General features: G+C 46.2%; 3 protein-coding genes across 3 annotated transcripts; 2 read left to right on the plus strand and 1 right to left on the minus strand.

The window, feature by feature from the left end:
- Positions 1–26275: 26275 nt before the first annotated feature.
- Positions 26276–27205, plus strand: LOC123130771 (putative RING-H2 finger protein ATL71). The gene has a single exon (XM_044550585.1). It carries the CDS (start codon positions 26421–26423, stop codon positions 26874–26876), a length of 456 nt encoding a protein of 151 aa, XP_044406520.1. The 5' UTR covers positions 26276–26420; the 3' UTR covers positions 26877–27205.
- Positions 27206–28806: 1601 nt separating this feature from the next.
- Positions 28807–30003, plus strand: LOC123130772 (uncharacterized). The gene is made up of 3 exons (XM_044550586.1): positions 28807–29116; positions 29380–29507; positions 29657–30003. Exons 1-3 carry the CDS (start codon positions 28925–28927, stop codon positions 29820–29822), a joined length of 486 nt encoding a protein of 161 aa, XP_044406521.1. The 5' UTR covers positions 28807–28924; the 3' UTR covers positions 29823–30003.
- Positions 30004–36788: 6785 nt separating this feature from the next.
- LOC123130773 (uncharacterized) lies at positions 36789–38659 on the minus strand. The gene is made up of 3 exons (XM_044550587.1): positions 38501–38659; positions 37393–37557; positions 36789–37305 (listed from the first exon to the last, which is right to left on the minus strand). Exons 2-3 carry the CDS (start codon positions 37496–37498, stop codon positions 37163–37165), a joined length of 249 nt encoding a protein of 82 aa, XP_044406522.1. The 5' UTR covers positions 37499–37557; positions 38501–38659; the 3' UTR covers positions 36789–37162.
- Positions 38660–72089: the final 33430 nt, after the last annotated feature.

Below are 72089 nucleotides of genomic sequence, written 5' to 3' on the forward strand. Positions count from 1 at the left end.
GTCTTGATCTATCTCTATAGATCTTAATGCCCAATATGTAAGCAGCTTCACCGAGGTCTTTCATTGAAAAACTCTTCAAATATCCCTTTATGCTATCCAGAAATTCTATATCATTTCCGATCAACAATATGTCATTCACATATATTTATCAGAAATGTTGTAGTGCTCCCATTCACTTTCTTGTAAATACAGGCTTCACCGCAAGTCTGTATAAAACTATATGCTTTGATCAACTCATCAAAGCGTATATTCCAACTCTGAGATGCTTGCACCAATCCATAGATGGATCGCTGGAGTTTGCACATTTTGTTAACACCTTTAGGATTGTCAAAACCTTCTGGATGCATCATATACAATAAATCCATTAAGGAATGCAGTTTTGTTTATCCATTTGCCAGATTTCATAAAATGCGGCAATTGTTAACATGATTCGGACAGACTTAAGCATATATACGAGTGAGAAACTCTCATCGTAGTCAACACCTTGAACTTGTCGAAAACCTTTTGCGACAATTCTAGCTTTGTAGATAGTAACACTACTATCAGCGTCCGTCTTCCTCTTGAAGATCCATTTAATCTCAATGGCTTGCCGAACAACGGGTAAGTCAACCAAAGTCCATACTTTGTTCTCATACATGGATCATATCTCAGATTTCATGGCCTCAAGCCATTTTGCAGAATCTGGGCTCATCATCGCCTCCTCATAGTTCGTAGGTTCATCATGATCTAGTAGCATGACTTCCAGAATAGGATTACCGTACCACTCTGGTGCGGATCTTACTCTGGTTGATCTACGAGGTTCAGTAGTATCTTGTTCTGAAGTTTCATGATCATCATCATTAGCTTCCTCACTAATTGGTGTAGGTGTCACAGAAACCGGTTTTTGTGATGTACTACTTTCCAATAAGGGAGCAGGTATAGTTACCTCATCAAGTTCTACTTTCCTCCCACTCACTTCTTTCGAGAGAAACTCCTTCTCTAGAAAGTTTCCGAATTTAGCAACAAAAGTCTTGCCTTCGGATCTGTTATAGAAGGTATATCCAATAGTTTCCTTTGGATATCCTATGAATACACATTACTCCGATTTGGGTTCGAGCTTATCAGGTTGAAGCTTTTTCACATAAGCATCGCAGCCCCAAACTTTCAGAAACGACAACTTTGGTTTCTTGCCAAACCACATTTCATAAGGCGTCGTCTCAACAGATTTCGATGGTGCCTTATTTAACGTGAATGCGGCCGTCTCTAAAGCATAACCCCAAAATGATAGCGGTAAATCAGTAAGAGACATCATAGATCACACCATATCTAGTAAAGTACGATTACGACGTTCAGACACACCATTACGCTGTGGTGTTCTGGGTGGCGTGACTTGCGAAACTATTCTGCATTGTTTCAAATGTACACCAAACTTGTAACTCAAATATTCTCCTCCACGATCATATCGTAGGAATTTTATTTTTCTTGTTACGATGATTTTCAACTTCACTCTGAAATTCTTCGAACTTTTCAAATGTTTCAGACTTATGTTTCATTAAGTAGATATACCCATATCTGCTTAAGTCATCTGTGAAGGTGAGAAAATAACGATATCCGCCACGAGCCTCAACATTCATCGGACCACATACATCTGTATGTATGATTTCTAACAAATCTATTGCTCTCTCCATAGTACCGGAGAATGGTGTTTTGGTCATCTTGCCCATAAGACACGGTTCGCAAGTACCAAGTGATTCATAATCAAGTGGTTCCAAAAGTCCATCAGTATGGAGTTTCTTCATGCGCTTTACACCGATATGACCTAAACGGCAGTGCCACAAATAAGTTGCACTATCATTACCAACTCTGCATCTTTTGGCTTCAACATTATGAATATGTGTGTCACTACTATCGAGATTTAATAAGAATAGACCACTCTTCAAGGGTGCATGACCATAAAAGATATTACTCGTATAAATAGAACAACCATTATTCTCTGATTTAAATGAATAACCGTCTCGCATCAAACAAGATCTAGATATAATGTTCATGCTCAACGCTGGCACCAAATAACAATTATTTAGGTCTAATACTAATCCCGAAGGTAGATGTAGAGGTAGCGTGCCTACTACGATCACATCGACTTTGGAACCATTTCCCACGCGCATCGTCACCTCATCCTTAGCCAATCTTTGCTTAATCCGTAGTCCCTATTTCGAGTTGCAAATATTAGCAACAAAACCAGTATCAAATACCCAGGTGCTACTGCGAGCATTAGTAAGGTACACATCAATAACATGTATATCATATATACCTTTGTTCACCTTGCCATCCTTCTTATCCGCCAAATACTTGGGGCAGTTCCGCTTCCAGTGACCAGTCTGCTTGCAGTAGAAGCACTCAGTTTCAGGCTTAGGTCCAGATTTGGGTTTCTTCTCCTGAGCAGCAACTTGCTTGCTATTTTTCTTGAAGTTCCCCTTTTTTTCTTTTTGCCCTTTTCTTGAAACTAGTGATCTTGTCAACCATCAACACTTGATGCTCTTTCTTGATTTCTACCTTCATTGATTTCATCATCATGAAAAGCTCGGGAGTCGTTTTCGTCATCCCTTGCATAATATAGTTCATCATGAAGTTCTACTAACTTGGTGATGGTGACTAGAGAATTATGTCAATCACTATCTTATTTGGAAGATTAACTCCCACTTGATTCAAGTGATTGTAGTACCCAGACAATCTGAGCACATGCTCACTAGTTGAGCGATTCTCCTCCATCTTTTAGCTATAAAACTTGTTGGAGACTTCATATCTCTCAACTCGGGTATTTGCTTGAAATATTAACTTCAACTCCTGGAACACCTCATATGGTCCATGACGTTCAAAACGTCTTTGAAGTCCCGATTCTAAGCCGTTAAGCATGGTGCACTAAACTATCAAGTAGTCATCATATTTAGCTAGCCAAACGTTCGTAACGTCTGCATCTGCTCCTGCAATAGGTTTGTCACCTAGCGGTGCATCAAGGACATAATTCTTCTGTGCAGCAATGAGGATAAACCTCAGATCACGGATCCAATCCGCATCATTGCTACTAACATCTTTCAACACAATTTTCTCTAGGAACATATCAAAATAAACACAGGGAAGCAACAACGCGAGCTATTGATCTACAACATGATTTGCAAAATACTACCAGGACTAAGTTCATGATAAATTTAAGTTCAATTAATAATATTACTTAAGAAATCCCACTTAGATGGACATCCCTCTAATCCTCTAAGTGATCACGTGATTCAAATCAACTAAACCATGTCCGATCATCACGTGAGATAGAGTAGTTTCATTGGTGAACATCACTATGTTGATCATATCTACTATATGATTCACGCTCGACCTTTCGGTCTCCGTGTTCCGAGGCCATATTTGTATATGCTTGGCTCGTCAAGTATAACCTGAGTATTCCGTGTGTGCAACTGTTTTGCACCCGTTGTATTTGAACATGGAGCCTATCACACCCGATCATCACGTGGTGTCTCAGCACGAAGAACTTTCGCAACGGTGCATACTCAGGGAGAACACTTCTTGATAATTAGTGAGAGATCATCTTAAAATGCTACCGTCAACCAAAGCAAGATAAGATGCATAAAAGATAAACATCACATGCAATCAATATAAGTGATATGATATGGTCATCATCATCTTGTGCTTGCGATCTCCATCTTCGAAGCACCGTCATGATCACCATCGTCACCGGCGCGACACCTTGATCACCATCGTAGCATCGTTGTCGTCTCACCAATCTTATGCTTCCACGACTATCGCTACTGCTTAGTGATAAAGTAAAGCATTACAGCGCGATTGCATTGCATACAATAAAGCGACAACCATATGGCTCCTGCCAGTTGCCGATAACTTGGTTACAAAACATGATCATCTCATACAATAAAATTTAGCATCATGTCTTGACCATATCACATCACAACAGGCCCTGCAAAAATAAGTTAGACGTCCTCTACTTTGTTTGTTGCAAGTTTTACGTGGCTGCTACGGGCTTAAGCAAGAACCAATCTTACCTACGCATCAAAAACCACAACAATAGTTTGTCAAGTTGGTGCTGTTTTAACCTTCGCAAGGACCGGGCGTAGCCACACTCGGTTCAACTAAAGTTGGAGAAACTGACACCCGCCAGCCACCTGTGTGCAAAGCACGTCGGTAGAACCAGTCTCGCGTAAGCGTACGCGTAATGTCGGTCCGGGCCGCTTCATCCAACAATACCGCCGAACAGAAGTATGACATGCTGGTAAACAGTATGACTTATATCGCCCACAACTCACTTGTGTTCTATTCGTGCATATAACATCAACACATAAAACCTAGGCTCTGATGCCACTGTTGGGGAACGTAGTAAATTTCAAAAAAAATCCTACGCACACGCAAGATCATGGTGATGCATAGAAACAAGAGGGGAGAGTGTTGTCTATGTACCCTCATAGACCGGAAGCGGAAGCGTTATGACAACGCGGTTGATGTAGTCGTACGTCTTCACGGCCCGACCGATCAAGCATCGAAACTACGACACCTCCAAGTTTTAGCACACGTTCAGCTCGATGACGATCCCCGGACTCCAATCCAGCAAAGTGTCGGGGAAGAGTTCCGTCAGCACGACGGCGTGGTGACGATCTTGATGTTCTACCGTTGCAGGGCTTCGCCTAAGCACCGCTACAATATTATCGAGGAGTATGGTGGAGGGGGGCACCGCACACGGCTAAGAAAACGATCATGAGGATCAACTTGTGTATCTATGGGGTGCCCCCTGCCCCCGTATATAAAGGAGTGGAGGAGGGGAGGGCCGGCCCTCTCTATGGCGCGCCCTAGGGGAGTTCTACTCCCACCGGGAGTAGGATTCCCCCTTTCCTAGTACAACTAGGAGTCCTTCCAAGTAGTAGGAGTAGGAGACAAGGAAGGGGAAGAGGGAAGAGAAGGAAGGAGGGGGCGCCGCTCCTCCCCCTAGTCCAATTCGGACTAGTCAATGGGGGGCGCGCGGCCTGCCTCTCCCTCTCCCCTAAAGCCCAATAAGGCCCATATACTTCTTCCCCCATATTCCCTAACTCTCCGATACTCTGAAAAATACCCGAACCACTCGGAACCTTTCCGATGTCCGAATATAGTCGTCCAATATATCGATCTTTACGTCTAGACCATTTCGAGACTCCTCGTCATGTCCCCGATCTCATCCGGGACTCCGAACTCCTTCGGTACATCAAAACTCATAAACTCATAATATAACTGTTATCGAAACCTTAATCGTGCGGACCCTACGGGTTCGAGAACAATGTAGACATGACCGAGACACATCTCCAGTCAATAACCAATAGCGGAACCTGGATGCTCATATTGGCTCCCACATATTCTACGAAGATCTTTATTGGTCAGACCGCATAACAACATACGTTGTTCCCTTTGTCATCGGTATGTTACTTGCCCGAGATTCGATCGTCGGTATCTCAATACCTAGTTCAATCTCGTTACCGGCAAGTCTCTTTACTCGTTCTGTAATACATCATCTCGCAACTAACTCATTAGTTGCAATGCTTACAAGGCTTAAGTGATGTGCATTACCGAGAGGGCCCAGAGATACCTCTCCGACAATCGGAGTGACAAATCCTAATCTCGAAATACGCCAACCCAACATGTACCTTTGGAGACACCTGTATAGCTCCTTTATAATCACCCAGTTACGTTGTGACGTTTGGTAGCACACAAAGTGTTCCTCCGGCAAACGGGAGTTGCATAATCTCGTAGTCATAGGAACATGTATAAGTCATGAAGAAAGCAATAGCAACATACTAAACGATCGGGTGCTAAGCTAATGGAATGGGTCATGTCAATCACATCATTCTCCTAATGATGTGATCTCGTTAATCAAATGACGACACATGTCTATGGTTAGGAAACATAACCATCTTCGATTAACGAGCTAGTCAAGTAGAGGCATACTAGTGACGTTTAGTTTGTCTATGTATTCACACAAGTATTATGTTTCCGGTTAATACAATTCTAGCATGAATAATAAACATTTATCATGATATAAAGAAATAAATAATAACTTTATTATTGCCTCTAGGGCATATTTCCTTCAAAACCAAAGCATGCTCAAGAGGTAGCAAGAAGGATTTCTGGCGCCGTTGCCAGGGAGATCTACGCCAAGTCAAGACATACCAAGTACCCATCACAAATTCTTATCCCTCGCATTACATTATTTGCCATTTGCCTCTTGTTTTCCTCTCCCCCACTTCACCTCTGTCGTTTTATTTGCCCTTTTTTCGTCTGCTTCTTTCCGCTTGCTTCTTGTGTGTCCGTGTGTTAGATCGTTTGTTTTGCCATCATGGCCAGTCCTTCTATCATTGTTAGTACTCCCGATAATGAAGTTCTTAATTTTAAACAAAGGGAGGGAGAAAATCTAAAAGATGCTTGGTATAGAATTTGCAATGCTCGGAATAGATTCACTAGGAAGCAATCTACTTCCGTTCTTCTTCGCAATTTTTATGTAGGCATCACTCCTTGGAACAAATATATTCTTGATACCATTACCGGAGGGTATTTCTTGGGTAGACATACTTTTGATTCTTATAATGCTATGATAGATTTGTTTGGCCCACCATCTCTTTTGGTTAATGGAACTATTTTAACTTTGGAACATGTGATGCAAAGGCTTGAAATTATCGAAAATAAAGTTGCCACTGTAGAGTTGATTGAGAATTTGGATAAAAAGATCCACAACCAAATTAACCAATATGGATCTAAGGTCGGAGTTACTCTGAAAATTTTGAGAGAAAAAGAACCCTTAGTTAATGAAAATATAGATCAAGATTCCACTAGAATTGCTAAACTTGAGGATATTATTACCAACTTAGGGTCTGCCTTTTCTGCCGTGAGAAACACTTCAGACCCTCCTCCTACCAAATTTTCCAATTTTATGTATGTTCCTAAAAATAAGGGTGAATCTTCTAGTAAGGAGAACGCGGATCTTAAATCAATAAGTGTTAACCCCAATTTTTTCGCTATCATTAAGGAACCTTTTGCTACAAATGAATTTCTTGATTTCTTGCCTAAGAGTTTGATCATCAATAAAACAAAGGGAACTCCTAAGGGTTATAAGTGTTCAATTGAGGAATTGCATACCAAAGATGACAATACCTAGATCTATTCTTGTTTTTATGACTAGCTAGGGGCGTTAAACGATAGCGCTTGTTGGGAGGCAACCCAATTTTATTTTTGTTCCTTGCCTTTTTGTTCCTATTTAGTAATAAATGAATCATATACCCTCTGTTATGATTGTGTTTTTATGTTTTAGTTAGTGTTTGTTCCAAGTAAAGCCTTTAGGGTCTTCTTGGGTGATTGTTATTTGATCTTGCTGTAAAAAACAAAAAGTATGCGCTCACGAGAATAATTTTAATTTTTTACCAGAGAGCAATAAAATACGAATTCCAACTTAGGTAGATCAATATGAAAATTATTTAGGACTTCCTAATTTTTTAGAATTTTTGGAGTTACAGAAGTATTCGAAACTTTCAGATTACTACACATTGTTCTATTTTTGACAGATTCTTTTTTCGTGTGTTGTTTGCTTATTTTGATGAATCTATGGCTAGTATCGGGGGGTATGAACCATAGAGAATTTGGAATACAGTAGGTTTAACACCAATATAAATAAAGAATGAGTTCATTACAGTACTTTAAAGTGGTGGTTTGTTTTCTTGTACTAACGGAGCTCATGAGATATTCTGTTGTGTTTTGTGTTGTGAAGTTTTCAAGTTTTTGGGTAAACATTTGATGGATTTTGGAATAAGGAGTTGCAAGATACTAAGCTTGGGGATTCCCAAGGGACCCCAAGGTACAATTCAAGTACAACCAAAAGCCTAAGCTTGGGGATGCCCCGGAAGGCATCCCCTCTTTCGTCTTCGTCTATCGGTAACTTTACTTGAGGCTATATTTTTATTCACCACAAGATATGTGTTTTGCTTGGAGCGTCTTGTACGATTTGAGTTTTTTATTTTTAGTTTATCACAATCAACCTTTATGTACACACCTTTTGGAGAGACACACATGAATCGTAATTTATTAGAATACTATATGTGCTTCACTTATATCTTTTGAGCTAGATAATTTTACTCTAGTGCTTCACTTATACCTTTTTAGAGCACGGTGGTGATTTTATTTTATAGAAATTATTGATCTCTCATGCTTCACTTATATTATTTTGAGAGTCTTTTAGAACAGCATGGTAATTTGCTTTGGATATAAAATTAGTCTTAATATGATAGGCATCCTGGATGGGTATAATAAAAACTTTCATATAAAATGCATTAAATACTATGAGAAGTTTGATACTTGATAGTTGTTTTGAGATACAAAGATGGTAATATTAGAGTTGTGCTAGTTGAGTAATTGTGGAATTGAGAAATACTTGTGTTGAAGTTTGCAAGTCCCGTAGCATGCACGTATGGTGAATGCTGTGTGACAAATTTGAAGCATGAGGTGTTCTTTGATTGCTTTCCTTATGAGTGGCGGTCGGGGACGAGCGATGGTCTTTTCCTACCAATCTATCCCCCTAGGAGCATGCGCGTAGTGCTTGGTTTTGATGACTTGTAGATTTTCGCAATAAGTATGTGAGTTCTTTATGACTAATGTTGAGTCCATGGATTATACGCACTCTCACCCTTCCATCATTGCTAGCCTCTTCGGTACCGTGCATTGCCCTTAATCACCTCGAGAGTTGGTGCAAACTTCGCCGGTACATCCAAACCCCGTGATATGATACGTTCTATCACACATAAGCCTCCTTATATCTTCCTCAAAACAGCCACCATACCTACCTATTATGGCATTTCCATAGCCATTCCGAGATATATTTCCATGCAACTTTCCACCGTTCGTTTATTATGACACGCTCCACCATTATCATATTGCTTTGCATGATCATGAAGTTGACATCGTATTTGTGGCAAAGCCACCTTCATAATTATTTCATACATGTCACTCTTGATTCATTGCACATCCCGGTACACCGCCGGAGGCATTCACATAGACACATATTTTGTTCTAAGTATTGAGTTGTAATTCTTGAGTTGTAAGTAAATAAAAGTGTGATGATTTTCATTATTAGAGCATTGTCCCATGTGAGGAAAGGATGATGGAGACTATGATTGATAACCCACAAGTATAGGGGATCACAATAGTTTTCGAGGGTAGAGTATTCAACCCAAATTTATTGATTCGACACAAGGGGAGCCAAAGAATATTCTCAAGTATTAGCAGCTAAGTTGCCAATTCAACCACACCTGGAAACTTAATATCTGCAGCAAAGTGTTTAGTAGCAAAGTAATATGATAGTAGTGGTAACCGTAGGAAAAGGTAACGATAGCAAAAGTAATATTTTTGGTGTTTTGTAGTGATGATAGCAATAGCAACGGAAAAGTAAATAAGCGAAGAACAATATATGGAAAGCTCGTAGGCAATGGATCGGTGATAGAGAATTATGCCAGATGTGGTTCATCATGTGACAGTCATAACCTAGGGTGACACAGAACTAGCTCCAATTCATCAATGTAATGTAGGCATGTATTCCGAATATAGTCATACGTGCTTATGGAAAAGAACTTGCATGACATCTTTTGTCCTACCCTCCCGTGGCAGCGGGGTCCTAATGGAAACTAAGGGATATTAAGGCCTCCTTTTAATAGAGAACCGGAACAAAGCATTAGCACATAGTGAATACATGATTGGGAGTGGTCCCGATTATTGTCACTTCGGGGTTGCCGGATCATAACACATAGTAGGTGACTATAGACTTGCAAGATAGGATCAAGAACTCACATATATTGATGAAAACATAATAGGTTCAGATCTGAAATCATGGCACTCAAGTCCTAGTGACAAGCATTAAGCATAGCAAAGTCATAGCAACATCAATCTCAGAACATAGTGGATACTAGGGATCAAACCCTAACAAAACTAACTCGGTTACATGATAAATCTCATCCAACCCATCACCGTCCAGCAAGCCTACGATGGAATTACTCACGCACGGCGGTGAGCATCACGAAATTGGTGATGGAGGATGGTTGATCATGACGATGGCGACGGATTCCCCTCTCTGGAGCCCCGAACGGACTCCAGATCAGCCCTCCCGAGAGAGTTTAGGGCTTGGCGGCGGCTCCGTATCGTAAAACATGATGAATCTTTCTCCCTGATTTTTTCTCTCCGAACACGAATATATAGAGTTGGAGTTGAGGTCGGAGGAGCTCCAGGAGGCCCACGAGGTAGGGGGGCGCACCCCCCACCCTCGTGGCTAGGGTGTGGGGCCCCTGGTCTTGATCTTTTGCCAGTATTTTTTTTTATTTTCAAAAATAGTCTCCATGAAGTTTCAGGTCATTCCAAGAACTTCTATTTCTGCACATAAATAACACCATGGCAATTCTGCTGAAAACAGCGTCAGTCCCGGTTAGTTCCATTCAAATCATGTAAGTTAGAGTCCAAAACAAGGGCAAAAGTGTTTGGAAAAGTAGATACGACGGAGACGTATCAACTCCCCCAAGCATAAACCTTTGCTTGTCCTCAAGCAATTCAGTTGACAAACTGAAAGTGATAAAGAAAAACTTTTACAAACTCTGTTTGCTCTTGTTGTTGTAAATATGTAAAGCCAGCATTCAAGTTTTTAGCAAAGATTATAAACTAACCATATTCACAATAACGCTTAGGTCTCACGTTTACTCATATCAATGGCATAATCAACTAGCGAGCAATAATAATAAATCTCAGATGACAACACTTTCTCAAAACAATCATAATATGATATAACAGGATGGTATCTCGCTAGCCCTTTATGAGACCGCAAAACATAAATGCAGAGCACCTTTAAAGATCAAGGACTGACTAGACATTGTAATTCATGGTAAAAGAGATCCAGTCAAGTCATACTCAATGTAAACTAACAATAATGAATGCAAATGACAGTGGTGCTCTCCAACTGGTGCTTTTTAATAAGAGGATGATGACTCAACATAAAAGTAAATAGATAGGCCCATCGCAGAGGGAAGCAGGGATTTGTAGAGGTGCCAGAGCTCGTTTTTGAAATAGAGATGAATAATATTTTGAGCGTTATACTTTCATTGTCAACATAACAACCAAGAGATGGCGATATCTTCCATGCTACACACATTATAGGTGGTTCCCAAACAGAATGGTAAAGTTTATACTCCCCCTCCACCAACAAGCATCAATCCATGGCTTGCTCGAAACAACGAGTGCCTCCAACTAACAAGAGTCCCAGGGGGAGTTTTGTTTGCAATTATTTTGATTTGATTTGCATAAAGCATGGGACTGGGCATCCCGGTGACCAGCCATTTTCTCGTGAGTGAGGAGCGGAGTCCACTCCTCTTGAGAATAACCCGCCTAACATGGAAGATACGGACAACCCTAGTTGATACATGAGCTATTCGAGCATACAAAACAGGATATTTATTTGAAGGTTTAGAGTTTGGCACATACAAATTTACTTGGAACGGCAGGTAGATACCGTATATAGGTAGGTATGGTGGACTCATATGGAACAACTTTGGGGTTTATGGGATTGGATGCACAAGCAGTATTCCCGCTTAGTACAAGTGAAGGCTAGCAAAAGACTGGGAAGCGACCAACTAGAGAGCGACAACAGCCATGAACATGCATTAAAGTTAATGAACATTGAGTGCAAGCATGAGTAGGATATAATCCACCATGAACATAAATATCGTGAAGGCTATGTTGATTTTGTTTCAACTACATGCGTGAACATGTGCCAAGTCAAGTCACTTAAATCATTCAGAGGAGGATACCACCCTATCATACCACATCACAACCATTTTAATAGCATGTTGGCACGCAAGGTAAACCATTATAAGCTCCTAGCTAATTAAGCATGGCATAAGAAACTATGATCTCTAATTGTCATAGCAAACATGTTTATTCATAATAGGCTGAATCAGGAACGATGAACTAATCATATTTACAAAAACAAGAGAGGTTGAGTTCATACCAGCTTCTCCCATCTCAATCAGTTCATCATATATCGTCATAATTGCCTTTCACTTGCACGACCGAACGATGTGGATAATAATAATAGTGCATGTGCATTGGACTAAGCTGGAATCTGCAAGCTTTCAATAAACAGGACAAGACAAGGCAATATGGGCTCTTTTGTCAGATCAAAAATAATGCATATAAGAGCCACTTCAACAATTTAATCATGATCTTCTCCTATCGACCCCCAAAGAAAAGAAAAGAAATAAAACTATATACACTGGAAAGCTCCCAACAAGCAAAAGAAGAACAATAAATCTTTTGGGCTTTTCTCTTTTAATTACTACTACAAGCATGGAAAGTAAACTAATTAAAAGCTACAACTATTTTTTTTTGTTTTTCTTAAGGTTTATTAAACACACAAGAAGAAAGCAATAAAAAGGAAATAAACTAGCATGGATAATACAATGAAAAAGTATGAGCACCGACATCTAGCAATGAGTGTGTGATCATGAATGTAATGCCGGTCAGAAATACGTACTCCCCCAAGCTTAGGCTTTTGGCCTAAGTTGGTCTATGGCCACGGTTGGCCTGGCGGATATCCAAAGTAATAGTTGGGGTCGTACTACAAAGAAGAAGACTCTGATTGCCACTGGTTGGCAATCATCTCCGGATCCCACTGGTAATTAGACTGTCGTGGAGGACCAAATTGTGGTTCCGACTCTGGCTCTGTTGCTGATGTAGGGTTCCGGTAGGCATGAATAGCCTCCGGCGAGTGAGGTACTGGCCTGTAGACAAATCAAACAAGGAAGGAGCAGGCAAGGTGATAGTCTCAGGATGACGTTTATCAAAGAACAATTTGTATTTAAGCTCCCCTTCCCTATTCTTTATAATAAAATCATGCGCTACCATACTCTTATAATCTAAATAAAGAGTAGGGAGCAATTTTTCTTCTTTTTCATAGTGCCCAATAGGTATGTTATAGTATGTAGCAAGGCGTGAAGCATAGATACCTCCAAAGATGGGGCCCTTTGTACGGTTCAGACCTAACCGTTTAGCAATAATACCGCCCATACTAACAGAGTTGTCGCGGAATAAACCATGGAACAAAATAAAAATATCAGGAACACTAAGGTTTCCACAGTTTCCGCGACCAATTAAGCAACGACTAGCAAATATTGCAAAGTAGCGTAAAACAGGAAAATGTATGCTAGTGATTCTTGCATCAAAAACTTTCCTAGTTTCCCCTACAGTGATAGTGTCAATAAACCTATCCACATCTCTACGATGTGGTTCCTCTAAGCTACCCTCGAAAGGTATTTTGCAAACCCTGCAAAATTCATATAGTGACATCTTCTTAACCACATCATATAAATGAAACTCTACTGAAGGAGGTGATTCCCTAGGATAATAGTAGAAGTTTTGCACAAAAGTATTGGTGAGTAAGAGATATTGTTCGTGTTGGTCGCGGAGGAAGTCGGTGAGGCATGCATTCTTAGCCAATTTATAAAAAGCATCATAAATCCCGACTGCTCTCAAGAAATCATCGGAAGGCCATTCACACGGCCGAACCTCCGCGGTATGAGGCAGATTATATTTGGGCCTCTCTGCTTCTTCATTTTGCTTTACCTTCGAGCTTCGGCTCGATGAGCCCCTCAAAAATCTCTTCATTATTTTCTGAAAAATTCTGAAATTTTTAGTAACTTCAAATAAAAGTAAACCAAACTCAACAAAATTGATAGTAGCTACTCCTACAAGTGCCTAGAGCCTATATCATGCATTAGAACAACTTGGAACCATATAAATTTGACATGCAAGCTCAAGAACATGGTCACCTAGGTAGCACAAAATTGCAATGAATAAAGCACTAGGACAAAAACTAATTGGACCAATGGAGGAGTCACATACCAAGGAACAATCCCCCAAAGCAGTTTTGTGAGAGGTGCTTTGAGAAAGGAGATTGAAAATCACAGCAAAAGAGGTTAGAACTTGTGCTTGAGCTGGATAATGGTGTTTGTGGGAGGAAGAAGGAGTGTGTGGGTGCAGGAATAAGTGGAGGAGGGCCACTGTGGGCCCACGAGGTAGGGGGAGCGCCTAGGGGGGTAGGGCACGTCCTCCACCCTCGTGGCCAGGTGGATGCCCCCTGCTGTGTTCTCAGTGCCAAATATTCTCAAATATTCCAGAAAAAATCATATTTAAATTTCAGGGCATTTGGAGAACTTTTATTTTCGGGGTATTTTTATATTGCACGGATAATTCAAATAATAGACAGAAAATACTATTTTACTTTATTTAATATAAATAACAAAAAGTGAAAGGAGGGCACAGAAGGTTGTGCTTTCTAACTTCATCCATCTCATGATCATCAAAAGGAATCCATTAACAAGGTTGATCAAGTCTTGTTAACAAACTCATTCCGAATAACATGGAACCGAAGATATTTCGAATAACACTATGTTACCTCAACGGGGATATGCACATCCCCAATAATAAGAATATCATATTTCTTCTTGACAGTAGGAAGAGGAAATTCAAAACCTCCAAAAATAATCGATGGAACTTTTCCAATAGAATTGATACTATGAACTTGAGGTTGTTTCCTCGGAAAGTGTACCGTATGCTCATTACCATTAACATGAAAAGTGACATTGCCTTTGGTGCAATCAATAACAGCCCCTGCAGTATTCAAAAAGGGTCTTCCAAGAATAATAGACATACTATCGTCCTCGGGAATATCAAGAATAACAAAGTCCGTTAAAATAGTAACGTTTGCAACCACAACAGGCACATCCTCACAAATACCGACAGGTATAGCAGTTGATTTATCAGCCATTTGCAAAGATATTTCAGTCAGGTGTCAACTTATTCAAATCAAGTCTACGATATAAAGAGAGAGGCATAACACTAACACCGGCTCCAAGATCACATAAAGCAGTTTTAACATAATTTCTTTTAATGGAGCATGGTATAGTGGGTACTCCTGGATCTCCTAACTTCTTAGGTATTCCACCCTTAAAAGTGTAATTAGCAAGCATGGTGGAAATTTTAGCTTCCGGTATCTTTCTTTTATTAGTAACAATTTCTTTCATGTACTTAGCATAAGGATTCATTTTGAGCATATCAGTTAATCGCATACGCAAAAAGATAGGTCTAATCATTTCAACAAAGCACTCAAAATCCTCATCTTCCTTTTTCTTGGATGGTTTGGGAGGAAAAGGCATGGGTTTTTGAACCCATGGTTCTCTTTCTTTACCATGTTTCCTAGCAACAAAGTCTCTCTTATCATAATGTTGATTCTTTGATTGTGGGTTATCAAGATCAACAACAGGTTCAATTTCTATATCATTATCATTGCTAGGTTGAGCATCATCATGAACATTATCATTAACATTATCACTAGTTTCAGGTTCATTACCAGATTGTGTTTCAGCATCAGAAATAGAAATATCATTTGGATTCTTAGGTGTTTCAGCAATAGGTTCACTAGAAGCATGCAAAGTCCTATCATTTTTATTTTTCTTCCTTTTATAAGGACTAGGTGCATCTATAATATTTCTCTGAGAATCTTGCTCAATTCTCTTAGGATGGCCCTCAGGATACAAAGGTTCCTGAGTCATTTTACCACCTCTAGTCATAAATCTAACATCATTATCATTTTTCTTACTATTCAATTCATTGAGAAAATCATTCTAAGCTTTAAGTACTTGTTCTACTTAAGTGGTAACCATAGAAGCATGTTTACTAATAAGTTTAAGTTCACCTTTAACATTAGCCATATAATCACCCAAGTGTTCAAGCATATCAGCATTGCGTTTTAATTCTCTACCAAAATAAGCATTGAAGTTTTCTTGCTTAACCATAAATTTATCAAACGCATCTAAGCACGGGCTAGCAAACTTGGTGAATGGGATTTCAGCTTTATCATATCTATAGAGAGAATTTACCTTTACTACCTGTGTCGGGTTGTCAAGACCATGTGTTTCTTCAATAGGCGGTAAATTAAGACCATGTATTTCTTCAATTGGCGGTAAATTAAGACCATGTATTTCTTCAATAGGAGGTAAATTCTTAACATCTTCAGCTTTAATACCCTTTTCTTTCATGGATTTCTTTGTCTCTTGCATATCTTCAGGACTGAGAAATAGAACACCCCTTTTCTTCGGAGTTGGTTTAGGAATAGGCTCAGGGGCTGGCTCAGGAAGTGTCCAATTATTTTCATTGGTCAACATATTATTCAATAAAATTTCAGCTTCATCTGGTGTTCTTTCCCTGAAAACAGAACCAGCACAACTATCCAGGTAATCTCTGGAAGCATCGGTTAGTCCATTATAAAAGATATCAAGTATTTCATTTTTCTTAAGAGGATGATCAGGCAAAGCATTAAGTAATTGGAGAAGCCTCCCCCAAGCTTGTGGGAGACTCTCTTCTTCAATTTGCACAAAATTATATATATCCCTTAAGGCAGCTTGTTTCTTATCAGCAGGGAAATATTTAGCAGAGAAGTAATAAATCATATCCTGGGGACTGCGCACACAACCAGGATCAACCATATCTTAGCATCACCCTTTAATGAGAACGAAAATATTTTAAGGATATAAAAGTATCCAGTTCTCTCATCATTAGTGAACATGGTGGCTATATCATTTAATTTAGTAAGATGTGCCACCACAGTTTCAGATTCATAGCCATAAAAAGGATCAGATTCAACCAAAGTAATTATCTCAGGATCAGTAGAGAATTCATAATCTTTATCAGTAACAAAGATAGGTGAAGTAGCATAAGCAGGATCATATTTCATTCTAGCATTCAGAGTTTTTTGTTTAAGCTTAGCTAATAATTTCTTAAGATCACTTCTATCATTGCAAGCAAGAAAGTCTCTTTTAGTTTCTTCATCCATAACATAGCCCTCAGGCACAACAAGTAATTCATATTTATTAGGAGAGCCTTCATAATCACTTTCATCAGTATTATCAGTTTCAATAATTTCATTCTCTCTGGCCCTAGAAAGTTGTTCATCAAGAAATTCACCGAGTGGCACGGTAGTATCAGGCATAGAAGTAGTTTCATCATAAGTATCATGCATAGCAGAAGTGGCATCATCAATAATATGCGACATATCAGAATTAATAGCAAAAGCAGGTTTACGTGTCGCAAGCTTACTCAAAACATAAGGTGAATCAAGTGCAGAGCTAGATGGCAGTTCCTTACCTCCCCTCGTAGTTGAGGAATAAATCTTGGTTCTTGGATCTTTCAAGTTCTTCATAATGATAAGCAGATATCAATCCCAAGTGACTCAAAGAATATAGATATGCTTCCCGGCAACGGCGCCAGAAAATAGTCTTGATAACCCACAAGTATAGGGGATCGCAATAGTTTTCGAGGGTAGAGTGTTCAACCCAAATTTATTGATTCGACACAAGGGGAGCCAAAGAATATTCTCAAGTATTAGCAGCTGAGTTGTCAATTCAACCACACTTGGAAACTTAATATCCGCAGCAAAGTGTTTAGTAGCAAAGTAATATGATAGTAGTGGTAACGGTAGCAAAAGGTAACAATAGCAAAAGTAATATTTTTTGGTGTTTTGTAGTGATGATAGCAATAGCAACGGAAAAGTAAATAAGCCAAGAACAATATATGGAAAGCTCGTAGGCAATGGATCGTTGATAGAGAATTATGCTGGATGTGGTTCATCATGTGACAGTCATAACCTAGGGTGACACGGAACTAGCTCCAATTCATCAATGTAATGTAGGCATGTATTCCGAATATAGTCATACGTGCTTATGGAAAAGAACTTGCATGACATCTTTTGTCCTACCCTCCCGTGGCAGTGGGGTCCTAGTGGAAACTAAGGGAAATTAAGGCCTCCTTTTAATATAGTACCAGACCAAAGCATTAACACATAGTGAATACATGAACTCCTCAAACTACGGTCATCACCAGAAGTGGTCCCGATTATTGTCACTTCGGGGTTGCCGGGTCATAACACATAGTAGGTGACTATAGACTTGCAAGATAGGATCAAGAACTCTCATACATTCATGAAAACATAATATGTTCAGAACTGAAATCATGGCACTCGGGCCCTAGTGACAAGCATTAAGCATAGCAAAGTCATAGCAACATCAATCTCAGAACATAGTGGATACTAGGGATCAAACCCTAACAAAACTAACTCGATTACATGATAAATCTCATCCAATCCATTACCGTCCAGCAAGCCTACGATGGAATTACTCACGCATGGTGGTGAGCATCATGAAATTGGTGATGGAGGATGGTTGATGATGACAATGGCGACGGATTCCCCTCTCTGGAGCCCCGAACGGACTCCAGATCAGCCCTCCCGAGAGAGTTTAGGGCTTGGTGGCGGCTCCATATCGTAAAACGCGATGAATCTTTCTCCCTGATTTTTTTCTCTCCGAACACGAATATATAAAGTTGGAGTTGAGGTCGGAGGAGCTCCAGGGGCCCCACGAGGTAGGGGGCGCGCCCAGGGGGGCAGGCACGCCCCCACCCTCGTGGCTAGGGTGTGGGCCCCCTGGTCTTGATCTTTTTCCAGTATTTTTTATTATTTCCAAAAATAGTCTTCGTGAAGTTTCGGGTCATTCCGAGAACTTTTGTTTCTGCACATAAATAACACCATGGCAATTCTGCTAAAAACAACGTCGGCCCGGGTTAGTTCCATTCATATCATGTAAGTTAGAGTCCAAAACAAGGGCAAAATTGTTTGGAAAAGTAGATACGACGGAGACGTATCAATGATTCCACCACAAGTCGGGATGAGATTCCAGACGAAAAAAAGAGGCCATAAAAAGAAGAGAAAAAGTCCCAAATAAAAAAATGAGAGAAAAAGAGAGAAGGAGCAATGTTACTATCATTTTCCCACACTTGCGCTTCAAAGTAGCACCATGATCTTCATGATAGAGAGTCTCTTTTGTCACTTTCATATACTAGTGGAAATTTTTCATTATAGGACTTGGCTTGTATATTCCAATGATGGGCTTCCTCAAAATGCCCTAGGTCTTCGTGAGCAAGCAAGTTGGATGCACCTACTTAGTTTCTTTTCTTGAGCTTTCATATATTTATATCTCTAGTGCATCCGTTGCATGGCAATCCCTACTCCTTGCATTGACATCAATTGATGGGCATCTCCATAGCCCGTTGATTAGCCGCGTCAATATGAGACTTTCTCATTTTTGTCTTCTCACACAACCTCCATCATCATATTCTATTCCACCCATAGTGCTATGTCCATGGCCCGCGCTCATATATTGCGTGAAAGTTGAAAGAGTTTGAAAAGGCTAAGTATGAAACAATTGCTTGGCTTGTCATCGAGGTTGTGCATGATGGGAGAATTTTGTGTGACGAAAATGAAGCATGGCCAAACTATATGATTTTGTAGGGATAAGCTTTCTTTGGCTATGTTATTTTGATAAGACATAATTGCTAGGTTAGCATGCTTGAAGTACTATTATTTTTATGTCAATATTAAACTTTTGTCTAGAATATTTTGGATCTAAACATTCATGCCACAATAAAGATAATTACATTGAAAATTATATTAGGTAGCATTCCACATCAAAAATTCTGTTTTTATCATTTACCTACTCGAGGACGAGCGGGAATTAAGCTTGGGGATGCTGATACGTCTCCAACGTATCTATAATTTTTTATTGTTTCATGCTATTATATTATCTGTTTTGGATGTTTAATGGGCTTTAATATGCTCTTTTATATCATTTTTGGGACTAACCTATTAACCGAAGGCCCAGTGCAAGTTGTTGTCTTTTGCCTATTTCAGTGTTTCGCAGAAAAGGAATATCAAACGAAACGAAACCTTCGCGAGGATCTTTTTTGGAACAAACACAATTCAGGAGACTTGGAGTGGAGGCCAAGGAAGCAACAAGGCGGCCACGAGGTACGGAGGCGCGCCCAGGGGGTAGGCGCACCCCACCCTCATGGGCCCCTCGTAGCTCCACCGACCTACTTCTTTCGCCTATATATACTCTTATACCCTGAAAACATCCAGGGGAGCCACGAAACCACTTTTCCACGGCCGCAACTTTCTGTACCAGTGAGATCCCATCTGGGGACCTTTTTCATGAACTTTCTGTACTCTCTCTTTGGTTCTCAATACAAAGTTCTCCTCGATGTTCTTGGAGATCTATTCGTTGTAATACTTTTTGCGGTGTGTTTGCCGAGATCCGATGAATTGTGGGTTTATGATCAAGATTATCTATGAACAATATTTGATTCTTCTCTGAATTCTTATATGCATGATTTGATATCTTTGCAAGTCTCTTCTAATTATCGGTTTAGTTTGGCCTACTAGATTGATCTTTCTTGCAATGGGAGAAGTGCTTAGCTTTGGGTTCAATCTTGCGGTGCTCGATTCCAGTGACAGAAAGGGAACCGACACATATTGTATTATTGCCATCGAGGATAAAAAGATGGGGTTTATATCATATTACTTGAGTTTATCCCTCTACATCATGTCATCTTGCCTAATGCGTTACTCTGTTCATATGAACTTAATACTCTAGATGCATGCTGGATAGCCGTCGATGTGTGGAGTAATAGTAGTAGATGCAGAATCATTTTGGTCTACTTGACACGGGCGTGATGCCTATGATCATGATCATGCCTAGATATTCTCGTAACTATGCGCTTTTCTATCAATTGCTCGGCAGTAATTTGTTCACCCATCGTAATATATGCTATCTTGAGAGAAGCCACTAGTGAAACCTATGGCCCCCGGATCTACTTTACATCATATAAGTTTCCGATCTATAATTCTAGTTTATTATTTATTTTGTAATCTTTACTTTTCAATCTATACAATAAAATACCAAAAATACTTATCTTATTATCTTTATCAGATCTCACTTTTGCAAGTGGCCATGAAGGGATTGACAACCCCTTTATCGCGTTGGTTGCAAGGTTCTTGATTTTGTGTGCAGGTACTAGGCGATTTGCGTGTAGTTTCTTACTGGATTGACACCTTGGTTCTCAAAAACTGAGGGAAATACTTACGCTACTTTGCTGCATCACCCTTTCCTCTTCAAGGGAAAACCAACACATGCTCAAGAGGTAGCAGGCCGCAACAGCGCCAGCTGCAAGCACATCGGCCTGGGCGCGCGTGCATGAGCAGGGTGCGGGCAGCGCGTGGGTTGGGCATGGGCGCGGCGGGAGCAACTGCGAGGGGCAAGCTTTAGCTTCAAGCGGGAGCAACAGCGGCGCAGCGAGTACCAGTGGTAGCGGCATGAGCGGGCGCACGCGGGAGGGCGCAGGCCACGGCAAGCAACGACGAGGCGCAAGCCATGGCAAGCAACGACGAGGTGCGGGCAAGGAGGTGGCGTAGCAAAAACGGGTTGCAGCGAGCGCAGGGGCAGCGGGCGGATGCGGCGAGCGAGCGAGGCGAGCCGCTGGGGCGGGCGCAGTGGCGCGACCGCGGGGCGAGCGATGGAGGCACGAGCACGACAAGGCAGTAGCAGCAACACTAGACGGGGTTGCAGCGGGGAAGCGTAGCGGCTGGCGGTAGGAATCGGGTGAGGGCCGGCGGGTGCAGCAGGGTGCCGCCGGGGGCGGGCGAGCTGGCCTGTGGGCGAAGGAGGTAGCAGCTCGCAGCAGCAGGCAAGCACGGGCGGGATGGGACGGCCCGAGAGCGGCAACGCGGCTGCAGTCATCGCACGGGTGCGGTGCAGGGGAAGAGGTAGGACGCGGGGCTACGCGGGCGCGAGAGGGGTTGGCCTTGACGTGCGTGGGGAGCGACGGGCGCAAGCGGGCGCCGACGTGTGCGAGGCCAGGCGCGCGGCCAGAACGACCCAGGGGCCAGGGAGCGCGGCGGGGCAGCAGAGGGGCCGTGCGATCGCGAGCTCGGGTGTGGGGATTCGCGGGCGAATGGAAGCACGAGGGGGGTTAGGGGAGAAAGGGAAGCTCATGGGGCCCTGTAGTCGTGCGAAAGCGAGCTCGGGGAGAGCCGGGAGACGTCGGAGCAGCGAGGGCGATGCGGACGGCGACAGGGACGAGCGCGGTGGCCTCGACGTCCACGGGCACGGCGACGTCAACGGGGGAGGGTGGACGGGGGCGCGAGGGAGGAGAGGGGGTTAGGGTTTGGCGGGGCGAGGGCTTAAGTAGCCGGGGCGGCTCGCCGGAGGGGGAGTCGATCACGAAGGGCTTCTATATCATCCTTGCAGCCCTTTTGATGGTGCGTGAGTAGTTCATCATAGACCTACGGGTCCGTAGCTAGTAGTTAGATGGCTTGTTCTCTCTTTAATCTTCAGTACACTGTTTTTGGAGTTCTATTTGATGTAATCTTCTTTTCTGGTGTGTTTGTTGGAATCCGATGAATTGTTGGTCTATGATAAGGTTATTCATGAATATCAATTGAGTCTTCTCTGAACTTTATTATGCATGACCATTATAGATTTGTATTTCTCTCCGATCTATCCGTTTAGTTTGGCCAACTAATTTGATTTATCTTGCAATAAGAGAGATGCTTTATGATGAGTTTAGTCTTGCGGTGCTCTATATCCCAGTGATAGAAAGAGACAAGACACATATTTGCATTGTTGTCATTAAGCATAAAATGACGGGGTTTATTCATATTGATTGGTTGTACTTTGTCTAAATCATGTCATCTTGTTTAAGGCGTTACTCTGCTTTATACTTAATACCATAGATACATGCTGGATAATGGTCGATTGATGGAGTAATAGTCGTAGATGCAGGCAGGAATTGGTCTACTTGTTTCAAACGTGATGTCTATATACATGATCATCGCCTTGTATATCGTCATAACTATGCGATTTTCTATCAATTGCCCAACAGTAGTCTGTTCACCCACCGTATGCTATGTGTTCGAGAAAGAAGCCTCCAGTGAAAACTATGACCCCCAGATCTATTTTTATCATATGTAAAAGCGCAAAAATACGTTGGTACATTTTTATTTCTTTTATATTGTTTTGCAATTTACTTTATTATCTACCACTATAAAATTTAATCCTTACAAGTAGCCACCGAGGGGATTGATAACCCCCTTGTTTGTGTTGGGTGCAAGTTTTTGTTTTTATGTATACAGGTGTTGCTAACAAGGTTCTGTGTAGTTTTTCTATTGTATTGATAACCTTGGTTCTTAACTGAAGAAAATACTTATCTTTATTGTACTACTTCATTATCTCCTTTTTGAGAAAATCTCAATGCAGCTCACAAGTAACAGTAAGGTGGAGAGGTAGCGCCATGTCTCGCTTATAGCGAGACTTAACATGCTAGTCGTGCGGGAGGCCATGACCTCATTTCTTTTTTTTCATGTTTTTTGTTTTTGTTTTTTATTATCTTATTTCTTTAATTTCATTTATACTTTCAAATATTCTAAATAAATATATTACACAAAACAATTTCCATAAAAGTATTTAAAAAATGTTAATCAAGCATTTGAATTTTTAAATGTGTATAAAGCAAATGTACAAAAACGTATACAGAACATATACAATGTGCATGAAATTTTTTTATCATCTATTTAAAAAATGTCAATCGAGCATTTGAAATAAAGCTAATCACGTATTTCAATTTTTTTAATCAAGCATTTAAAATTTGTTATAGAAGAAATATTGACCATGTATTCAAAAAATGTTTAAGTTGTATTTGAAAAATGTTAATCGAGCATTTGAAAAATGTAAAATATGTATAGAAAAATGTTGATCATGTATAAAAAAAGTTAATCAAGCATTTGAAAAATGTAAAATGTGTATAGAAAAATGTGATCATGTATACAAAAAAGTTAATCTTGTATTGTATTAAAGAATTATTAAAATTGTATTTAAAAAATGTTAATCAAGAATTTTCAAAATGTTAAATGTATATAGAAAAAATGTTGACCATTCACGCAAAAATAATTAATCTTGCATTTAAAAATATTAATCAAGAATTTGGAAAAGTATTGAATGCATATAGAACAAAAGTTGACCATGCGTTAAGAAAAATCATGTATTTGAAAAATGTTAATGAAGCATTTGAAAATGCTAAACATATGTCTAGAAAAAATATTGACCTTGTATTAAAAAAAGGTTAATATTTTATTTAAAATAATAATCAAGCATTTAAAAATGTTTAAAAACATATATAAAAAAATGTTGACCATGCATTCAAAAATCGAAAAAGTAAAAAGGAAAACCAATCAAAACCAAGAAACAAAGGAATAACCAATAAATAAAACTAAAAAATGAAGAAAAGAAAAAAACCAACGAGAACCGAGAAAGAAGCAAGGAAAGATGGATAAAAAAGAAAGGAAAAAACTAGTGAAAATCGTGAAAGAAACAAAGAAAACTGGTGAAAAAAACAAAAAAAAAATAACATTTAGAAAACCAGAAGAAATGGAGAAAATGGAAAGAAAAAGTAAAATAAAATAAAAAAAGGGGAAGAAACTAGTACATCAATCACCACTAGCGATTTGATTTTCTTGATCTGAAACAGCGAAAGAAAAAAAACAGGCCGGCCAAGAACGAAAAACGGGCCGGCCATGAACGAGAGCGTTAAGAAAAATCATGTATTTGAAAAATGTTAATGAAGCATTTGAAAATGCTAAACATATGTCTAGAAAAAATATTGACCTTGTATTAAAAAAAGGTTAATATTTTATTTAAAATAATAATCAAGCATTTAAAAATGTTTAAAAACATATATAAAAAAATGTTGACCATGCATTCAAAAATCGAAAAAGTAAAAAGGAAAACCAATCAAAACCAAGAAACAAAGGAATAACCAATAAATAAAACTAAAAAATGAAGAAAAGAAAAAAACCAACGAGAACCGAGAAAGAAGCAAGGAAAGATGGATAAAAAAGAAAGGAAAAAACTAGTGAAAATCGTGAAAGAAACAAAGAAAACTGGTGAAAAAAACAAAAAAAATAACATTTAGAAAACCAGAAGAAATGGAGAAAATGGAAAGAAAAAGTAAAATAAAATAAAAAAAAGGGGAAGAAACTAGTACATCAATCACCACTAGCGATTTGATTTTCTTGATCTGAAACAGCGAAAGAAAAAAAACAGGCCGGCCAAGAACGAAAAACGGGCCGGCCATGAACGAGATATAGCCTTTGCCAGTGTGGAGGCGGGAGGGGTCTCATTTCGCATCTACCTGGCTTTTTCAGCCCATACGATTTGATAGCCCATTGCTACAGTACTTATTAATTGCAAGTTTGCAACACACCTGCGTCCTCGAGAGTCCCTTCTCGACGCCCGTGTGCGTCAATACGACCTCCTTTCGCTAAAAGGGCGCGCAAAACGGGCCGGCCTGTTAGCAGCGTCCAATGTAAAACTTCGAAAATCAGGAAAAAATTAAGTTAACACATGGAGTCGAACTCACTACCTCGAGGAAGGAAGCACCGCCGGGACCCAGTTGAGGTAGCAACCGTGCTCTTCTTGATTGCAGCGCCAAGGTATAAGTACAAAGGAGTAATGACAGATTCGTTTTTTCCTTCAAAATTTTCAGTTTTTCTTGAGAAAATATGAACAATCTTTCTTAATAAATGCGAATAATGTTTGAAAATGTGAACACATTTCAAAATTAGAAAAAACCTTTATAACAAAGAAACGTGAACAAAAACAGAAAAACATGAACAAAATTCTATATACGCTGAAAATTTTTAAGTGTACGTTGAACTTTTTTATAATATACACTGAACAATTTTTTAATATACAATGAACATTTTGTAATATTAATTTAATAATTTTCGAATACACATTGAATATTTTTGTAAAATATGCTGAACAAATTTCAAATACACAGAGAATTTTTTTTAGTATTCATTGCACAAATTCTTAAAACATGATGAACTTTTTTATAATGTACGGTGAACGTTTTTATAATATATCATGAACATTTTATTAATGTATGATGAACATTTTTGTAATACATGATGAACTTTTTTATATTGCATGGTGAAATTTATCATAATATATGGTGAACATGTCTTAATATACGATGAACATTGTTGTTATACGCGGTGAACACACAAAAAATGAGAAGAAAAAACATAAAGGAAAATAAAAGAAAAGGAAAAAAGAATGAAAGGTAAAAGGAACAAAAAAACCATCACCAACTGGACAAAACATTGAAAAGCCGAAGCAAAAAAACTACAGAAGAAAAACGAAAAAAAAACCCCGCAGGAAACAGCAAAGGAAGCAGCAGCGAACGAATAACAGGCAAATCCCGTACGTGGGCCGGCCCAACCGGACGATCGCCTCAGCGAAGGCACGATCTTTTGACGCTAACGAGCGTCAAATAGGATCTGCCTGCGTCCTCTGCATCCGTGCTATTTCCACGACGTCTGCCACGCGCCTGAGCCCGTAACTGCCACCAACGCGCGCTCGACGAGAGGAGAGACAGAGATGGCGCAGGTCTGGGCGGTGTTCCTGGCCGTGGGGTCGCTCGCCATCGGCATGCTCGGGGTGCTCGGCGTCTGGCTCTGCTACCTGTTCCAGGCCGTGGCGTTTGGCCCGCCCCCCGCCCCGCCGCCCGAGACGCCGGAGACGGTCGACGACGACGACGACAAGAACGGGCTATCAGAGGCGGAGCTGAGGCAGCTGGGCGGGGTCGTCCAGGCGGCGACCCCGAACGGCGAGGAGGAGGAGGAGGAGGTGCTCTGCCCTATCTGCCTCGACGCCATGGAGCCCGGCCGCGCCGTGCGCGTCCTCCCCGGCTGCAACCGCGCCTTCCACCAGGACTGCGTCGACCGGTGGCTGGCCATCTCGCCGCGCTGCCCCGTGTGCAACATCTGGGCCACGCCGCAGTCGCCGCGGGCCTCGCCGATGGCGGCCAAGACTGCTCCGGCTCCAGGGTGCTGACATGGGCGCGGCGCGCGCGCGTTCTTGGTTCTTGACGATTCTTGGTCTGGCTCTGAACCTCTGATTACGAAGCCTTCTTGACCAACTCTAGTTAGTTTTCTTGGCTCTTGTGAGTCCTTGTCTGCTAGTACATGGTTGTGTATAGGATTCTTGAACCGGAGACTGCATGTAGTTACTGCGATTCTAGAAAGAAATGAGTAGGCTTTTTGCAGATTTGGTTCCTTTTCTTCTATATCAGATCGTCACATTTGGCCGCATTGGGTCTGTTTGATGAACGAGAAGCAGTAAATGCTGTGAATGAAGATAACAAATTATGATGTTTGATAGCATATCGATCCTATTGATCCGACGTTCTTCAATTCTGATTTTGTCGATTTTGATTCTTCCTTTGAGCTGTCGGTTGAAAACATACTGCAAACGTGTGTTTCAGAATCTGAAGCGGATACTAACATTTGCAGCCTGAGATTACAATTTACAGTGCTAGCGTTATGCCTTCATGGTTCTTTAATCAGAAGATCAGCGGTTACTCTTCTGCTTAAGTTAATTTGCAATTAATTTTCAGATCAAATGCTCCATAGTTGGATTCTTGTTTCCTGTTCTGTGGCATATTGTTATCTTGTGATATTTGTGTGAATTGTGAGTACTAGCAGAGCTTGAAGCTTAAATTTCCTTTACATATTGTATGGTGTTTTGCCCTTTCCTCAAATGTCATTTTTTGTTCAGAATTGGGCATCACTATCTGTGGCTCGTTAGGTATGGTCAGATGCTTCAGAATTTAATTTACTTGTGTGAATGAGTCATGGAGCTCATAAGCTCTTAGAAGGCAATGCTCAAGTTTCTTGGTTTTGGACTTGTTGCTGCTTTGCCAGACTGCCCTCCCATGCTATTCTTTCAGTCTAATAAGCTAATCCGCGGCCTGCTGTGTTAGGCTAACGACGTAGGTTTCTCTAGTTCAGATAAACGAACGCTTGTTCAGCTAAGTGTACTGGGTACTGAAAATGGGAATTTCAGATGCTTTTTAGTCAGGTATTTGATCACCAATGGTACAGTTCATACAGTCATACTCCCTCCGTTCCAAAATAGATGACTCAATTTTGTACTAACTTTAGTATAAAGTTGGGTCATCTATTTTGGAACGGAGGGCTTCTTTATGATGTATTCTGTTACACTAACCAATGTCCTCACTGATCGGCTTGAAGTAGGGCTTGTTTTTTACTCGTTCCGTCCTGTAATGTAAGACGTTCCTGAGTGGCTGTTCTTATCATTCAGAAATCAAGACGATCACTTTTAACCAATATACAAAGTGGATGTGGCGGTTTGAGTTAAAAATCTCTCGAATTATGAGCGACCTTTGTCGTCCTTGAACTTTCGTGTTAGCATGTGAACTTTGCAAAGCATTGTGTGACGATGATCCGGCGCTTGTATTATTCATGGAGGGCGAGTATGGTTCATTGTTCTTTTGGAATAGCTCACCACTCATGCCGAATGGTCATCAGAGGGTGTTACGTTTCTTGGTAATTATCCATATCCAGTACTCTTTCAGTGGAGATGTGTATTTAGCCTGTATTAAGATATTTCTGGCAATCATTACAATTAAGTCACATGATCCCAGTGGCATGGCTATAATTCAACATCAGCAGTCTTAACGCACTCACGGCAACCTTATATCCTAGGCCCATAAGGACAAGCAATTGCATACTCATGATTCAAACTCGGATGAAATCATTACGCGAAAGTGAAAGAGTTTAGAATAGAGTGCACCAAACGGTACGTACATGTACATCCCACTAGGCACTAGCAACATTCCACTAACTAGGAGACGGGAGTTGGATAGTACACGTACAATGGTTGGTGCTTGCTAGAGGGGGTCCATGTTAGCAGAGTGCGTGCACTCTTCCTGAACAGAAGCTCTCCACCGGTGACTCCCAACTCCAAAAGCAAACACCAGATGCTCAAGAGACCGATGGTTGACAAGAGTGGATAGACACCTGACATATCACTCCTCATAAGCTTGCTGAGCTGAACTCAACTCTATAGAGAGGGAGAAGATGATCAAAGGGTGCGCGGCCATGAAGATGATCAAAGGTCCTTGTGTTCGCCGGGGAAGGATGGCAGGCCCGGTCCAGAGCATCACCCGGGCGGAGATCGACCGTTTCTGGAGGAGAAAGAAGCTGGAGGAAGAGGAACGCCGGCTCGATGACGAGAAGGAGGCTGCAAGGATCAAACTCAAGACTCTCAAGGCAAGTATACTGTTACCCCTCATCGTCGGTCAAGAATACTCTGTTAATAATTTGATGATCCCATTTCATTTACTACCTAGTTTATACTTAACTGCATACCCGCTTTAAATCGAAAAAAAACAGCATAAGCTCTGTAAACCTTAGTATGACATTATTATACAGGTAGTACATGGAAAGAATATTGTATGACAGTGTCATTTCGATACCTTTGCCATTTGTGTTTGTATAATTAATTTGGATTGCTCAAACTCTGTTAAGAGCAGCAAGAAGATTACATGCTTTTTGTACAAAGGATAGACGGGATTATAGACGAGAAAGCAGAGACAAGCGAGATGATGGAGGAGGGAGAGATCGCCAGGAACATTGAGATACAAATTGGCATCAAGCATTGGTAAGCTATTCTTTTTTCTTCGTTCTAATGGTGATCTTGACATGGAGGGCACACCTTTACAAATTACAACGTCTGGCCATATTTCCGTAACCGATGAAAAACAGAAACTATGGAACTACATACTAACTTCTGAAAGTTTGGAAGTGCAGGTGGAGGAAGAGCAGCTGCGCATATCTAAATGAACCAGCAGTAGCATCCGTTGATGATAACAGCAGTTGGAAGGCGAACACCGGATATATTCCGCAGAAGATACAATTTAGGTGCTCCCAGCCAGCACTTTACCAGATGAACGTGGCTGCTTTTGGGATCTTCTAAATGCTGATGCCAAGGATAAAATGTGAGCCATTAGGATGCGTTTTCCTTATGCGTCTCAATATGAATTTGAGTCAGATAATAAGTTTAATGGAAAGGGTACTTTTGAGTAACAAAGAGCAGCCTTATCATTTCACATATTTGGGGATGCAGTGAATTTTAATGAAGCTCTTCTATGTTGCATAGACTACAAGAACTTGTTGGTCCTCAAAGCATCATACAAGCTAATTGACTAGAATGCATATTCTGCCCATGATATGGACACTCAAAATATCCATTAGCAGTAGAATGCAAGTTCTAACATATATGAGTCGTGATTTATTTGAATCACTGCCCTTCGATGACAGCCATTATATGCAGGATAAGCATGCACATATGCGTGTTTGAAGCTCAGAGCCCCAAATTATGATATATATATGTTGAACTGGTATGGGCCCTAGCCCATCAAGATCTGTCTCTTGGGCCCAAGCCCATGAGAGGTGCTGACCTAGAAGAGGAGCCCCTCTTCCCCCTGCCCCGGTGTGAGCCGCCAGACACGAGAGGAACTACTCGTGAGTCACCAGACACCACCTGCCCTCCTCTCTGTAGGTACTCCCCCTCTCATCTCAACATGGTATCAGAGGCCAGCGACGGCGGGGCTTAAGGAGACGGCGGCGACGTCCGGCGAGGTGGCGGTGGATCTGGCGCGCGCGCGGGAGGCTGTAGAGAGCTGCACGCACGAGAGACGCGGGGAGCGGCCCGGCAGAGCTGCGCGGGCGGCTGCTGCTGCTGCTTCTTGGACCGGAGGCAGAGCCCCTGCTCGGGCTCTTCCTCGTCCTCGGGCGGCTGCAGAGGAAGAGGAGCTGCTCGGGGTGGTTGCTGGCGTGCTTGTGCTGAGCGGCAGCAGGCAGAGGAGCAGAGGAGGAGCACTAGTGGAGAGAAGGAGTGCGTGCATCCTGCGTGCGCTGTGGTGCTGCTGAGCGGAGAGTAGAAAGGGGAGTGATCGAGAGGAGAGGAGCTGCTGCTGGGCGCTGTGGTCCTGGAGGCTGCGTGTTTGCTGCTGCTGACTCTGTTGCTGCTACTGCTGGTGCTGCTGAGGGGGAGAAGGAAGAGGAGGTGCTGGAGCTTATTCCTGCGAGGAGCTGCTGCTGGTTGGAAAGAGAAGAAGAGGTGTTGCTGAAGCTGAGCTGCTGCTGGTTGGAAAGAGAAGAAGAGGTGTTGCTGAGTTTGCTGTTGCTGCTTATCCCGCCAAACAATGGCTGAACCAACTGGTCTTGCCGAGGCTTTGGAGAAGCTCGCTAAGATCCTCGCGGAGTCCAACTCTGGGGCCATCGTTCCTCGACAGGGAGTGGCTCAAAAGCTTGAAATGTCGCCCCTGGACATGAAGCTAGAGGGGGCAACAAATTATTTGAGCTGGTCCAGAAGGGCTTTGTGGGCTGTGGAGCAGAAGGAGCTTGATGGATATTTGTTGGGCACCGTTGTAGAACCAAGGGACAAGAGTAGTGCAGAGGGCAAGAGGTGGAAGGTCATCCACTCTGTACTTATGGTGTGGTTGTTGAACTCCGTGGTGCCCTCCATTGGACGCTCTGTGGAGGGGCTATCCTCACCTGCTGAGATATGGAAGATTCTGTCCACTCAATACTCTGGCAAGGGCAATGTCATGCTCATTGCTCAGATTGAGGACAAGATTAGGTTGCTGCGTCAAGATGATGGCATGTCAGTGATGACATACGTGGCAGAACTGCAGGCTCTGTGGGCTGACCAGGATAACTGTGATCCCTTGGAACTCTATGATGCGGCTTCAATCGAGTCAGGGCATAAGTGGATGGCACGCAGGCGTGTGCTGAAATTTTTGGCTGGCCTCAAAGGTTGCTTTGATGGCAGGAAGGCTTCCCTGTTGCACCAACCTAGTCTGCCTACCATTCCTGAGGCTATTGCAGCGATGACTCAAGAGGAGGTGCGCCTATCCCTTGAGCATGCAGACATGAAGGTTGTGCCAGCTTCGACATTTGCAGTCACTGAGCGCATGGAGTGGGGAGATCCCACCAAATGTCATATCTGTGGGGAGGTAGGTCACTGGAAGAGAGAATGTCCAACTCGTGGCAGAGGCAGGGGATATAACAGAGGGGGAGCAGGCAGAGGTAGAAGTGCTAGAGGCAGAGGTGGATACTCAGAGACCTCATGGAGCCAGGCTTCTAGAGGTAGAGGTGGCTACTCAGGACACTCAGGGGGTCAGAGGGCTCACATGGCCGTTGCAGGAGACACTGGGACGTCCAAAGGCAAAGATGTAGATGATGTTGTCTATGGAGACTTTGCTCACTGGGCCTCCACTGATGAAGGTAATCCGGAAAGAGCATCTCTTGCTACTAATGAGAGTGCTCCAGAGTGGGTTCTTGACTCTGGAGCATCTAAGCATGTTGCTAGTAACTCATGTGTGTTCGAATCTTACACTAAGCATCCTCCCTCTCACACGGGCACTATACAAACGGCTGATGGCACAAAACAACCAGTCATAGGGGTTGGTACAGTAAAGTGTACTCCGACCATTTCCCTATCGTCAGTTTTACATGTGCCAGCCTTTCCTGTCAATTTGGTCTCTTTCAGTGCACTCATTGATCAAATGGACTGTCGTGTGATCCTTGACAAGTTCGGTTGCTTGATTCAGGTGCGACAGACGAGCCAGACGGTTGGGACTGGCACCAGGCGTAGGGGGCTCTGGTACATGGACCAGGAGGTGCAGCCGGACTTGGTGTGTGCTGCGACCATGGAGGATAAGGAGAAGCAGGCGATGATCCATCATTGTAGGATGGGGCATGTATCTTTTGATAAGATGAGTAGAATATTTCCGGATGTTATGTGTGGAATAGGCAAAGGCAAGCTGACATGTGATGCTTGTGAATATGCAAAACACACACGGGCCTCATATGTGAGTAAGGGGCTCAGGAGCATATCTCCTTTTATGCTTATTCATTCGGATGTATGGACTAGCCCAGTGGTGTCAATGAATGGGAAGAAGTATTTTGCTACCTTTATTGACTGCTATTCTCGCATGACTTGGATTTACTTGATGCGTCACAAGGATGAGGTGTTTAGCTGTTTTCAGAACTTCCATGCTCTTGTAAAGAACCAGTTTCAGGTACAGGTCAAGGTGCTCAGGACGGACAATGGAACGGAGTATGTGAACAACATTTTTGGGGCTTTCATGGCTGACCATGGGATTCTTCATCAAACTTCATGTCCGGACACCCCCCCTCAGAATGGAGTGGCCGAACGGAAGAATCGTCATGTTCTTGAGGTCGCTCGGTCGTTGATGTTTACCATGAATGTGCCTAAGTTCTTGTGGGATGATGCAGTTATGACAGCCACATACTTGATCAACCGAACACCTTCCAGGATACTTGGCATGAAATCTCCGTCTGAGTTGATCATTGGAGATAATAAGTTTGTTGTTCCCCCAAAGTTGTTTGGCAGTACCTGCTTTGTTCGTGATCACCGACCATCTGTTGGCAAGCTTGATCCTCGGGCAGTGAAGTGTGTCTTTCTGGGATACTCGTCTAGTCAGCAGGGGTATAAATGTTGGTGTCCCTCTGAAAAACGCAGGTTTGTAAGTATGGACGTTACATTCAGGGAGTCTGAGCCATTCTATGGTGAGCCGACTGATCTCAGTCTGTTGTTTGCAGAGCTTGACCACCTACACCCTGTGCATGATGGTCAAGAGGGGGAGAAGGATGTGTCTCATACTCACGGTGATCCTGTGGACATTAACACTGATAATGATGTGCAGGCTCAGGTTCAACCAATAGTGGGTACAATTCCGGTTAGTACCATCACTGATGATGATGTGCGGGCTCATGTCGAGCCAACTGTCGATACACTTAAGATTGGTGCTCTCCAGGTTCCTGTTCGGGATCGATGGCAGACGAATACCCTGGTGTACTCTCGGCGGCAACCACAAGTGCAGGGGGAGCAGCAAGGCAGGGAGGCAAGAGTGCAGGGGGAGCAGCAAGGCAGGGAGGCAAGAGTGCAGGGGGAGCAGCAAGGCAGTGAGGCAAGAGTGCAGGGGGAGCAGCAAGGCAGTGAGGCAAGCTCATCTGACACAGTGGAGCTGCCCATTGCGTTGCGAAAACCTACACGTGAAGCGGCAAGGAAGGGTGAGGTAGCAAGGAAGGCTCTGCCAAAGGATGATGCTTGTGATGACCTTGATATTGGCAATTTTGTGTCTTACAAGGCTTTGTCACCTTCATATAAGGCGTTTGTTGCCTCTCTGCAAACTGTGTCTATCCCTAGGGATTGGAAGGCTGCAAAGCAAGATCCGAAGTGGCGTGAATCGATGATAGAGGAGTTAGAAGCATTGAAAAAAAACAAGACATGGGTGCTAACCACATTGCCGGCAGGAAAGAAAGCAGTGAGTTGTAAGTGGATTTTTACTGTGAAGCAGAATCCTGAGGGCAAGGTGGAACGGTATAAGGCTAGATTGGTTGCCAGAGGATATAGTCAAACTTATGGAATTGACTATGATGAGACATTTGCTCCAGTTGCAAAGATGAACACGGTACGGGTATTGGTCTCGTGTGCTGCAAACTTTGGGTGGAAATTGCACCAGTTAGATGTCAAGAATGCCTTCTTACATGGTGACTTGAAAGAAGAGGTATACATGGAGATACCGCCAGGTTTTGGCACAGAACAGACTACGGGGAAGGTATGCAGGCTGAAGAAATCCTTGTATGGTCTGAAGCAATCGCCGAGGGCATGGTTTGATAGGTTCAGACGAGCTGTTTGGAATATGGGGTATGGCCAATGTAATGGTGACCACACGGTGTTTTATAGACACACTAATAAGAAGATCACCATTGTTGCAGTGTATGTTGATGATATCATCATCACTGGAGATGATGAGGAGGAAATAAAGAGAGTGAAGGGGTGTCTGAGCAAGGAGTTTGAGGTAAAAGACTTAGGAAATCTAAAGTACTTCCTTGGCATAGAAGTGGCCCGGACAGAGAAGGGAATATCTTTGTGCCAACGAAAATACACCTTGGATCTTTTGAGTGACATGGGCATGATGGGATGTCGTGCAGCCCCTACTCCAATTGAACAAAATCATCAAGTAACAGCACAATCAGGTGAGCTAGTGAATAAGGAAGATTATCAGAAGCTGGTTGGGAGGTTATTGTACTTGTGTCATACCAGGCCTGACATTACGTATGCCGTGGGGGTGGTGAGCAGATACATGCATGAACCAAGGAGAGGGCATCTTGATATTGTTCACAGAATCCTGAGATACTTGAAGGGGACTCCGGGTAAAGGGTTGTGGTTTGCGAAGAGTGGACATCTTGAGGTGGATGGCTATAGTGACTCTGATTGGGCTAGCTGTCAAGATGATAGACGATCAACTTCAGGTTACTGTGTGTTTGTGGGAGGAAATTTGGTGTCATGGAGAAGCAAGAAACAGAATGTTGTGTCTAGATCAACAGCAGAAGCTGAATATAGAGCATTATCTCAAGGGTTGTGTGATATGCTCTGGGTGAAGCACCTACTATGCGAGTTGAAACTCTTGAGGAAGGGACCCTTAAGGGTGTGGTGTGACAATCAGTCAGCTATAGCCATTGCTAATAACCCAGTTCAACATGATAGGACGAAGCATGTGGAAATTGATCGCTTCTTCATTAAAGAGAAACTTGATGCTGGGATCATCAGCCTTACTCATGTCAGCTCTGGGCAGCAGTTTGCAGATTGCTTGACAAAGGGACTGGGAACAAAGGACTGTAACTTGGCGTGTGACAAGATGGGGATGATAGATATCTACCACCCATCTTGAGGGGGAGTGTTGAACCGGTATGGGCCCTAGCCCATCAAGATCTGTCTCTTGGGCCCAAGCCCATGAGAGGTGCTGACCTAGAAGAGGAGCCCCTCTTCCCCCTGCCCCGGTGTGAGCCGCCAGACACGAGAGGAACTACTCGTGAGTCACCAGACACCACCTGCCCTCCTCTCTGTAGGTACTCCCCCTCTCATCTCAACAATATATATATATATATATATATATATATATATATATATATATATATATATATATATATATATATAGTACTCTCCAACAAATTACTGAACTGATGGGGTTTGTGCTAGTATGTGAAATCAAGCAAATAACCATGAACAAAAACAAAATGATAATACACCATTTGCAATCTAAACATACTGCCGCCGTAACAAAATAAGTGGTTTAAGTTCAAATTTGAACTAAAACCACGACATTTATTTTGAAACAGAGGGAGTAGTAATTTTGAGTTCTTGGCCATACAGGAACGTATGAGAGAACAGTAGAACACAGAAGCTAACCAGAAAGACTGCCAAAAGAAATTAGAAGAATGAATGGCACAAGAGCATCATGAACTTGTTACCAATCAGAGAAAAAAATTGCTTATGCAATAACCCCAAGGAAATATTTGACTCTCATCCAGGATTACCCTTCAAGCTGAACGAAGAACAATAAAAAAAAGGAAGTTTCATTCCAGGTGTAGTACTTAAAACAAAATAAAGAAGGTAAATGTGGAATTAGCAGAAGGGCAGAACACACAGATAGAGCAAAACATTAATATAACATGTACTTTTTTGCAGTTTTAAGGTATAACCCAACAAAGATCCAAAGTATGTAAACATTCAGCGCTATGCAAAGAATCTAACTAAAATAAGTAATTTCCGGATTTTGTTGTATCATCTTACGGCAACATGATGCCAAACACACTAATTTATGCATGTACGATGCAATATATGCAGTAGAAGCTAGAATTTCCCAGTCTGATAATGGTACAAAGAACAACAAAACCAACTGCCATCGTTGCAGAAGATTCCCAGCATTGCATCCCTCGATAAGCAGATTTCACAGGTAAACCGGTTACAATATTTCTGAATATGGAAATACTTTGCCTATGCAGCAGGCTTGTAAATATGATGACATAACTGAAGGGCACGAGAGGCCTAGGCCACACCAGCATACAACCATACAACCTCTCTGGCATCTGATTTCAATCGAAAGAACACAAATACACCACACACAGAAAACACTCATCATGCTATTGAACAACAAATACGAAAGGGTTGTCGCGATAAAGTGCAGGCTCAATCCCAGTGTTTTATTAAAAGTAATCTGGACGTTGTGACATAACTCTCAACAAGTCCACTCTCTATCGCTGCCCATCTAACCTGATCTGCATTCTCAAATAAAAGGTTGCACAGATTTTGCACGAAAAGTCCAGTACACCGTTTTCAGCTTCTGCTGTCTGTGAAAACTGAACCACATCAAACAATTGTTTCGATGAATTCAAGGGAGACAACTGAATATTGAAACAGTCCCCATGATACAGCTCAAATTATCCGTTTCCTGTCATGTCAAGCATCTCATCAAGACCCTTCAATCTCTGTAGTCCTTCACTAATTAAAAACTTAATCTTTTGCTTATCATCACAATTGCGATTTTTTTCAATCTCCGCCCGTACTGTCTGCCTCAACTCATCTGGACAAAGAACAACAAACATAATTAGCAAACTTCAAAGATAACAGCACACAGCAGATAAAAGAGCAAGGTTTAAAAATGACAGACCACGAGCATGTTCAGGGGCTCGGCGAGTCATACGCAGTGCCTGCCTATAAAATTTGAGGACACGCGCACGCAAAATGAAAGCCCGTAAATCCATGAATTGAGCCATCGGAGAACACCTTACTTAATAGAAAGCAGTGATCATGCCATTTGGATCCTCCTGACACACTGAATATTCAACAAGAATGGATAAATAAGCAGTAAGTTATAGTACTTATAATGGTATTTGGGCACTTGCGTGATGTACAATTAGTCATTTGTGTCAGATAAATCCTAAGAAAAGTTTAAAATATTCACCAATAAAAATTAAACAAGTATACTGTATACACAGATATGCTACTGCTTCTACAACAGAAATATTATAAATTGCATCACCAGGCATTACCCATTCTAGAATGGCAATTATGCATCGATAATATATTTTGATGTTCTCAAGAATAACTCCCGAGAGTGCCTATGCTCTTCAGGAATGAAAATCAGCTGATAATGACCAGCCACTCAAACTTGTGCACCATGTCCAACTCGACACGCGGCAAAGAGTAAAAATGCACAGGCTACACTCGGGGAAATAGCATTATGTTATTGACACTCAATAGCCTATCTGGAACAACACATTTCCATCGTACTGTCATGGTCTTATTTTTGCTTGTTCAACAACCATGATCACAGAAATAAGTATGAGTCGGCGACTCGAAAAGCAACTCGTCTGGGTTATTTCAATGGACAACTGATAACTGCTCGTGTCACTCCAAAAGGAACTCCCACCAGCCTCTAGACAATCCAAAGTCCATTCAGGTCACTCAAACGTCTGGCCATCGTAATGCCCAGTGGCAGACGCAGAATTTCCAGAGAAAGTATAAGTTTACAAATGGAAATCAATGTCCATGGAGCAATTAAAGTACGAATTGGTTATACTATTGGGAATCAACAGGAAGGGTTAAAAGGGACAAGTTAAGGGGGGAGGGGGGATTAAGGAGGGCTGCCTCGCTGCCGGCCGCCGCCGCGGCCGGAGTCGCCGTCGATTGCCGGGCTGGAGAGGGGGGCGGCTCTGTCGGTAGCAGCTTACAGAGAGGGGGCGGGAGAAGAATGGAGAGAGGATGGAGGGAAGCACCTCGATGGAGGACGCCGCCTGGTCGCTTGAGAGGGCACCGCTGCTCCCCGGGGCGAAGAACCAGAGAGGAAGCCGGATCGAGCTATGGCGGATCCGGTGACCGGCGTCGGGAGGTCGACGCTCTGCATCCAAGCCGGGCCATGTATTTTCTTTTAGGGGTACCAAGCCGGGCCATGATGAGTAGAGAGATGGGCCGAACCGAACTGCGGTATAGGCCCATAAGACCAGGTTTAGATCATCTGAATTGAAACATTTCTCCAAGTCCTCGTCCCCCCCCCCCCCCCCCCCTCCCTACCCACAAAAAAAACATTCCTCTAAGAAAGAATCTGAATTGAAAGGTTACCTGAAAACATCTTATATTTTGAGACGAATGTAGTAGCAACGAAGTTGGAAAGAGATGGTTAGGCGGCCGATGACATATCTCCCTCCGCCGGTGAAGGGGAGGAGGGGCAGCATTTAGGCCGTCGTCGACAGCGAGGGAGGAGACCCACTGCCGGCCGCACCGTTATCTCTGGCCGAGCGCCGGCGCGGGAGATCCTCTGATCCCTTCGTCGTTGCCTGTGGGCGGATCCGGCCTCCCGCCGCCCACCTATCCACATCCCGACGACCTTCAGGTATATCTTCGTTCGAAACCGGCTTAGCTCTAGTTCCCCAGCTCGCTACGTCGCTGCGTGTGCATCATTTTCTACCTCTCAGCCCCTCTCGATAGGATGGTCCAACGTCACATATTTTTTCTTCTTCTATTGTTAGAGGTAAAGCTACTTCATGGAGTCGAATCTTGTACTCCCTCCGTCCGAAAATACTTGTCATTGAAATGGATGTATCTAGATGTATTTTAGTTCTAGACACATCCATTTTGATGACAAGTAATTCCGGACGGAGGGAGTACTTGGTTCAAACAAGAAATAAAGTGGGGGTGGGGGAATTTAGTATGTATATCGGACTTGGTACAAACAGAAAGGAAAGGGGGTGAAAGTAGTACAGACTGGTCATCCAACCGGTCTCTTGGTCGAAAAGAGAAATATAGGGGTAACTCTGTACACGGTGGTATGACCAGGACTAGATTTGCTATCCACACATAGGAGTAGGTGGCTAGAGTGAATAAAAATGGGACCAACCCAGATATGTTTCTTGGATGTTTGTTTCTCAGGGCAACAAACTGTGAATCACCATTTTATGCCCCTGTTTACGTACATGGTGCTGGACTGCTGGTGCACCCACTGCCCCATGCCCTTATACCAAGTATTTAGGCTCCGTTCGGAATAAAGGGGCAGAAAAAATAGGTCTTAATGAAAAATAGAGGAATAGGAAAGGAATGCAAGTATAAAACTATGGAACAGCGAACCGAAGGAAACTCTCAAGAAAATGTGTTCGGATGGACTACGAAATGTACATATTTATTTTTTAGAGTAGCATGCTTGGCAGTATGAGATGCTATTTGTTTATTCAGCTGCACAATGACTACTCTTGTCCTCACCTCACGTACCACACATAGGTTGATTTTTTTATTTCGGCAACACAGCGCAGCAACCTGTCTAACGCATGGCAGCGAGCGCCTGCCTCGGGCTTCCGCCCAAAAAATGAGCAGCGCGTGGATGTTTCTAATCCTATGGAATCAGTACTACCAGACCAGCTTTCCTATGAAACAATATTCACCTTTCCCGTGTTCCAATGGTTGGAAGGGAAAGAATACCATAGGAATTGTGTTCCTACAAAAATCCTGCACCAAACCTGTGAAACCGAACGCAGCCTTAGCTGTTCTTAATCTAATGTCCCTGGTAAAAATGAAGCCATGCCACTGTTATAAGCCATGACAAGTTTAGCCAAATGTTTTTGCCTGTAATTGTTTGAGACTTTGACTGTTTTCTCTGTGCCTTTTTGTGCAAACAGGGATATCCAATTCACCTGGTTGCTGTTGTGACCTTTTGGTGCACTACACAAAACTCTTCTTAAAAAAGTGACTTTTGTGCCGTTTAACTGGAATGTCAGAATGAAACAGTTGGTTCATTTTGGTGGAACTGCACAAAGGGAGATCTGTGTTCCAATCCTCATCATCCATATTGGCGCCATAACCTTTCTTTAGGTAAGAATGATATTTAATGCATGTGTTCATCTCTATTTTCCGACTGCCATGAGAAAATAATGATGTTTTTTACTAGTACACTTGTACTCCCTCACTGACAAAACCAATTCTGAATTAGAAGGCCAATCATGTACTTGGTTTCACCAACTAGTGAGGAGAAAGAGAAACAGAGCATGAAGAGGAAGAAGAAGAATAAACAGTGCCAAGGCGATCTTGCTGAAGCCAGAGGCCTTAGTCGATGCCATTCAAGGGCTCCGGCAACGACTACCTTACATGTGAGATGATCCTCCAGGGAGCCCTTCCACTTCCGTTGTCTCACTTAATTAATTAGGAGTACTTAAGTACCACTAATTTATTACTGCCTAATTTTCTTGTTAGAGTTAAACAAATCTTTAGTAGGACCCTATGCTGAATCATGTACATGTGTATGTTTGTCTATGGAGGTGAATCATGTGGTGGAGCAGGGAGGGAATATTATTAGTGTCATGACATAATAGTGCTATTGTTTTGCATGTCAATTTATTAACATTGGTTCAATGAGGCAATGTTTTGCATATTGTCCATCATGAATTTGATGCTACTGTTTGAGTAATATGCTAATGTCTTCCTATCCTTTCTCACTAAGCTAATGAAGGTTTCACCTTATGTCCTACTTGTGCAAACAGGGATCATGTTGTGCCAATTATACATTTTAGTGGAACTACACAAGACAATACAATGAACTGTATCCCAACCAGTGCTTTAACTCTGCTGGAAGTTCTTGATAATCTTTCGATATAATCTCAGCACTGGTAAACAAGAGTGATTTCAACCATACATTTAAAGTGCACAAAAATATATACTATTGTGTGATTCCAGTGAGTGCTTTATCATCTCTTATGGGACTACATGAATAAGCTTTTTTTCTTAGGTTGGTACGGGCCTAAGGCCTTCATCCATATTAGTTTGATGTCATCTCTATTCGTATCGTGCTACTGTCATGAGAAACTCCTTTATCTTTGCACGTTAAAGTTTTGCAACCTATGATAAATGGCAATGCTTTGAGTGTTGAGTTGAGCTAATTGGCACTGATTAAATAAACTAATACCTATCTTTAAGCAAGACTACTATGTTGCTAACTTTATCCATTAAGATAATGAGGGTGCTTCTATTTGTTAGTGTATGTTTCATCAACTAATCCCACTATTACAGTAATCTCACTCTCTCAATATATGTGCCAACAGGGTTGCTCGATTTTGGTGGAACTGCACAAAAACTTTGGGTGCTTCATTGCCTCGACAGCTTCCGTCCTTTCCTATCAGTCGCTAATCTCCGCTTGCTTTCTTCCTTTGCTGTCAGTCGCTTGGCTTATCTCGGCTTTGAGTCAAAGGAAATAGTAATTGATATGCTACCTCACATAGGTTGGTACTGGTCTTTATCCTGATTATTGTGCCTGTCATATGTATTGGTAATTTGGTATTCTGCTACTATTTGCCGATTTCATAAAGGAGTAATTTGGAGCCTGAACTCGCAGGCAAATCATTACATCGGGTGATTTCAGTAGAACTGCACAAAATGATCAGATGGACAGGTACTTATGTTGCTGCTATGTACTCCAAAGTTCACTCAGACAAGCATCGATGTTGACAAGAAGTGCCTATATTCATTCGAGTATCAACCGGCGTCAACCAATTGTCAAACTCCAAGTATTAGGAGAGTGAACGCCAAAAATATTGCTTGGTGCATAGCCCAGAAAAATGCAGTCCAGTCTTTGGTCCCAACTTGTGCCTTTTGGTTATCGGTACATATGGTAGCAAACTATATGGCATGGAGTCTAAAGATTCCAGACAAGTTGGTTGACGCGTATATTCATCTGGCACTTAATCAGTCTGCATGCCAAGGATGCTCCATTTCAGTTGAACTGCATAAAAAATTTGGGTGGTTCATTTTCTCAACCGCCTCCTTTCTCGTCTGCAATGTAGAATTTTGGCGATATACAGGACCAAGATGAGCTAGTAAACTAGTTGGATGAAAGTAGTGGCCAAGTTGCTCAAACCTCCCTCCGCACAAGGCCACTATTTGAGGATAAACCTACAAGCAAAGTTCAGATTGTCTATGCTGCCTCTTATGTACTCGAAAGTTTACTCATACAAGAACTAATTTTAGCAAAAGTACCTCCGATTGAACACCATTTACCAGTCTGTACCCTAGGTAATTAAAGTTCGTCCATGGATCATATTGGCTGTGATCTCAATCATTTGGACGCATAAACATACTGAACATGTGTATATATGAATCTTTTTGTGAATTATGTATGAATATTGCCGTGTGATCTATCAATCATTTGGATGCATAGATATGCTGAGCTTGTGTATATATGAATCTTTTGAGTTGTTGATAGTGAATGTTGGCTATGAATATGAACTTGTCCTGTGAACCTGAGTTTGATATGAATGTTTACCTTTTCTGTTGTATTTGTGTGTGAACTTGTTAGTATGCCTAATGTGGGGTATAAAACACATGTCTCTTATAAAAGTAATGTGGGGTATAAAACACATGTCTCTTATAAAAGTAATGTTGTGTCCAATTTATGTTTTCCCTTCTAACCACATTATATATATTTATATTATTACTATTATCGTATATTTAATAGAGACTTATATATACATTATAAAAACATCCCACGTGTTATTAACTTATAAAAGTAAATGTTTAACGGAAGTTGGCAAGGAAAATCCTGGTTGTTTTTGACTCACATGCAAGAAAAATCCTGGTGATTGCGTACAAAAGCTTGCGAAGATTTTAAGGACAAATTTAATAATAATGCGCTCATTTTTTATTTTGAGCAATAACTCGCTAATTTCTTAATTATATATATAAAAAATGTGCCTCTCCGGTTTATTCTTTGATATTAATTGCTCCTTCTAACATAACATTATATATATAACGACCCACCTAATACATGTATTTCAAGGAAGTGCAAATGGGCTGGGATTTCTTAGAAAATATAAATGGGCCTGATTGACGCGAAATTATTTGTTCACCCAGCCCAACAAATGGACTGTACATTCTAGAAAATATGGGTTAAATATATGCCACATTTTTGCAGGCTCCATGTGGGCCAATAGGTCGAAGCCTACGCAGGCCGTTGTCAACTTGGTCAACAAATGATTGTGTCATCCATAGCCATTGGATTTATATCCAACGGCCGGCATGCACCTTCAATCTCTCATCTTCTTCCTCCAGCGTCGCCGGGACCGCCTGGTCCGGCTTCCGGCGGCTAGCGGCTCTGCTTAGCACGCATCGCTGCGAAGCGCTATCCCACCGCCGGCCAGGCTATCCCTCCACCCCTCGACACCTCCTGTTATTCTCCACAGACTACAGCCCCACGCCGCAACAGAACCAGTTATAACCCTTCTCCTCCTCCCAATCTACGACTCCACTACCGCGTTTTCCCATCTCCGAGTCGTTCCCGTCTGGGGTCTCGCCGTCGTCCATCGCCTCGCTGCGTTCGGTGCGGCGTGGTCAACAAAGGAGAGTCATCGGAAGAGGATTGTACATGGAGAGCCTGACGGCTGGGACCCACGAGGTCCATGGTCGCACGCAAGGAAAGTTCCTCCTTATTAAGTTGAAAAAAAATGTTTCCTCCACCTGACAGCTGGGATCCACCGGCTGTATCTTCGCACGGAAGGAAGTGCCTCCTTGTTTTGCGAAAAAATTATTCATCCCGTTGACAGCTGGGACCCGTCAGATTTGGTGACTGACTTGTGGGCCTACTAAGCGGACGTGTACGCACGACTTTGTCAACTTAATCAACAAATGATTCTAGTAGCTGGACCGTTGGATGTTAATCCAACAGCCGTGCTCCTTCTTCAACCTCTGTTCTTGCTCCTGTCTCCCGTGGGCGGCACCGCGGCTGTGCTGCCGCGCACCCGAACCAGTGAAGTTTCCCACTCCTCTCCATCTGCGACTCCACTGCCCCGTCTTCCCCATCTTCGGGTCGTTCCAGTCTGGGTGCGCTCGGCACGGTGTGGTCAACGAGGTCAACAACCGAGAGTCATCGGAACATGACTGTACGTGAGAGGCTGACAGTGGGGACGCACCACGCCCATGGACGCATGCATGCAACGGAACGCGGCGAGGTCAACATGGTCAAGGAATGACTTCCATCGGAAGTATACTGTACGTGGAGAGTCTTAGCCGGGTCCACGGCCGCAGCAAGTAAGTGCCTCCTTATTACGCGGAAAATAATGATTCCTTCAACTGACAGCAGGGACCCACTAGACGGGCCACCGTATTTTGCGAAAAAAACGTTTGCCCCCTGACTGTTGGGACCCACCTGACGGGCCATCGTATTTTTTGAAAAATGTTCCCCTGCTGTCAGCTCGGACCCACCGGAAGTGCCTCCTTATTACGCACAAAAAATGAATACTCCCCCGGCTAGCTGGGACCCATTTTGGTGGGAGGCTGACTTGTGGGCCTACTAAGTTGACGGGGACGAAGGGCTTTGTCAACTTAGTCAATATGAACGATTCTAGCTCCATTGACCGTACGATGTCCATCCAACGGCCATAGTGCTTCTTCAACCTCTCTTCTTGCTCCAGCCGCCCAAAGCAGCGCCGGTCGTGCCGCATGCTCCTGCCTCCCATGGCCGGCTATGCTGCCGCAGAGGCCTCACCGCCCCTACTATTCCCACCGCTAGCCAGGCCCTGCGGCGACGGCAGCCTTATACCGCAGCCGAACCAGTGAACCCTCGTACTCCTCTCCGCGCGGGCTTCCACTGCCGCGTCTTCCCCGGCTTCGCGTCGTCCCCTTCCTAGGCCTCGCCGTCGTCCACCGCCGTGGTGCTCTCCACGCGGCGTGGTCAACATGGTCAAGGAACGACTTCCATCGGAAGAGTACTGTACGTGGAGAGGCTGACAGCTGGGTCCACGGCCACATCCCAGTTTTTTTGTGATTTGCCAAGTAAGTCGCTTTGTCAGGCCTGTTGGGCTGCGAATCTTTCAAGACGAGGAGAGCTTTCATTCGGCTGGCCGAGAAAATGGCCCATCAGTAATGAGAAATGGGCTGTACATTTTTAAAACACATCAAACCAACAATTAGTTTCAAATATCTTTTTTTCATTTTGAGATTTTAAATTACATTAATTTTCATGCATGCAGAATTTGTTGGATTTTATATTGATATACATTTATTTTTAAAATCAGTTTGAATGTGAGTCGAAATTTTAGGATTAAAAATAGTTCGGACCGCACCAAAATATGCAAAATTTAGTATAATTTTTTAACCGTGGCCACAATATGGGTTGTAATGCTAACAAAAGAATATGGGCTCCAAAAAAACCTTAATAATTAGCAAATGGGCTGTAAATTATTAGAAATAATGGCAGATGGGTTGTATGCTGTTTTCCACAGATTTGAGGCTTTCCTAAAAAAAGGTTGATGCACAAGCAGTGACTGTTGGATGGTCATCCAACGCCCGTCGTGCTTCTTCAATCTCTGCTCTTCCTACTCCAACCGCTCAAACAAGCGTCGGCGGGACTGCCTGCTCCCTCCTCCCCGCGGCCGGCTCTGTTGCCGCGCAGACCTCACCGCCCCAATGTACTCCTATCGCTGGCCTAGCCATCCCTCTACTCACCCACACCTACTGTTATTCTCCGGTGACGGTAGACGAACCAGTAAACCCTCCTACAGTCATACTCCTCTCTGCGTGGGAAACAACTACCGAGTCTTCCCTGCCTCCGTATCATTCCCTTCCTAGGCCTTGCCGTCGTCCACCGCCTTGCTGCTCTCGGCGCAGCCTGGTCAATGTGGTCAATGACCGACATGCATCTGAAGTGGACTGTACATGGAGAGGCCGACAGCTGGGTCCACGGCCGCACGCAAGGAAATGCCTCCTTATTATGCGCAAAATAATGATTCCTCCACCTGACATCAGGGACCCACCGAAAGGGCCTCTGTATTTCGTGAAAAAACATTACCACCACTGACAGCTCGGACCCACCAGCTATATCTTTGCACGTAAGGAAGTGCCTCCTTATTACGCACAAAAAATGAATACTTCCCTGTTAGCTGGGACCCAGTATAGTGGCAGGCTGACTTGTGGGCTTACTAAGTTGACGGGGATGGAGGGCTTTGTCAACTTAGTCAATATGCACGATTCTAGCTCCAGTGACCGTACGATGTCCATCCAACGGTCGTAGTGCTTCTTCAACCTCTGGTCTTCTTACTCCAGTCGCCCAAACCAGCGCCGGTCGTGCCTCGTGCTCCTGCCTCCCATGGCCGGCTGCAATGCGGCGGAGGCCTCACCGCCCTTACTACTCCCACCGCTGGCCAGGCCATCCCTCTACTCACCCACACCCTCTATTATTCTGCGGCGACGATAGCCTCACACCGCAACGAACCAGTGAACCCTCGTACTCCTCTACGCGCGGGCATCCACTACCGCGTCTTCCCCGGCTCCACGTCGTCCCCTTCCTAGGCCTCGCTGTCGTCCACCGCCCTGGTGCTCTCGGTGTGGCGTGGTCAACATGGTCAAGGAACGGCTTCCATCGGACATGGACTGTACGTGGAGAGGTTGACAGCTGGGTCCACGACCGCAGCAAGGAAGTGCCTCCTTATTACGTGCAAAATAATTATTCGTCCACCTGACAGCGGGGACCCACCGGACGGGTCACCGTATTTCGTAAAAAAAACGTTTGCCCCTGACTGCTGGGACCCACCAGCTACATCTTCGCACGCAAGGAAGTGCGTCCTAGCAAAAAGAAAAACGATTCGCCCCCTTGACTGCTCGGACCCACCAGCTACATCTTCGTAGGCAAGGAAGTGCCTGACAGTCGGGACCCACCTGGTCGAAGCGTACGTAGCGTTGTCATTCTGGTCGCGAATACGTACATATATACTGGTGGATGTAGAGGCGCGCACGTGTCGTAGTAAAGGCGCGCACGTAGCATGTACATGTACGTACAGCGGCCGGGGTGCAAGAAAGAAAATACGTCCACGTATGTGTACATACGGGCGGGGTCTCGAACGCCTACTCGCGCATACGTACGGCCAGGGCTCGTGTACATGGCTCGGTCGGAATGGAGAAACAGCGTCGTTGTCGTGTTCATGGGGAGGCAACGGAATGTGTCGTGTTCATGGGGAGGCAACGGAATGCGTCGTGTTCATCGGGAGGCAACGGAACGCGTGGGAGCCAACCGGCTGGGTCGGAATGGAATGCGTGGTCGTGTTCATCGGGAGGGCTTGGACGGAACAGGCGACGGAAACGAGGCCTGGCGTACCGCACAACGGAGGAAACGGACCTCCTACGTTCGGAACGGGGCCCTGTTGATCGGGAGGGGTGTGGCGTACCGCAAAACAGAGGAAATGGATCTCCTACGGTCAAAACGGGGGTCCTGTTGATCGGGAGGGGTGTAGCGTACCGCAAAGCGGACGAAACGGACCTCCTACGGTCGAAACGGGGGTCCTGTTCATCGGGAGGGGTGTGGCGTACCGCAAAACGGGACTCCACGGGATACTGTTCATCTCCACCGTCGACCTCCTCCAGCCTCCACGGGCTACCGTCGACCTCCTCCAGCCTCCACGGGCTACCGTCGACCTCCTCCAGCCTCCATTCATCCAGCCTCCACCACGCGCTACTCCACCGGCTACTGTTCAACCACCCCTCCGTGGGCACCCCTCCACCGTCTACTATTCATCCAGCCCTCCACACCACGGGGTCCTGTTCAACCACCCCTCCACGGGCACCCCTCCACCGTCTACTGTTCATCCAGCCCTCCACCACACCACGGGGTCCTGTTCATCCAGAGGCAACGCCACCGCTCACTGTTCATCCACCCCCCCCGCAACGCTCACTGTTCATCCCAGAGGCAGCATCGATCAACTTCAGTTAGCAGTAGTAGAGAAGGAATCGCTCGATCGGGTTCAGTTAACAGCCATCGATCAATCGCTCGGGTTCAGTAACGCGTAGCCTACAGTGCAATCGCTCGGGTTCAGTTAGAGCCCAATGCCTCGCTCGGGTTCAGTTAGAGCCAACGCCTCGCACACACGCGCGTACGTGTATGAGAGAAACGCGCATCGCTCGGCCCCCGACCTCCCACCGTAACCGGGAACTCCCCGAAATTTTCCTCGCCCTCGCTTCTACCACGATTTTTTCCGTCATGGACGGCCCAAAGAATGTCATGCAACTGCGTCTCCGGGCCGCCCAGGACGAAAAGCCCATTTTCTGTCATGATTTTTTGTCATAGAAGTAGGAGCCCACCACATCTATGATGATACCGGGTTTTGTCACAATTATCGTCATAGAAGTGTCATATGTATGACAGAAAAAAAAATTGTTCGCCCAAAATGTCACGGATGTATCTTTTTTTTTGTAGTGAAGGGGTTGGACTGGGGATCAGTTGACGAGGTGCGGACTCTGCAAAGTCGCATCCGAAGCCTTATTGAGAAGGATATCGATATTGTCAACCTTATTCAGGTAATGCTGGTCCGCCGAACCCTGCCGTGCCAACTGTCGGATTTCGGGTTCCGGCAGACAGTTAAGGTTTGAACTCTAGGGTGCGCACAGATATCTTTCCCCTACCGACTCGCGCTTCTATGGCTCACAAGAAATCTAGGCTAGAAAGAAGAACACTCAAGGGACACGAGGTTTATACTGGTTCGGGCCACCGATGTGGTGTAATACCCTACTCTAGTGTGTGGTGTGGTGGATTGCCTCAGGGGCTGATGATGAACAATACATGGGAAGAACGGCCTCGCGAGAGGTGTTCTTGAGCTGGTGCGGTGTGTTCTACTCGGTCTGGATCTCCCTCTCTCTTTCTCTTCTCTCTCTCTCTCTCTTTTCCCCTCCTCTTTCCTCTTTGGGGGCTAGTCCTATTTATAGAGGCCCTGGTCCTCTTCCCAAATAATGAGCGGGAAGGGCGCCAACAATTGGCCATTTTGAAGGGGAACATCTAGTACAAGTTATCCTGACCAAAGGTGGCCTTCGGCTGCCAAAAGCACTGGTGATGATGCCGTCTTGGGCTCCACGATGACCTCCGTCCTGCCGCTCTACTGGTCTTGGTCTCGTTGCACCGGAATGGTAACCTTTGCCCGACGCCTTGGCCTGTGCTTGCTCCCTTTGCACCGAAGGGGAAACAAGGACACTGCGCAGGCTGGCGCTCGCCAGGCGCCCGCCTAATCTCGATCGTCATGGCTTGCATCACGGGCTCCTCGCGAGGCACCCCTGCCTTGATCTCTCCGCCTTCTCGCGAGCCTGCCTGATGAGGCTGCTCCTGAGGAAGCCTCCTGTCGTCCTCCCCGCAAGGCTTGGCCCCTTGCGAGGGTCTTGAGCTTGAGATGATGAAGCTGGGCCGCACTGGGCCCCCACTCGAGCCACGCCGCAGGCCGCAGGCAGGCAAGTCTGGGGACCCCCATTCCCAGAACACCGACAGTAGCCCCCGGGCCCAAGGCGCGCCCGGGCTTGGCTTAGCAGAGAAGCGAAGGGGCAAGCACGAAGCGCCACGGGACCCAATAGCCTACGGCCTCGGGTGCCGCATGGCGATTGATTGGACGCGGGCGTCTACGCTTCCCCACGATGCCTTGTTACGCGCCCGGTTAAGCGGACCCGTAGTTGCACGCAGTTGTTCCCCTTTCTGCTGCTCGCTCGCCTCCTACCTTTCCTTCTTCTTCGAGCTCCAACCTCCGCCGCCAATCCGGCTCGATCTCTTCCCTCTTTCCGTCGCCATGGCGCCAACAAAGAAAGGAAAGGGGAAGAAGCCCGCGCCTTCGCCCCGCTCACCTCCGGTGGCGGCCCCCGCTGTTGATTGGTCGATCATACTCAATCCAGAAGCCTTGAACAAGGTCCGCTCTGCCCTTGCCACTATCTTCAAAGAGTGCGGCAGGACCACAGTCTGGCCTGCGTCCCATGCCTCCCTTGATAGGATTGTCACGGAGGTCCGATTCTTCGCCGATGCCCTGTGGGCGGGTCTGGTTCCCCCCTTTTCCACTTTCTTCAATGCGGTGCTCTCCCATTATCAGATCCGCATGATGCACCTCAGGCCTGAGTCCATTACCCTTCTGGCTATCTTTGCTTTTGTTTTCAAGGCAATGGTAGGCATTCCTCCTTCCGTTGCCCTGCTGCGCCACTTCTTTTCTTTGCGCTTGAGCGACCCCACTCAGTGCTCAGGGTGCGTGGGCTTCTTCGCCGTGCCAGAGACGGTCGCTTTAGGGATCGACTTCGGCCTTCCTCCTCCTGAGGCCAGGTTCAGAGAGCGGTGGCTGTATGTGGACGTCGGAGTGCCCAACCCTCTGCTCTCGCACCCGACCCCGCCTGCTGTTCCCCACTCGGGCTGGGACCATGAGATGCTCGTGAGCCCCCGGCTCGCCTTCGTCTGGCGCCGCTTCCAGAGTTTGAGGGCGCTCAATGTGACAGCACCCAAGGTGGTGAAGGAGTTCCTCCAATGCCGCATTGCTCCTCTCCAATGCCACTCTAGCCGGATGTGGGACTTTGCGGGACACAAAGACCGCATGCGACTTCAGGAGGAGGACTTGGCGCCCGAAGTGCTGCGGACGGTGCTCAGGGTCTTGACTGGCGGCCCTTCCCCAAGCAGCCTTCAGCGTGATGGTTCCCTTTTGTATCTTTGGTCTGGCAGGGCCGATTTTGTGAGGTAGATGCCCAGCTCCGATGAGTGGGGGCTGCGCCCGGCTGGCTTCACAGGGTCCCGCGAGAACCCAGCCACCGTGGTTGCTCCCCCTGTCGTCCACAGTGGTCCTTTCTCAGGCGATAGAGCGGGGAGATGAGAACCGGCGAGAGCTGAGGCGACTGATGTCGAGGTGCCGATGCCGCGAGAAGCCCTGAAGGTGGCGCCTCCCGAGGCCCGCCCTGGAGCGGTGGCAGGCGCGGAGTTGCGGCCCTCGGCTCTTGAGGCCGGATCTCCCGAGGCCCCAGCCGTCCCTCGCGAGGCGACGCCTGATGGCGTCTCCCAGGCTGGCTCCTTCGGCGCTGATCATCTTGAGGCTTCTTCCGCGCCCCAGGCCGACCCCTGCGTCGGGCGCTTAGGTCAGTTCTGTGTAGATTTCGAGGCCCTCCGCAAGAGTAAGGAGGCCTAGGGCGGCGACGACCGCCCTTGTCGCTTGTTGAAGCGCAGGAAGTACTTCTCCATGGACGAGTAAGTCCTCTTCTTTCTCTGCTCATTTACTTACTATCCCCGTGGCTGATTGTGGCCTTTCAGGCTCCGTCCTGCCAAATTCGCTGAGTCGGCCCGGGAGCTAGCCCCCAAAGCTTCGCCTTCTCCGCTGGCTCTGGGTGCGCCGAGCTCGAGCGGCACCCCCGCCGCTGGACCGGTCGGTGGAGTGGTCCGTTCCACCGGGCACCTTGAGCCTACGCGCCCGCTGTCCTTTCTTCATGAGTCTTCCTGGGGCACATACGGCTTGCCCCGTGTTCCTCCTTTGATCATAGAGGGTGAATGGTTGAAGTCTGCCTTCAGCTCCTTCTCCGTGGGTGGACCGACGCCAGGCTGGATTCCCAGAGGGGTCCATTCGGTGATGGCTAGGTCGCTAGCCCCCAGCCCCGCGCCGGGAGGGGGCATGCCGTCTCGGGGCTCTCCGCATACTCTGGTGGAAGAGGGTGATGCAGAAGACGTGCTCAGGCACGTTCGGGAGCGTCGCGCCCTTCGCCAAGAGTTCCTCCAGGGGGCGGCAGATGTGGTGAGCCGAATCAGGGCAGAGCTTGCTGGCGAGGATGCGCGCCTCGAGGCCGAAGGTTTGCGCCTTGCTGAGGAGAGGCGCAAACTGAAGGTAGCCGTCGCCCTCGCGCGTCACGAACGTGATCTTGACAACGCGAAGGCTGAAGCGTCGCTGATGGCTTCGCGGGAGGCCTGCTCCCAGGTCGTCGAGGAAGCTCAGGAAGCAGACCGTCGGTGCAGAGATGCGGAGGAGCGCGCATGGGAGCTCCAAGCCTGGAGCAACTCCCTGGAGCAGCAAGTGGAACTGCGCCAGGCGGCCCTTGAGTCACTGAAGGGAGCCTCCGTTGACCGGGTGGAGCTGCTGAAGCGCGAGGAGGCGCTGACGCTAGAGGCCGTCGAGCACAACCTTGACCTTGAGCGGTCGGAGACGAGGGAGCGCCTGGTGGCTCAGGCGGAGGATGACATTGCTGCGTGCGAAGTCCGGGCCCAGGAAGAGGTCGACTGCCGCATGGCGGAAGCTTGCTCGGCCTTCGAGCACGAATACGAAGCGAGGTTGGGGATGATCAGGGCCGAGGCTGAGGGTAGGACTACGGCCCTCAGGGCCAAACTGGCTGAAGTGGCGCGGCGTGTGGACTCATCCGCAGCCACCCTTGGCACAGTGCAGGCGGAGCTGGCCTCTTCCCGGGCCGAGCTGCTTCTTCTCCAACAGAGGGTTGATGACGCCGAGGCCATCGCACAGTGGAGTGAGGACGAGGTCCGTCAGCGGCGGGTTCTGGAACACATGCATGCCCCCATGCTTCGAACGCTCAGGGAAAGGGCTAACACAGCTTTGGGAAACATTTGTGAGGCTGCCACTAAGGAGCCGCATGAGGCCAGCTACGCCGGCAACCTCTAGTTTTTCACTGACGTGGTGACGCTTCTGGAGAACCGCTCCGAGAGGTCCCGTTGGCTTGTCGAAGAGAGGAGCCGAGCCTTGCTCGGGCGTGCCTTCTCCCGTGTCTTCAGCTATCTGCAGGGCAGGGACCCCCACTTCGACTTCGACGCTGCCATCGCACCCGTGCCCATAGCCGTCCGGGGCGACCTGGCGCAATGGGTGGTGGACAACGTGGACGCCCTCGTCAGGGCCTTTGCGTCTGACGATGATGGCATGATCGTGGCCGCCAATGAAGGCGGCGTTGTGGACGAGCCTGGCACTGTCGGAGGTGTTGGCGGTGGCGGCGATGATGTCAATGATGCCAGTGATGCCTCCGGGGGTGCCCCTGAAGACGCGGTGAGTGATATGTCCGACTGACCGTATGTCGCTGCTGTTTACCCTGCACGAAGAAGGTTCGGGCTCGGCCCTGAAGAATGTAAGAGCATTTTGGGAGGGGAGGCCCCTCATGTAAAGGTTTGCGATCAGTACCCTGGTAAACATAACATTGCGTGTGAGCTTAGCTGCTAGCCCGGTGATGGGTCAGCTGACTTGTTTACCTTTCGACTCCGACGAGTCCCGAGCGGGCCTGTGGGGGCTGCCGCGCCTTGGGTGTCTTCTGATTATCCTGTTGATCCTGCGATGAGAACCTCCGGAGAGGGTGCGGTGACAGCGGTCCCGTCTGTAGACGTGCCTGGCCCGGCCCCGCTAGCGAGGGGCTCGTGAGGGGGGAGGGGGCTGCCGACGCTAACTTTAGATGCAAAGCCGAAATCAGAACACGAGAGATTGCTCAAATGAGACTAAACACCCCTTCCCCAAACACACGCAAGTCTCGAGCTCAAATCCAACTTAAATCCAAACCGAATAAACTTGTCAACAAGGAAGAAGCGAAAAGCAAAAGGCCGCGTCCGGCACCTAGTCTAGTCTTCGATGTCTTCTCACCAGCGCGGAGCTAAGTGCTGCCACTGGGCATGGGAGGGAGCCCCCGAGGCCCGAGGGCGGCTCTCCGGAGACTTCGGGGCATGTACAGCCCCACTCATTATTACGTGAGAGTGTCACGGGCAGCGAGCTTCACAGGCACTGGGCCTTCTTCATAGGTACCGGCCTTGCTTCATATCACCTGACGAGGGCCCCACCTTGCGCCTCACTCTACCGCCATTGACGGCGCCCGAAGACCAAGGACGAAGCCAATGGGGTAGAGCGGTCGCCAGCGGTTCCCCCGACGACCACGGGTCCTCTGCCGGGGGTAGGCCCTGGGCACCTCCCCGGCAGAGGGCCTACCTCTTGAGAGCTCCTTGCTCGACCGCCGCGGGGGAGAACCCGGATCTCGGCCCCTCTCCTGCAGCCCCCTGCGCCCTCCTCCTGAGGAATAGGAGGTTGCAACATTGGGGCAGCCATCTGATGCGGCAACCTGTATCTCCTGCGACCCATGGTTAGCATAAGCTTGCTCCTGAGGAATGAGTTGTACCCGATAGTTGCTGCCGCTGGTGCGGTTGTCGAGGCTCTCTTGGGGTTCCTGAAGGAGCTCAGATTCTGGCGCCTCCTCATCCCAGCCTGGCCCGAGGAATGAGCCATGATCTTCTTCCAGTGCGCACCCCTGATCCACCATGCGGGGCACATAAGCTTCTGGGGCCACCGCCTCGTGGGCCTCGCCATAGCGCCCCGCATGCCACGCAGTCTGGCTTGGAGCGTCGTCTTGGGGGTGATGGCGTGGCGGTCTGCCGAAGCTGAAGGCCGCGACGTGCACCCCTTCGTTGGCCGGAGATGGGGCCGGCGTGACTTGTTGCCCGGTGCCGATGGAGGTGTTGGCGCTGAATAGGCCCTGGAGTCCGCTTGAAGTTGCGTGAGCACGTATAATGCCGCCATACGGCGCGCCCTGGATCTGGGGCAGCAGCTGGACGCAGAAAGGAGGTGATCCTGAGGCGACGGCGTCCAGGAGCTCGGCTACTCGCTCCAACAATACGTCGCGGCCGCCCTCCAGCAGCCGGCACCGTAGCAGCTCTCGGGCCACCGTGAGCGCGGCCCTGGAGTTCGCCTGTTCCCGTTGGATGTGCGGCGCTGTGGCTACGGCGTGGTTTGAGGCCCTTGCTGCGGCCCGCACCTGCCATGGTGTGAGGGCAGGCGGTGTCTGGCCGCGTCGCCCGCCCCCCGCAGCGCCCTGTGGAGCGCGGGCTGCCTGAGGCACAAGGTTGAGGTCGCCCTGAGCCGGCGACACAGCGTGGGCGGGCCACGCCGCCCAGCGGTCGACGTTGGCAGCCGGGTCGCTTTACATCTGAACGGCGAGGCGACGGAACGCGACGCGGAGGAAGAAGGATTCGGGCGCACCCCTACCTGGCGCGCCAAATGTCGGATTTCGGGTTCTCGCAGACCCTTAAGGTTCAAACTCTGGGGTGCGCATGGAGATCTTTCCCCTACCGACTCGCGCTTCTATGGCTCGCAAGAAATCTAGGCTAGAAAGAAGAACACTCAAGGGACACGAGGTTTATACTGGTTCGGGCCACCGATGTGGTGTAATACCCTACTCCAGTGTGTGGTGTAGTGGATTGCCTCAGGGGCTGATGATGAACAATACAGGGGAAGAACGGCCTCGCGAAAGGTGTTCTTGAGCTGGTGCGGTGTGTTCTACTCGGTCTGGATCTCCCTCTCTCTTTCTCTTCTCTCTCTCTTTTTCCCTCCTCTTTCCTCTTCGGGGGCTAATCCTATTTATAGAGGCCCTGGTCCTCTTCCCAAATAATGAGCGGGAACGGCGCCAACAATTGGCCATTTTGAAGGGGAACATCTAGTACAAGTTATCCTGACCAAAGGTGGCCTTCGGCTGCCAAATGCACTGGTGATGACACCGTGTTGGCTCCATGGTGACCTCCGTCCTGCCGTTCTGCTGGTCTTGGTCTCATTGCACTGGAATGGTAACCTTTGCTCGACGCCTTGGCCTGTGCTTGCTCCCTTTGCACCAAAGGGGAAACAAGGACACTGCGTAGGCCGGCGCCCGCCAGGCGGCCGCCTAATCTCGATCGTCATGGCTTGCGTCACGGGCTCCTCGCGAGGCACCCCTGCCATGATCTCTCTGCCTCCTCGCAAGCTGCCTGATGAGGCTGCTCCTGAGGAAGCCTCATGTCGTCCACCCCGCAAGGCTTGGCCCCTTGCGAGGGTCTTGAGCTTGAGCTGATGAAGCTGGGCCGCACTGGGCCCCCACTCGAGCCACGCCGCAGGCAGGCAAGTCTAGGGACCCCCGTTCCCAGAACGCCGACACCAGCGACGGCCTCTCCGCCTGTGGGAGTTTAACCCAGAAGGTCCACAGACTCTTCAGCACTTCTTCGGCACTACGCACGAAGGAATGTGGAAATTATTCTTCGGGAGACGAAAACAATGGGCGGACACCACCGAAGATACCGGCTTAGACTGTAACCATCCGGACACCCCGGTAAGTACTCGTCCGCCGAACACCTCATAATCAGATATTCTGTGGTAAGACACTGAGCAAACCATCTTTTTCCAGGGCTAGATAAAGAAAGCGGAACGGATTAGGTGTCCAGCCCCTCTTCCCGAAGACTCAGCATACCCCGTGTTAACAAGGATGCTGGCACCGGCACTGTATCAGGCACAGGCAGGGGAGGGAAGGTGGAGAGTGAGAAGACCCGGGTGACCTTTGTTCCGGAGGTAAATTAGATGCCGAGTCTGGAGAAATCGACATTTCCTCGCCCGAAGACGAAGGTGAAAGAGAAGCCAGTATCCCTTCTCCCTTCAGGAAGAACAGGGCCGCCTCTGAAGGTTTGGAGGGGCGGTCTCCTAAGAGAGGCAAGATGCTACCATCGAGCGGCTCGGGATTGGAAGGCGACGCCAGTGAACAGCTCCGTCTTGAGGACAAGCCCTCAACCAAACCGTAAGTGAATCCGGGGTGCTTTGATAGCGTCCTTCTTCTTTCCCGTTACCGAAGATATACGTAATGTGCCTGTGTATTTTTACAGTTCGGCACAGAGTTTTTGTCGGGGATATACCCCGCGGCGTAAACCGGCCGGAAGTTTAACCCGGCCGGACTTGGCGGTTTATCTAAAGACCCCGCTGGCACTTGGCGATTCACCGGGCGACCCGTTTGGACCTGCCGGTTCACGACTTATTGGTAACCCGGCAGGTGGGTGCGAGGAGCGACAAGACCTGGTGGCCCAACGGGCGGTTCATGAAGGCCGGTTCATACTATGGTGGGCCGGTTTAAGAGGAAAGGCGTGAGGAATATTTACTTTACAAGGAAGACCCGGACTTGTATCCGGTTTGTATTAGAAGGGAGACTTGTCCTAATCCTAATAGGACTCCACATGTAACCCGCCCCTTCAACATATATAAGGAGGGGCAGGGCTCCCCAAAGAGGGACAAGCTAGAAGTAAGAAGAAACAATCTTAGGGCTAGACACAAAGAGGAGAGCCGGTTTACGGCGACTCCCTCGTGATGATAATGAGACCTAGCCTCAAACAGCATGTAGGGTTTTTACCAGATGATGTTTCCCGGAGCCCGAAGCTGTCTAAATCCCTGTCTTGTGTCGCGTCTCTCGATTCCGCTCGCCCATCTCAAGCTACCACATAGATGCGTTGGCCTCGCGACTAAGTCCTGACACTAAGGACAACGCCGTGACAAATCCATGACAGTTGGCGCCCACCGTGGGGCTTGCGCACAGTGGTGTTGAGTTCTTGGAGGGATCTCTCACAGGGATCAAGGAATTCGCAATTTTCCGGATAAGAAAGAATCAGCTCGGAAGAGTTTGCATCAACTTTGAGTTCATCATATCAGATTTTACGATCCGTGAGATTTTCAAGTCAAGGAAAAGAAATTAGGGTTGCCTCTGTGTACACTGTCACACGCGACCGGGCGATCCATCATGTCCGGATTACTCCGTTGAACCGCCGCAAGAAGCCAAGGGCAAAAGGGATTCGCCCGAGTCGCCGAGACAGTCAATTTGTCCGAAACCTTTTTGGTTGATTAGATACAATTCAAATTCCCGAAGGCATCAACCGGGATTATTAGTGCTACTCCCCAGCGCGGAAACCAAAGGCCATAAGGGCGGAGGCTGTGGATAAGTTAAAAAGTTTTCCATCATATCAAGCATCAATCCCAATGGTTTCAATACAGTACTAGTGTACCTTCGACTAGTACATCACCGGAAGCCAAATCGGTGTTTCTTTTATCAGCTATGATTACTACGTGCATACAAGGAATTTACTACGAGTCAAGAATTAAAGAAGGAAAGCTACTACGGGATTTTAGCATGTCAATACTAAGGAAAAGAAAGATCCATCAGGGCACGCTATGACCGCACGTCAATGCGGATTCAATCTTTGTCTCTGAGCGGCCGTCGACAGAACTAGATGAGGCTACGGACTGGGACTTGGCCACCGTTTCCACTCGAGCCACCATCACCGGGTGCGACTCCAACCATTGCTCGGCCGCGGCCCCGCCGTGTCAGCGCTTCTCCAACCTGCTGCTGTGGCTGCGGCCCCGCCTCACCGCTTTGTTGCTCCCATCGAAGACCGGCGTCGCCTCACCCTTTTGCTACCGTTCCACCCGGTCGTGGGTCGTTGAACCGTCAGGTTCCCCCGGGCTGCATGCGCCCTCTGCTCCGGTTTGCTCTCTGCGGGGTCGTCTCGCCGGTCTGATTCCTCTGTTGCAAGCCGCATCCTCCACTACAAACCACCTCGCTGGGTTAACTGCAGCGCCCACCATGTTTCCTTCTGCTGACTCACCGGCGTCACTGCGGGTCATCGTCCTTTGCCCTGTGATGCTGCGGGTTCCCACGGGTTGTCGTTGGTCGCACCTCCGCGGGCCTCCTCAGCTGCAGTTGCGCTTTTGAACCGCCGAGGCCGTGATCTGGCTTGCTCCGGCTAGCACCGGTTCACTGCTGCAGCCCGCATGGATCATGCATCAAACCGGAGCATCTGATTCTGCCGACTGCTGTCGAGCCGTCGTCGCCTTCACTGGTTTCTGCAGCTGTGACATGCCTTCACTTTGGGCCGCTACCTCTGTCAATCCGGCTGTCACGGCCGATTCACAACAACAACAAGTCGTCAGAATGTGCTCATGTTCATCTAGAAGAAGAGAATCTGCTCATGTTTGCTTCTGTTGTGGTTTGCCTCGCCGTCCGCCGTTGCCTCCGTGGCCAGGTTACGCCGCACATTGCTGCCGCTTTAAAACAACGCTGCTCTCCAGTTGGTTTTGCTGCCCACTTATCTGCCGTATGGATCGGGCATCGAACTGACGAAGCCCTTGGAGGCATGCAGCCGCGCGAGATATCCGGGTTAAGGACAGCAGCAATGACAGACAGAACGGCAGCACAGTCATTGATAGCATACTTCGGATATGAAGTTATCTACCAAAAAAAAAGAGAGGGTCAAACATGACCCGGAGGGTCCGTCTGAGCCGACCGATGCAGTGGGTTAAGCCGCCGCCTCTGTTGCGGTGAACGGATCATTCGTCATCCAAAGCCATTTGCTATCTGCAAACATCAGGTGATATCCATCTAAATTTATTAGCACACATTGTTTTTGTCAAAAAGCAATTACTTTGGTCTGTATACTTTTGTGTGCAGGACAAGAATTTATTATAAAGGTAGTGCCATGCTGTGCATATGGAGTGTGCATTAGCATCATCATGCACCAGCGTCTGCACCAGCTTGCTGTTGAACGGATTACCGTGCCTGCGATTGATCCACTCGTCCGCACCAGTTTACAACGCCGCGGCCAACTCGGCCGTCATTAATTTCAGCTTTACCATGGTGATCATCAACACCACGATGAATAACCCCTGGCATGATATATCAGGTGAAATCCATCTAATATATTTTATATTGTATATTGCCTTCTTTAAAAAAGAGCAATTACTCCGGTTTGCAAAGTTGTCTAATGCAGGACCATAAACCGCCATATTGGTGCAAATTTAAAGGCCGTTAGAAAATTTCCGGCTTAAAAAGAAGGATTCCGGTTTAATATCCGGTTCAAGGGGAAGATGTCTCCCACAAAGCTTTGAAGCTCTCCATATCCGGTTCAAGATCCCGGCTCAAGAAGAATTTATCTCTTGCAAAAAGTTAAAAATTACCGAAGAGGACCTGCTGCCATGATGCGCGGTTCAAACATGGGTATCCTGCCTTATTGGCCTAACATATTATTGATCACATGGGGGCTTCTGCTTCATAAAGTGGGGTCTCTGTCTTTCTTATCATGCATGGTTACATGGAGTGGCTCTGTTTTTAAAAGCGGACTCCGGTTTACCCCTTGACATTTGTTTTTTATATATCACTGGGGGCCTTGGTCGTGTCCGAACCAACGCGACACCCTTTGATAGGCGACAGCCACCAGATCATTTGGGGACATGGTCAAGTCTGAACCAGTCACGCCTCTTGGTCGGCCTAAGGCCACAAAATCACTTGGGGGCATGGTCGAACCCGAACCATTGCCACGCCTCTTGATCTGGCATATATGCCACGAATCATTTGGGGACCTGGCTGACTTGAATCATTGTCACTCCTATTGGGGGCCTTGATCCTGTCCGACCATGGTAATACCATCTGATCAGCTCAGTATAGCATATTTTTGCAAACGGTTTTTATCATTGCCTTGGCTTCCATATTTTTTTTCATAACTGTTATTTGATTTTTGTTGCGTTTTTTAAACCGACAACGTTTTAATCCGGTTCAACTATCAATTACAAATTGACGGAACACGGTCAAGTCCTAATCCGGGGGCCATCTGCCCGGTTTGATTTTCTATTATCATCCTATTATGGAGTAAACCGGCGTTCATTAAACCCGACTTGACTTTCAATTACAAATTGTCAGTACGTGACCAATTATAATCCGGCGATTATTAATCCGGTCTGGTTCGACTACATGTCGCCAGTATTATATATGGATAATCTGGTGTCTATCATAACCCGGTGCGGTTTTATCATAAACCGACACAATATGGAAGGAGTTATCAGTACTCAAGATTGGGATTATCACCCTTACTACAGAAAGTTGGTAAACCAGCGAGGTGATTCAATGTCACAGGTATGATATATTTCATATTTGATTGTTCTTAAGTGCAGCCTTGGTTATAAACCCAGGTTATATGTTGGGCATTATGACCCGTCCGGCGGTAAACCGCCAGGACACTTTAAACTTGTTGTATGCAGAAACAGGTTGAATAAAGCATGATTATAAATCGTCGGCGTTTATTAAACCGGCCTGGCTTTTGAATATAAGTCACCAGTATATATTTGGATTGCGACATTGGAATCATGCGCTTATAAATCATTGGGTTATATTATTCAAATAGCCGAACTTGGCTGAATTTTCATTATGATATTGAATGAATATGGTTTTCATACCGGATTATATTATCTTGAATAGCCAACATGGCTGGATTTTTATTAATAACCGATATTATTGAGGTTTTCAAAGTCGCTTTAGCGCACTGGATATTATTTTATCAAAGGATATGATTTACTCTACAATGGAAGGAATAGTCCCGAGTCGCTGCAGGCTCACGACCCGGCACTTGGGGGCTACATTATTCAAATTGAGATTACATGCAAGTCTCATGTCGCTGCAAGCATGCACCATGACACTTGGGGGCTAATGCAAAGTAATTTTCCGCTCATATTATTGAAGACCCGACTCATCACATTATAATGAGTCGGCCCTTGGGGGCTACCAATTGCTCCTGTCAAACATTCAAGGTATACAAGACTTAATCCATTATATTAAAGGGTTCATTGCTCGGTTGGTAAAACACAAAGCTCTTGACCTTGTGGACGTGGGTTCAAGCCCTACGATGGAAGTTACATTATAAGATGTTATGTTCATTGAAGTATATATAAAGTCCCAGCTCAATAATTATCTTATTGAGCCGGCCCTTGAGGGTTACACGTTGCTGTTACATTCTACATGATCATATTTTCAAAAGTCACTGCTTATTATTGCATAATGACCCGGCCCTTGGGGGCTACACTGGTTGAAGTTTTTTGAGCATCAGGCAATTACAAGTCCCAGGTTGCTGCAAGCATGACAACCCGACACTTGGGGGCTACATAATATGGAGTGTTCAGTTTTTATTCGTGACTGGGATGAACAACAGGGATTTCTTCATCCGATGCAGTATTCATATTGAAGCAAGTCTTAAACCATCACTTTGTTCTGCTCAAGACTTGGGGGCTACAGGTAATATGCATATAAGGAGAAATATTTTCAAATTCTTAGTTTTGAGCAAACCAGATTGACCCGATGTCACCAATTAATCATTACGACCCTGTGGCTGCAACCCGGCGTCATCAACAATCATAACCCGGCGTCTATAAATGGTCATAATCCGGAATTATCAGTTTTATAACCCGGCCATTTTGGTAATGTTAAACCGGCAAGTTTTTACATCTTCAAACCGGTTGAATATCAGATGAGTATTTCAAAGACCAATATTTCTTAAACCGGCGCTTTGGAAGCCGACTCAAGTGGATTATTTTTCACAATATTTTTCTATGAGAAACCAACGTCAGCAATTTGAGTATGAAGCTGGTTTATTGACCCGGATTTTCTAGAAGAAGGAAATGACAAAGACTTCAGAATCATCAGATGCCGGTTTTCAAGAATTCTTAACCTGGAGCATAGTCTGTCAAATTTGTTCTTGTATTTGTTTTACAGGATCAGTTTAACATGGATAAATCCAAATTAAATTGGGGGATAATGTCGGGGATATACCCCGCGGCGTAAACCGGCCGGAAGTTTAACCCGGCCGGACTTGGCGGTTTATCTGAAGACCCCGCTAGCACTTGGCGATTCACCGGGCGACCCGTTTGGACCTGCCGGTTCACGACTTATTGGTAACCCGGCAGGTGGGTGCGAGGAGCGACAAGACCTGGTGGCCCAACGGGCGGTTCATGAAGGCCGGTTCATACTATGGTGGGCCGGTTTAAAAGGAAAGGCGTGAGGAATATTTACTTTACAAGGAAGACCCGGACTTGTATCCGGTTTGTATTAGAAGGGAGACTAGTCCTAATCCTAATAGGACTCCACATGTAACCCGCCCCTTCAACATATATAAGGAGGGGCAGGGCTCCCCAAAGAGGGACAAGCTAGAAGTAAGAAGAAACAATCTTAGGGCTAGACACAAAGAGGAGAGCCGGTTTACGGGGACTCCCTCGTGATGATAATGAGACCTAGCCTCAAACAGCATGTAGGGTTTTTACCGGATGATGTTTCCTGGAGCCCGAAGCTGTCTAAATCCCTGTCTTGTGTCGCGTCTCTCGATTCTGCTCAACCCCTCTCAAGCTACCACATAGATGTGTTGGCCTCGCGACTAAGTCCTGACACTAAGGACAACGCCATGACAAATCCACGACAGTTTTTCTGGGCAATCCTCTTCTTCGGGAGATCTCCTCCCAGAGATGATGGAAAGCGAGACGCCTCCCTCGACCTCCTCGCCCAATAAGGCGGACGACTCCGAAGTGTCATCTCGGAGGGTTCTTCTTGATCAACAAGCGGTGCATGGGATGAAGGAGGCAGTACCCGAAGGTGGACCTCCAATCGTTTGGGATTCGGGGGCCAATAATGAAGGCCCCGGACTATTCGGTTTTCAGCCAACGATGATTCTGGAGACGGGTGAACGGGTTCCTTCAAAGGATGGTCGCGCTCCTTCAGCAGCTTCCGGAGACCCGGCAGCGCCGGATATCTTGAGGGATATGCTACGAAAAGCATCTGTCTCGGGGGAAGAGCGTACCTTGATGGGTACGGTGGTTGAGAAGATTCTGTCCGCGAAGAGCGGATTGAATGAAGCCTTCATGAGCCTGCTAAGAGGCTTCGAGGTTTGTAATGTAATGTTTTCAGCTATATTTTATTTGCAAAGATGCACCTGTGTATAGGTAGTAGCCCCTGAGACTCGGGTTGGCTTCCCATGGGAGGCGAACGGAGGATCAAGAAGAAATACTCAAGGACTAATCTGATTAATAGGAACATAGGCTGCTTCCCCCTGGCTACTTCCCAAACTACGGATATTGCCGAGCTGCAGTGGAAGCTTGATGTGGCAGGGGATGACATTGCGTTAATCAATATGCGCCTTGACGAGTCGCAAGGTATGTATTTGGGTCAGTCCCTTCACATACATTCTTGTGATATAAGCATGACGCTGAAGGTTATATACTGGAATATGCATGGCTGCAGATGGTGCTGCCGCCATTGAAACTCTTCGGGCAGAGCTGGCCCGGTCCAAGGAGCAGGCCCAGTTTAGTAATGCGGCTGCCGAAAAGGCATCGACTGAGTTAAAAGCCAAACAAGCTGCTCGGCGCCAAGACGAGGAGAAGATATCCACGATGGCACTCGAATTAAAAAATGTTGCTAGCCGCTGTGAACTTCTTGAGAAGGAAAATGAAGCCAAAACGACTGAACTTGACAGGGCCTTATAAGAGGTGAGAGAAGCACGGTCTGAATCCAGAGCAGCCCGTGAGGAGATCCGGCAAGCTGGGGAGATTTGCGGCCGGTAAGCCCTTTTTGCTATAGACTAAGTTCGGTGATCCGAACTATGCTCAGCTTAACCAAGTGTGGAGTTCTCCGGACGAGTTTTAAGACTTGCCGAAGAGTTCTTCTGATGCGGCGCAGTTTTACCAAGCACGAGAGGGGTATGCAATGGAGAAGCTTTTCTGGTCACAATTTGGCGCATCGAAGCGCCCTCTGTTGCTAAATGAACAGATGTCCCAATGGGCCGAGCTTCATAGGATATCCGACTCTGCCATGAAGAACGTCATAATCCGGTTGTGGCCAACTGAGCCTATTCTGAATAGCTACTTCGGCTTGGTGCATCGGCTTGTTGATGCGGTGCCACGTATCGACGCTGTGAAGCGGTCGGTGTGCATTGAGGGTGCATGGATGGCCTTTGCCCGAGTCAAGACATTCTGGGGGAAGATGAAGGCCATCGAAGTTGCGGCAAAGAGTCCACACAAGGGCAAGGACCGTTACGCACCGGAGCATTATTTTGAAAACGTCTTAGAGGCCGCCTGCTTAATAGAGGGTCAGTGCTCGAAAGACATAATATTTGAGTGAGGTGTATGGGAATTGTAAAAGACAATTTTATAGTTAATCTATTTTTATGTTTTGCTTGAAAGCTTGTGTTCCTCCTGTGCGGCCGTTTTAATATAATCTGAAAGTTTTCCAGTCGTTGGCTTCAGCCCCCTCGTAGGAAGTACGAGGGTGTTCGGAAAAGCATGTGATCACTCTTGACCCAACATCTTGTTCCATGAAGGAGGTGATAATGCGGCAAACCAGGCAATCAGACTATAGGGCGTTAACACTTTCACTTAGCCATAGGAGTTTTATAGGGGGGGCTATGATATAGCCCCTGGTATGTGTACAACTTATTCCAATATGGTGCGTTACATATATGCCCTGAAGAAAAAAGGGTCCTTCGTGTGATACGAAGGGAATCGCGATAGATTCCGATAAGTCATCGAGTGGTTGACCAGCTCTCGCAGCATCATGACAGTCGGTTTTTGGCTTTCTTTACTGAGGTGCTTGCCCAGATGAACCGGAAGCACAATTGTAGTAGTTCTCCCTTTACTATCCTAGCCAATAGAGCGGAACGTAAGGTAGCAAGCACAGGAGCCGGGCAACCCAACCATTGACCCAAGACATGATTCGGAGCTAATGCATATAAGGCCAAACTCACGATGCTGAAGTACACTGTAAAGCTGTTCGAACTTTGTTGGCAACTTATTTGTTCCCATGCCGAGCCCCTGGCAGGTTATGCCGAGGTATATCTATGAAACAACCATAGGAGCCATATTCATTGGCGAAAAGACATGAATGATTAATTCGGATAATGTTTACTGGGACCTGAGCGATATGCCAATGATTACTTTATATATATAAAGACCACAACCCCGGCTATTTGACATGCCCGGGGTCGAAGGCGGAGGACAAAGGCATATTACAGGCTCAAAATAAAGAGTGCGGTCTACAAAAAGTTATTTTGGACCTCCTGTCGCACGTCTGCGCCGCCTGTCCTCGGCGAGGGGAATCCTTGACGGAAGTAGCCCCTTAGGTGAGCGTACGGATCCAAACTCCGGTAGAGTCAGTTTTAGATGTTAGTCCTTTGCGTCACCTGTTTTTAAGAGATAATGAAGAAAGAAATAAAAATAAAGTAGATAAAAATGTTACGGGAATGCTTGCAGGCTTGTCCGTATTGTGCTTCCGCCAATGCCCATGGTATCTTGAGTGCGTAGTGATGTATGCGCAGTACAAATTTTGTGGGTATATGAGGTGGGCGGCAGAAGCCGAACTGCTATTTTTGCTCCGGGATTGGCCGATCCTTGGGGGGAAATTGCTTCTGACCCCCGGTATTTGGTTGGTGAACCTCTCCGTCGTCCCTATCTCCTGGCGGCCTCCTCCCCTTGTGTTCGGCGTTGAGCTTGCCTGCTTGCTTAAAGACCCAACAACTTCTGTTGGTATGATTAGCTGGTTTATCGGGGTGGCCGTGAATCTGGCAGGGTCGGTCCAATATCCTGTCTAGGTTGGATGTCCGTCTCGGTTCGCCTTGAATGGCTTTTTCCGTTGACCGGATTTGGGATTGCTGAATCCGGCGTTGACCGCTGTGTCGCGTGATCTTTCATTATCATTGCGACTGTTATGTTTGCTTCGTCGTGGCTTGCCATTGCCGTCTCGAATTTTGGAAGTGCCTGAGTCGCTGGCGCTGTTGCTTCTACGAGCAAGCCAACTATCTTCTCCCACGCAAAAGCGGGTCATTAGGGCGGTAAGAGCTGTCATGGATTTAGGTACTTCTTGACCGAGGTGGCGTGCAAGCCATTCATCCCGGACGCTGTGTTTGAAGGCCGCAAGGGCTTCCGCATCCGGACAATCGACGATTTGGTTCTTTTTAACTAAGAACCTAGTCTAGAGCTTCCTGGCTGACTCTCCGGGATGCTGGACCATGTGACTTAAGTCATCGGCATCTGGTGGATGGACATATGTTCCTTGGAAGTTGTCACGAAAGGTGTCCTCCAAATCTTCCCAGCTGCCAATAGAATTTTTCGGCAAACTGTTTAACCAGTACCGAGCTGGTCCTTTGAGTTTTAGTGGCAGGTATTTGATGGCATGAAGGTCATCTCGGTGGGCCATGTGGATATGGAGGAGGAAGTCCTCGATCCATACTGCAGGATCCGTTGTTCCATCGTATGATTCGATATTCATGGGTTTGAACCCGTCTGGGAATTCATGCTCCATTACTTCGTCTGTGAAGCAAAGAGGGTGTGCGGTGCCTCTATGTTGGGCCACACTACAGCGTACCTCCGATGGAGTCCATTTGCGGTTTTCAGCCCGGGCGTGGTTAGGTTTGTCACGTCCGAATAGGTAGCCGTCATCGCGTGTCGAGGCACGTCCTCACGATTCGTAGATCGATCTTGCGTGTGCTGCTCTACTTTCCAAGTCCTATCGAAGGTCGTATGTACAACCCCTAGCTGTTTTATTCTTGCCTTTACAGCGAGGGAGGGCGATCTGGTGTTCGGCTTGAGTTGCTGCTTTATCTAGACCAAGTTGTGATCGGCCTACCGCATTGTGCGATGATGGTACGGGCTCAAGCGCCTCGTCATTGAACTGAGGTAGCAATCTATGCTTCGGGTAGCTTTTGGCTGGGCCACTAAGGCCATATTCTTCAGCGGCCAGGACTTTGGTCCATCTATCATTGAGCACATCTTGGTCCGCTTGAAGCTGCAACTGCTTCTTTTTCAGCCTTCTTGCAGTGGCTATTAGCCGGCATTTGAAGCGCTCCTGTTCGATAGGTTCTTCAGGCACAATGAAATCCTCGTTGCCGAGGCTCTCCTCTTCCTCGGAGAGCGGAAGATAATTACTGTCCTCCGAGTCTCTCTGTATGGCCTGTTCATCAGGGCTAACTTGCCCATTTTCCTGTTCCTCCTATTCGGAGGTTACCTTGACGGGATCTTCGTTGTTTTTGGCATCGTTCGGAGTATTATTTTTTCGGTGCCTCTATTGCAGTCTTTGGAACGACGTGACTTAGAGCGGCGTCGAGGAAGCTGGCGCTTGGGCTGTCTCTCAGGAGGTTTATCCTCAACTGGATCCTCTATGTCATCGTCGTTAGTTTTTTCAGGCGTGTCCACCATGTATACATCATAGGAGGGAGTGGTCGTCCATCATCCAATGAATGGCGGGTTTTGGCCTTTCTCCTTGTCGGCATCATCGTCTGTAGTGATGATGTCTTTGGAGCCGTAGTCAAGCATGTCGGTTACGTCCTCGACAGTCGCTATGAAGTGGGTGGCGGGTGGGAAGCAAAATTCTCCATCATCAGCCTCTAGTTCGAACTGTACATAGTTCCGCTGTGAGTCCCCCACCAAGGAGAAGTTTTTTAATGAGTTCAGCACATCGCCCAAGGGCGAGTGCTGGAAGATGTCTGCGGCACTGAACTCGAAGATCGATAAGTGATCAAGTTCGGTATCCGCGGACTCGCGTGGTTCGGAACTTATACCCGAGAAGAGTCCGGAGTTCCGGTGACATGAGTATTGCGTGAGGTTAAGTCCATGTGCGCCTCCAACACCGGAGAATCTATGGCCTCCGTGGTGGGGTTGAACCTCCAATCCTTGGATGCCGCAGTGTGCTCTGGATCTAAGGCCGGAGTGGTCATAGGAGCTATCTCCTGGATGCGATCTGATGACAGATTTAGGTCATGTTTGTCAAGGTGACCGGGAGCGGTCGCCGCGGTCTCGAATCCGGCGAAGATCAAATCTCCACGGATGTCCGCAACATAGTTCAAACTCTAAAATCTGACCTGATGGCCAGGGGCGTAGCTATCGATCTGCTCCAGGTGGCCAAACGAGTTGGCCCACAGTGCGAAGTCGCCGAACACAAAGATTTGCCCAGGGAGGAAGCTTTCTCCTTGGACAACGTCACTATCGACGATTGAAGGGGCCATCGAGCCCTTCGTCGACGGCATAGTGGAACTCTCAATGAAAGCACCAATGTCGGTGTCAAAACCGGCGGATCTCGGGTAGGGGGTCCCGAACTGTGCGTCTAAGGTCGATGGTAACAGGAGACAGGGGACACGATGTTTACCCAGGTTCGGGCCCTCTCTATGGAGTTAATACCCAACTTTCTACTTGATTGATCTTGATGGATATGAGTATTACAAGAGTTGATCTACCATGAGATCGTAATGGCTAAACCCTAGAAGTCTAGCATGTATGACTATGGTAATGAGTATCTGTCCTTCCTGGCCTAAGTCCTCCAGTTTATATAGATACTAGGAGGATCTAGGGTTACACAAGGTCGGTTACAAAGGAAAGGAATCTACATATTCAGTCGCCAAGCTTGCCTTCCACGCCAAGGAGAGTCCCATCCGGACACGGGCACAATCTTCGGTCTTCATGTCTTCACAGCCCATCAGTCCGACCCATGGCTAACAGGCCGGACGCCCGAGGACCCCTTAGTCCAGGACTCACTCAGTCGGTTCCCTCAAGTCCATCTCACGGAATTCTTCTTTGCTTGCACTAAACGCAATCTCAATTGCCAAAGCGTGTCTGCAAGCATATTCCTGGTCTTGTAGCTCATCAAGCATCCTCTCTTTCTCGTTCACAAGCTTTCAGAAAGCTTTTTCTCCTTAGCATTAGAAGGTTCCTCGATAACGTGATACTTGCTGAAATCCTTCGTGGCCGCATTTGCCTCATCACAACTCTTCAACCATGCTTCACATTCCCTCTTCAAGCAACAGTGTCGCTCCGACACGACCTTCTCACACACTATGTTCATAGTCATGGATCGAATGTCCATCCTACATGAATATACGGGTTTAAGATGACATAGACCAAAACACAAAATAAATTTAATGGAGTACAACACTTGGTTACTTGATATGAAATACAACACCAAGTTCTTAATGAGTTCAAATGTTAAGGGTACAAGTCATAGGAGTTCACCAAGCAAAGGGTACATGTCATTACAGTCCAAATGACAAAGATTACATAACCTCATGCAATTCTATTTGGCGTATGGTCCCCGGTTGCAACAAATAACATCATTTCTTTCTTTGACCCATGCCCAACGAGAAGCCCGCTTCTCGTCCGACGAGAATGGTTGGCGAACTAACCAATCAATGACCTAGTCATGATTTCCCCTTTCTATCTCACCATATTCTCCCCTTGTCGCACACAATGCCGCCGCCATTCACCTTCTCGAGGACCGCAACGAGGCTGCTAAGCACCTCCGCCCATGCCAACGGGTAGAGTCCGCTGGCCATCGAGACTAGTGCTCGGATCTCCATCTCAGGGTCAGCACCTGAGCTACTGGATGCGTGCGACCCCATAAACCGAGCCCGCTTGGGACGGATGGGCCAGGTTCGGAAGCGGCGACGTCCTCGTCCATGAGATTCACGACCCCATAAGCTTGGAAAGAATTCTGCAAAACCCATATAAGTATATTTCTTGCAAACTAAAACTAAAAATCTCTAGCAAATTAAAATTAGAACTGCATGTTGGTCGCATATTTACTGTATGATTAAATTTCAGTTCTTTGTAACTGTTATTCTGATATCAGCACAGAGACCTGAAAAGAAGTATCAATTTCCATATAGCTGAGATTTTCAAATTTTAATAGCAACAATGCAGCTGTATGGATTGAACTCCTCCTCGAAGTATATATGCATTTAGATTTAGTTATACATGTTCATTCCAGCTAACTTTTATCCAAATTGCTTAGGACATTGTTATCCAAATAGTTGATGGAAAGAATTTAGCACAATACTACAAAACAAAGGAGCTAGCATAGAGTTTTGTAAGGGGCATATCTATGTTTCTTCTCAATGGTAGTGGCCGCCTAACTTACTTTACAAAATGGGACAAGGATAATGGAAGGATGGCCCTATGCCCTTTATTTATGGAATGATACTAATCAATACTCATCTACTGCATAAGTTTCTTCATGGTCTTTGTGACGCCCGAATAATTAAGCTACAATAATTCCCTGCTAATGATGCCACGTCACCATGGTTACTGTTGATAACCTCACGCTGGTTCAAAACGGATTCAAAATTCAAATTTAAAATATGGCAAACCACTAAAGTTTTTGAACATCAAAACTAAATTGTTCGGGTTGTGTCAAATAATGCATAAGTAATAATGGTGAAGAAAACTAAATTTTAATAAAAGGTTTAAGTGTTCAAAATAATTAAAACAGAGGTTTAAATATTAAAATAAATGCCTTTTGAATTTTATAAAATATTAAACTATTTTAATTCGGGTTGAGAATTAATGCGGAAGTAGTATATTTAAAGGTATTAACTTAGGTACTAGTGATAATTTTTATAAAACTAAAATAAAAGGAAACTAAATAAAACAGAAAAGAGAAATAAATAAAAGAAAGGAAAAACTACTAAACAAAAACAAAAGAAAGAAAAAAAGGCTCCCTGGCCAACTGGGCCAAATGGTCCAACTGGCCACCAGGCCGGCCCAACCATCTGGCCTATATGGCCCATCCTCCCCCGTGACATAAACCCCCACTGACACTCCCCCCTCTCTCCAACAATATCACCCCCTCTCCCCTGACTGGATCGAGATCGTGGGAGGAGAACGTCACCGCCGAACGCCATCGCCCCCCATCGAGAACGGCGCACCGGTCCCGTCGCCAACGTCGCCCGTCGCCGGACCTTCCCGCCGGATCGCCGCCGTCCTCCTTGTCCTCCTCCCCAGGCTGCTTCCTCGCGCCTCACCGCCCCTGTCCTCGGCAATGAACATGAGCCGCGCCCCCTCCCTCTTTCCCCTTCGGTCGCTATGCCGCTCTCCGTCGCCACACACTACCGCACGCGCCATCCCGCTCGCAACGGCCGCTCGGCCTCCCTCCCCTGCCCCTCTTCCCGCTAGCGCTCGCGCTTCCGCGCGCCCAGCCACGACCGTCGCCCATGGCCACCTCCTTCACCGCGCGACCGCGCCCCCGCCACTGCTTCGCCTGCGC

This window comes from Triticum aestivum, chromosome 6A (assembly GCF_018294505.1).
Source record: "Triticum aestivum cultivar Chinese Spring chromosome 6A, IWGSC CS RefSeq v2.1, whole genome shotgun sequence".
In the NCBI taxonomy this organism is placed as follows: domain Eukaryota; kingdom Viridiplantae; phylum Streptophyta; class Magnoliopsida; order Poales; family Poaceae; genus Triticum; species Triticum aestivum.

Bases quoted from the DNA above. Each gene is read 5' to 3' on its own strand.
- LOC123130772 (XM_044550586.1), top strand. From the start codon at position 28,925: ATGATCAAAGGGTGCGCGGCCATGAAGATGATCAAAGGTCCTTGTGTT. The intron at 29,117-29,379 runs GCAAGTATACTG...TGTTAAGAGCAG, and splicing joins TCAAACTCAAGACTCTCAAG to CAAGAAGATTACATGCTTTT. The intron at 29,508-29,656 runs GTAAGCTATTCT...TTGGAAGTGCAG, and splicing joins CAAATTGGCATCAAGCATTG to GTGGAGGAAGAGCAGCTGCG.
- LOC123130771 (XM_044550585.1), top strand. From the start codon at position 26,421: ATGGCGCAGGTCTGGGCGGTGTTCCTGGCCGTGGGGTCGCTCGCCATC.
- LOC123130773 (XM_044550587.1), bottom strand. From the start codon at position 37,498: ATGGCTCAATTCATGGATTTACGGGCTTTCATTTTGCGTGCGCGTGTC. The intron at 37,306-37,392 runs GTCTGTCATTTT...TTCTTTGTCCAG, and splicing joins AGCCCCTGAACATGCTCGTG to ATGAGTTGAGGCAGACAGTA.